Source organism: Grus americana, chromosome Z (genome assembly GCF_028858705.1).
Source record: "Grus americana isolate bGruAme1 chromosome Z, bGruAme1.mat, whole genome shotgun sequence".
Taxonomy (NCBI): domain Eukaryota; kingdom Metazoa; phylum Chordata; class Aves; order Gruiformes; family Gruidae; genus Grus; species Grus americana.
The window spans coordinates 20,511,986-20,581,619 of NC_072891.1; the positions used below are offsets into that span (position 1 = coordinate 20,511,986).

A 69,634-nucleotide genomic window follows, 5' to 3' on the forward strand; every position below is an offset into this window, starting at 1 on the left:
ATTTGTCTTAGTACTGAAACAGCACCCTCGCCTCCATGACCAAGTCCTGCAGTGGTGGTGGGGAGAGACAGCATGCACGGTGGAGAGGCCCCCATGGCTCTTTGGCGCACATGCAGCCAGGCGTGTTCTTTCTCCTGTGCTAAATCTCCTTGAAACAGGGGAAAAAGCTGCATCCGTTCAAGCAGGAAGAGTTTTGCTGCCACAGGTCTGGTCCAGAAATGGTCTTCAAGAACCCTGTGCTTGTTCCCAAAGTGCATGGGAATGTATACTGGTAACAAATGAGGGTCAGTGGTGATTACTTATCTGGATGGTGCAGTGCAGTGATTCAGACTGTAGCAATGCATGAGAACAGGCTTCCTATTAGTAAATCCTGGCATGTCAGCCCGCAGGGACAAGGAGCCAGTAATCTGGGCTGATTTCGTGCGGACTGGCTATCGTGCGGCCCCGACTGACTGGAACGAGTGCCAGAGGGCACTGGGATGCTGACCTGCCTGGCAGCCCGCGGGCGCTGAGCCTGCCCATGGGTCTGGATTTAATGTCCCACTCACGATTGCGGATGGTGGAAGCACGAAACAAGGGTCAGAGTGTTTGCTGATAAAGGGAGTGGCAGGACAAAAGCCAAGGGGACTTGCTAAACCATCGGAAAAGAAATATTAAAAAAATACACGAGTAATTTGGCCACGGGTAGGAGCTGGGGTTGGAGGAGTCAGCCTGTCGGGCTGCTAAAGGCGACACGCTGCTGCCATCTCCTGGCATGGTCCCGGTGAGTTGAACGGGCCCTGGGGTGCTGGGGCCAGGAAGGGCTGCCCAGGACCTCCCAGAAACGCACCGGGAGGGCCAGGAGTGGGGCCACGCTGTGCTGCTGAGAGCAGCGGAGCCGTCGCGCTCTGGGTCCCTGGATGATGGCCAGGCTGCTGCCCGCAGCCCCAGCACCAGCATGCTCCCTCACTGGTCCCAGTTAGTTTTGCCAGCACGTTTCTTGCTGCTCCGCTGCTTCCTGGAGCTAACAAGTGCCCCGGGCACTCGCAGCCCTGAAGGGCATTTTCTGAGGAACTTTATTTGGGATTTTGGTGCACAGAACCTGCTGCATGACATCATTGTGTGCTCAGGATAATGGGCTGTGCCCACAGTTGCAGTGGATCTGCTGAGAGCTGGTGGATGGCTCCTGCAGAGCTGTCCCATCACTGAAACCTGTTGCTTCCCCTTGACCCAGTTCAGTGCCTCAGCCTGCAGCATGACTTGCACGTTATCATAAAATGAAATCCAGCAAGATGCCCAGCACACCAGTGCACAATATGTTTCCATTTTGCGGGCAAGCCTGGAGTCAGGTTACTCACTCTGAATTTTGTCCTGTACTTCCCCATGCGGTCATTCATGCTCAGATACTCCCTGGCTGAGCCAGGAATTTCCTAGCTATTTGTGGGGGGGGGTGGGGGGGTGGGGTGGGAGGGATATTTTGGCTGTGCTAGTTATTTCATAGTAGTTGGGGACTGCTGGGAAGACAGGAAGGTTCTGGGTCATTCTACCATGAACAGCACAAATGTCTGGAAAATACATGTAAGATGTTTTTGCAGAGACGTTCTGTCATTGTGATTATCAGTGGTCAAAACAAAGCTGTAATCGCCCAGCAGCCCTCCAAACACATCGCCCTGAGGTGTGCAGGGCTGGCAGGGCTCCCGTGCATCTCTGCTGCCCCATGGCTGCTGTGCTGTGTTGCTGCCCAGTGCCCATCCCGGCTGGACAAATCCGGGCTTGCCCCCGGGCTAGCAGGCTAACGTTAGCCATGGCCCAAGCACCTCTGCGGGCTCTGCTGGCCCCCAGCCATGGGGAGGGCTGTTCCCAGGAGTCCAGTGGCATTCTGCGTGCAGTGTGCAAGTATGTGTTTCCTGTGGAAAGCAGGGCATTCCCGTCATTCACTGTCCAGCCTTATTTCCTTTGTTTATTTTAACAGTTACAGGAAGCGATCTTGCTCTGCCAGCAGTGAGGCAGTCTATAAAGGCGAAGCTGCTGCCTCCTCTTCTGCATGTGCTTCACCCTGCAGTTGTGAAGCACAGCCGCGCTGATGCTCAGCAGCTACTAGCTCAGGTGAGGAGGACACACAAAAAGCATGTTCCTGTAGAAACTTCAAGGGCCTTATGTGAAAACAGTGAGAAGTGAACTACTCCGCAGGGAGCTGATGTTTTTGGAAGAGGAGTCCAGTGCTATATTTGCACCTAATTTAACACCGGTTTTGACTGGCATGATGTGTCAGGGATGGCTCTTTTGTGCCAGTGACAGAAACGATTTTTGGTGCTGGAGGTGATACATAAAGTAACCCCCCCCCCCCCCCCCCCCCCCCCCCCCCCCCCCCCCCCGTTTTACATAGATCAAAACAAATCAGGACTTTGGCCAGGAAGGGGATGCTGTCTTTCCTCAGATGCCACCCTTGAAGCCTTTTGCGAATGTGACCATCCTTTGAAGACCCAACTGTGCCTTTTCAGTACTAAGATGTAAGTTCCCTGAAGGCCTATGAGGGTCCTCCACCCATGAGAAACAAAAGAACAGGTAAGATTGGGGCAATATGTCAGATGTAGCCAAGTCTGGGACTCCTTTCTTGGAAATGAGTCTGTGTGAGCGGACAGCATTACACCCTACTCCTCACTCCCAGAGTGTTCCTTAGAACTGCATTTTTGGACACTCTTCCCATTTCTAATGGACCTGAACAAGCCTGCCTGGAGCACCAGTCCTACATCTTCAGAGCAGGAGCCGCAGGCAGGCACAGGCAGCCCTTCCCTGGTGAGAACCCAGAGCCCAGAACCTGCACACCCAGGACCAGCAGTAGGAACGGAGCTGAGCCCCTGGGACAGGGACCTGTCTCATCAGCAAGGCCAGTCAGTCACAGCTGACACCTATTTACAGGAACAATTAGAAAGGGAGGACTAACGAGCATTCACTGGTTGTTGAACCTGCCCGTATACCCAACTAGGCAGCCTTCTGTCCTGGTATACCATGGTCATGTCTCCTCTGGGAATGTCTCTCGGTTTCTTGCCTACGAGGTAGTGCCCAGACTTTTCTCCTTCTGTGGTTACTAGTTAAGTCAGTCTTACAAAACACCGACTCCAGCACACAAGGTAAGTATGGAACTTCGTTTTGTTTTCTTTTCATATATTACATCCTAGACAAATGCAACATTCAGGCTCAGTTGGGTAACAAAGAGGAAGACATTCAAAACTGACTATAAAGTAAGCTGTAGAAAGCAGAGTTTATATGACAATAAACATGCAGCTTGCAAAAGAATGAAGATAGTGTACTAGTATTAAAACACATTTCCATACAGAGACAGCTTATGCAGCAGTTTACAAGTTTACCCTCTGGCCGGAGTATGCAAGCCCTTTAAAGCTGGCATTCAAACAACCAGTAGCTTAATCAGCCACACTTAAAGTACATAGTAAAATTTGACTTTATGTTTACATTCACTAGCCATCCAATCCAGCGTCAAGGCACTTTCCTTGTTAGTACGTCTGTCCCCACATCCGACACCTCCGTTTATCTAGGTGTCTGTATTGGCACAGCAACATTCGGTGACCAGTAACCTTGACCACAGACTCCTTAACCTCCAATAAAAGCACTTGGTTACTAGACAATCCGTCGCTGCTGTATCAGACTCAGGCTGTATGTGACACTGTAAACAAGACTGGTGTTAAAAAAACGCGGCAAGTTGACTGGATCTGTTAACGAATGTGCTTTGGTATGAAGAAAAGTGATAGGTGTTACCAGTGTCAACAATGCAGAGAACGCTCATCTACCGTGCCTGCAGTCGTCGGAGCAGAACAGCCGGTGCGGGGTGCAGAAGACGCTTCAGTCTGAGCAACAGGACATGGAACTTTCTAGGCGTTTGTCGGCAGTTGTGCCATACGTGTTTTTCATCTGTTGTGACAGAAGTGTGCTTCTGCAGAGTATCAATGACTTTATTGCATATATCTATCCCCTTCAAGGTTGTCTTTGCGAGTAAACACAAGTAACTGGCTAAGGCTGCGGTCTGGGAGGTACCTACTGCCCACCCTCTCTCTGCGCTAAAATTAAGAGCGGGAGGAAGTTGAGATCTGGCCCGTAGTCATTAATTTGAAATTTGCTTGTTGCAAATCTTGTGGCCTTAAAAGTCCATCCTTGTGCATTAAGTCAGCGCTGCATTTTTAGGAATGGCTCAGATTGCACAAGTACACAAGTACAGTACAGTGAAAGCAAACACATGTATGCGTTTTAACTTTTTAATTAAACTTATCCTTTTGCTTCTAAGGGAGAGAAATAGGAATTTGAGTTCAATGCAAGATATGTAATTTTACCCTCTTCCAGACTTTTGGACTTGTACCTCCACTTCACTGCAGTACTGGATCAAGAGCTAAGCTGAAGACTGTGGGGTTGGCCGTAATTCCCAAATGGCTGTTTCATGACAAGACTCAACATTTTTGTTATAAGCTGCTTCCAAATAGCATTAAAAGCAACTCTTGGAATTTATAATGGCTATATGTATCCATCCCAGCAAACAGAGAAAAGCTTAGAGGGGATTAATGAAGTTTTAAAATCCATTGATCAGGAGAACTTTTAAACTTAGTTAAAAGAATGTAAGGAGTTAATCTCAATTACAACAACTGTCTCAGGGAAAATAAACTAGTCTATTTAGTCCCATTTAATGCATATAAATTACAATTTAAACTACGTATGTCCTGGAGTGGGACTGACTATTAACAGTTTGAGATCCTTTGGAGTTTCAGATCCCACTGTGAAGTCAATACCATAGCCTCATATATTGCTGTGGGTCTAGGATATTAGAGACCTGGCACTAATTAAACAAATTCAGTTACTGAAATTAACATTGCGATTCCCACATATTGGGCACACTAGTGTAAGTTTTAACCATCTGGTGGTGCTCATGATTTACAGTCAAAGCTGAAGCTGCAAACCCCACCCCAGGCCATGGGGCTTCTCCGGTGCCTGAGAACAGGGCTTGGCCCTCACATGCAAACTCCCTCCTCCTCCTCCCAGGGCCAAAGTTCTTTCCAGTCCTGATAATTAGCGTTTTGCCAGGCCGCTGTAACACAGATAGGTGCATGCTTCTCACAGACACTCCAGAATGTTTAGAAAAATTTTCGCTCTGCTGTGCTTTGTGCTGCCAGGCTAAGGCTTACCAGGCAGTTTAGTTTACTACAGTAGGATGTATGAAACTTCCAGTACAGTAGGAGCAGATGTTCCCAGACTAACTGCCCCAAAAGCAAGCTAACACACCCCAGAAACAATCCCAACAACCTCCTATTCTAAAAGAAACACCACAACAGAACTATGGAGAGAGTCACTTTCCTTGTAAACAGAGGAACAGCTGGCCAGCCTGCACTTAAGACATGTTTCAAACATGCTAATACAGGAAAAATACTTTATATTTCTTCTAGTCACCCTTCCCTGCCATCAAAATAAGGTCTTTACAACTATTCTCCCACCCCTACCTGAAAAATTCCAGTCCAGGAAATCAAGATGGACATGAAAGTGTCAATACTGAAGTGTGATTTTATTTTAATAATGCCTTTATTTTGTAAAGTGCACCATAGTTGGGGGGGGTGGCAGTGGGTGGGAGCTTTTTCTTTAATTACTTTGTGAGGGCCAAGTTCAGAGAATTTCAGTGGATTGCTATAATTATATTACAGACACTCAAAAAACCTGTATGCAACTGTTTGATACAATTAGATTGTTACAATCCAAAGTATAAAATCAAGTTAAACCCTGAACACTGCATAATATAATATTTGGCACATAGGTTTATAAACAAGCTGTAAATCTGTTATGTATATGTACTGTGGCTTCTACAAACTGTTTACCCACCAGTATCTCCTGCTTAGTCTCTAGTATTTTAGCCCTAGATAAATACAGAAGCCTGAAAAAGAGAATGTAACTCTGCCAGACAGACAGAATACTCTCTAGGACAGACTCCTGTACGATTCTGTGAGTTTATTACCACTGGCCTGTAAACAGCAAAGAAAGAAAGATGCCAGAAGCGACAGGCCAGAACTCTTAGGATAGACCTTTAAAAATGAAAATCTCTTGACACTGTTTGTTTAACATTGGAAATGGTCCACGATTAACAGCAACTGAGAACAAAATGCCTTCTCTTTACACAACAGAAAGGCACATAGCAGCTTCAGGAATAACTGAAGCTGTCCCTCAAATATGACATATGCTATCAAAAGTTAGTATCATTAGATGATAAAAAACAACAGCAGAAATCATTATTCTGTTTTTGAAAGCATCCAGGCCTGTGAAGCAATGTTCCGACTAAGTAGCCAGGTTGTGGCCCAGTATATTTCAGAGATGAGAAGGTGGATTAGATGCAGGTGGCTGCAGGGCAGTTCTAATAAGCATGCACACTCCTCAGCAGAGACTTTCCATTTTATTTGTGGTTTCTACAGCCACTATGAAGTTTGCATAGAGAAGACAACCCATCCTCCAGTAAAGTAACTATTATTTTCCAAGAGGAATGTGTTCTGACAAAGTAATGCTCCCTCAACCTCTGAAAAAACCAAAAGATGGTCTCTGCTGTCTCATGACAGCAGAGTTTTCATTATGCCTTTGCCCTCTGGGAAGGAGTTTGAAGGTGCTGAGGGGGAGTGGGGGGAAAGGAAAGGGACTGGTTTGATGAAAAGTGTAGGTACAGTAAGCTGCAATATAGCCTTTTAGTTTAAAAAAGTGCCCAGGTTAAAAAAAAAATACTGTTATGAGAAACTGTGGAATACTGAAATATTATTAAAGATTCTGCGTTATGTGTTTTAAATACTCTGACTTCAAGAGGTAATCTTATCAATGTACTCTAGCATTGAATTTCTTTGTAACAAAAGCAGGAGACACATGTGAACATGTACACATATACCTGTCCTTCCATGCAAGCTGGCAGACAAGGACAAGGGAAGTTGAAATGATATTGACACCTGCCTTCCCAGGACCTTTAGCAAGTGCTTTGCAGAACAGCAGCACCAGAGGTCACAGCACAAAAGGTTTCAGGTGGTCTTAAATACATAGTTCTTTTGCTGAAGGAGAAATAGAACAGGGGTTTTATTCTCACAAGACAGCATTTAGTGTTTTGAATTGAGGTTTTTTTAGTGTCAGATTAGAAAGCTGACTAGACTAAGTTAAGGTTTAAAAAAAAACCCCAAACCTACAGAGTGCCATAAAATTTCTAGTTATCATTGGAAAGGGGTTCATATCATTGGAAAGGGGTTCATTTTAATGTTATTTCATTTTTCTTTAAACCCTGGTAAAGACAGTCTCCAAGAAACATATCTTCTTCAGTAAAATGCAAACTGTATGAACAGAGGAAAAGTGAGACATAAGGAAAAAAAGGAATCCCAACAACCACACAAGTGTTATTTGTGGCTCATGACTACTAACAGATACATACTACCAGTAACATTCAAATTTAGGGTATAGGTTTTGTTTTTTCTTCCAAGAGCTTCAATGACTTCAATGCTTTGGTTTTTGCTACTTTCAGTTTCAAGGAGGTCCTGCAGCATTAGCAGTGAGGTTACAGCACAGTAATTGTTGTAGTCAATCAGGAAGAAGGGTCATATTCCTTTTCTCCTGAGCAGTTAGCAAAATGGTAAAAACTTACAGCTTGTTACTTGCCTCTCAAGCTGTATAGGTGCACTTATTAAACAAAGGCAATTCATATGACTAGAGAGGTACAGTATAATTGGATAGTGATTTGGGTACAAAACCTTTAAATAACTGTTAATCTGTGTTTTCATCTGGATTTTTAAACTTTTAAACATGAGACTGAATTGCTGCGCATCAAGTTGCAAGGCACATTTTTAGGCCAAATTCTTACATAGTTCATATGCATGCATATCTAAATGTAGGCAGAATATTAATTACTATAGTAGCATTCAGAGTCAAGCAATCACGGTGTTTTCTTATTTGCACACCACAGCAAGTTGTATTTAATATTTATGTTCATCCCCATTTAAAGATTATGACTTGCATGTCTGGTAGCTGAGACAGTGGGCCAAGTCAAAATTCAGAAAGTCAATCAAGCTACTGAAGAGTACACGACTCAAGTATTCTTCCATGTTAGAATACTAAGCTTCAGTCTTACTTTTGCACAAAGATGCTCCAAGCAACTAAAGCTGGCTTTTTAGGCTTGTACACTGCCACAAATTGAAGTATTTCTTCCAGGAAGTCTACAGGCTGATGTGATTAATTGAAACTTGCCGTTTTCAATGATGTGTAAATCTGATATGACAAGACAAAAAACCCAAGGTAGCACAAAGGCTTGTTCAGCTATTCAGACATAAGTTTTTATGTAGTGCATAAAAGTAAGTCCCCAGTAGGTCTGGACTGCAAATTTTCCACAAAACCACAGTCCTTATTGTACTTTGTCAAATTACTCTTCACTTAATTTCAATATTTCTATCTGGATTCAGATAAAAATACCTAGCTTAATTTATCAGAAACACAGGAGAAAGAGTGAACAGGCACTAATGAAGGCCTAAACAGAGCCAGTCTCTTCTCTTACTGAGGCATATAGCCCCCCTGTCTCACAGTCTGCGGGAGGTAACTTTTTGGCATTTCGTCAACTGACAGTGGACTTCCCTCCACTGTTTCAGGTCTCACAGTTTGTCCTTCAGTACTTGTGTGTAAAACATCTGATAGAGCAGCTTCCTGGGTACTTTTTTCCAGCCCAAGGCCCAACAGCTGTGAACTCTGACCTGAGATCTGCAGTTGCACAAATCCAACAAGATCCCCCTCATTAGCAGGAGTAATTTGCTTTGTTCTTTCAAAGCATGGCCTGTCTGTGTTGGGTTCATCCTGACCACCATTTTGTTTGAAATACTGCTGCCCCTGTGTTGTACTGTCACCTCCTCCAGCGTGATCCTCTGATCTCTCTTCGGAATCTAGCAGTGGCTGAGTTGACTCAGACCTTGAGAAGACTTGTACAGGTGTTTGGTCTCTGTAGCCATTAAGTACTACAGTTGAATACTGTACAGTGCTTGAAGTGTTTTGTGTAGTTTCACCTTCGTCACTGTCAGAGACACTTTGCCTAGGAGAAGACATGCACGAGGATCCTCCAATACCACTGCTGTGCCCTTCTGAAGTACTTTTTTCCTTTTTAAGCAAGTCAAAGGGTTTTAGATCTTGTTCTGAAAAAGACTTCTTGTCATCAGCTTCTATTTCTACGACACTTACATCTGTAAAGCTGCCTTCTGGGTACATCTGATCTTTGGAACTAAAGTTATGCTGAAAGAAAGAGATGGATGTTGCCTAAGAGGAAGGTTATATTACAAATAAAAAACTGCATTGAATATCTGGATTTTTACTCTGTAATTGTTTCGAGTTTCTTCATTTAACTTTTCTCCTTACTAAGTTTGGCAATATCTCCAAAGTATCTGTTACAAAATGAAGGACATAGCTTTATTTCCAATACAAAGTCTTAATTATGTAGCTATTCTAAAACCATAGTGGGTGTGCAAGCTTTGTTCTAATTTTAATAACTCTTAGGAGCCGTAAACATAGAACCATTTGCTGTTCAGCACAGGGAACATTCTATATTGAGGCTATTACTTCCAATAATGTATTCAACATCACAGCACTTCACAGAAGTTACTCACAGTTTATCAGCATTTGCTGCTGTGTCATTCACCCCCCATGGGGCTTAAATTTTGCTGCCATCTCCTCATCCATGAGGAACTCTTAGAGCTTTCTTTCATTCATGACATAACTGTCCAAACAAGTCACTTCAGGGTTTTAAGACTGGGAATCATTCTGTTTACTTAATCCTTATTTCCCATGAATGAGTAAAACAATTAGGACTTGACCCTTCCAACAAGTAAACTGAATTCACAGTGTTAAAGCCTGCCCTATGCTGCAAACTTGTGCTAAGGGCCATGTATTTCTAATGCTGAATCTATTGATGCAATGAAGTCTTCTAACCATATTGTATCACAATGTCATGAAACTTCACATCCAGTTGGGTTTTTTTTGCTCCTTGAAATCCCTGTGTGCTAGAAGACAGAAGGCTCCCACTGGTTAGTTTATTTGAAACCCTGTGGACCAGGAAGATACAGGATGCAGAAGGATGAGTATTACCTTAGCTGGAACTTGAGGAGACCACTGAGCAATGTTACTCTTGGATGGATCAGGGACAATAGGCCAGATATGCTTTTTAATTCTGTAAAGGATTAAAAACAGATTAAAATTACAAGATGCACTCCCCAAATTCCTATCCTGATAAGAAGTACTGCATAAACCAGGACACCACTCCCTTACACAGCAATTTCACAAGAGTATTTATTTCCAAATAGAAATTCGTGCCAGAAGCATTCCTATCTTTGTAGGAAGCTGTACTACTTAGCAAAACACAGCACTGCACTTACAACTTCTCCACACATTAGATGTGGCCATCCAACATAAGGCAAACCAACAAATGGAAATGGTTAGTGAGGGGTTTTCCAAGTTATAGCACTCTAGAATCTACGGTGAAATTATTTAGGTGAAGTCTATGATGCATGTCAGTATAAAAAGACACTGTTGCTTCTTTAAGATAATTATGAATATCACAACTGTCAAAAGATAAACCAACTTTACAGCTAAAAATAAAGTGAAAATATTTGATGAAAAACTTGCTTGGTCTTTTGTAAATCTGAACACTTAAGTTTAAGAATGTAGTAACTGTTATTTAACAATAGAAGCTTCTGTAGATAAATCACACCCATCCAAACTTTGAAACTGACGCGCCTCTTTATAAAGAGGCACCAACAACAGATCATCTGTAGGAGTACTCTGAAGAACACTGCAAGATGGGTTTTTCAACTGACATCCATTAAGAACTGATTTTAGGAGCAGCAGGGAGGTCAGAAGGAAAAGGGCATAAAATGCTGTCTTTAATTAGAAAGAAAAGATAGTTGACTGGGAACATGGAAGATGTGCTACTCCTTGCCAGGGAAAACGCTTCAGGAATAAGCTCTCAGCTAAAGCCACAGGCAAGAGCTCTGGCGTAGAAGGAGCAGGAGAAAGCAAGGTATTTCCCAGCAGACAGTAAATAGGTACAGAGTTTGACTGAGGTTATGCAGGGTAGATAAGATATCTGCCAATTTTTTTTTGCCTGTAAAGCTTAAAAGTTTGCTAACACTGTAATTAAATAGATCAAATACAGCCAGCAAACAGATCAGTGCTTCACAAACTAGGGACCATCATACCACTCTCATATGATGACTAAGAAAACAAACACAGACAGTACATCCTGATCAAAACCTAACAAAACTAATCCTGACCAACTCTAGCAAGAAAAGCAGGAATTTCCTTGCAGGACGGAGTCATGGATCATTTAGTTTGTATGCTAATCGTTAACAGTAAGAAATTAGTATCAAAAGAGGCCCCAATTTCTCAAGGAAAACAAAAAAGTTTATCACCAATCAATGTGTGTTTTACCTTCTTTTTCTGATGTAACTACAGAATATTTACTTGTTTGTATTGAATTACTGCTATCTGTCATGCCCAGAAATAGCAGAAGCATAAGAGAAAGACTTCATTTATACTTACAAGTCACGTTTATTGAAGCAAAACAAAACTCCAAGCAGCACAATCAACAGGAACGCTAGACACACAGGTACAACTATGGCTTCAATTTCTCCTTTTCCTGAAGAAAATGAAGAGAAGCAGTTATAGCCCACTTCGTCATTTAAGGAACTCAGCAGTAGGAGACATTTACCAAAGGGACAGGGAGAATCTGAATCCAAATGCACCTGCAGCACTCAGTCTTAAGCTTCACCTTCAGAAGAACCTTTTCACCATATGAAAAGTGCCTGTTGGTGAAAACATGAAAAGCTCTGTCCCAACAATCTAATGCCGTGCCTCAACAAAAAACCCAGGTTGCTCTAGAAACTGTAATACTGACAGAGCAAGTAATTTTACAGTTTGGGCAGGTATGACAGTAACATCTATGTTATTTCATCTGTGGTCTAGCTGTTTCAGTGGCCTACTGGCTGCCATAACATCATGGTCAAATAAGTAACAGATGACCAGTGACTTTGCTTACATCATTTTTTTTTGTACACAAAAATATCCTCTGCCTACAAACACTTAAGGTTGCATTAGTATTATGTATTCCTTCCAATGTTTGACACGTTCTTAAGTAAACCTTACAGAATGCTTAGGGAAGAGCAACACTATACAGAAAAAAACCACAGAACACCACCCTGCTAAATCTAAAGAAGTGCTTTCCACATTCAGTTAATGCTGTTGCTCTTACCATTAGAAATAGGAAGCACTCTCTAAAGCTGAACATAGAATAAATTTAGCTCTTTGAAGTGAGTCTCTGCAGAGAACTGTAGCAAACTTTAATAGTTATATAAATGAGAATGTGGAATCTGAGGAAGGGTTTTAAGAATGGCATGTGCTGACTGGCACCTAGACTAGCAGATCAAGATCCCAGCACACCTCTGCAGCTTCTCAGGACACCCGTGTCAGGATAAAGGCCAACCTATCCTCAAATTAAAACAAAGACTGGACTTTTTAAGACCAGGGTAGGAGCCATCAGACACCAGAACAGAAGACAAAGGCACTGCGTAAATCCTAATGACTCACACAAAGTTGGGGCAAAAGAATACTATAACCTGAAGCATACAGAAAACACATCCAAACCCAGCAAGTGTGCCAACATAAAAAAGCAATCCAGGAGACCTGCAGAGGATAGCTTGTCCTCTGTACAATCAGAGGAAATCGTGACTACACTACCTCTTTGTGACTGAGTACTAGATAGGCTACCTGGATATCACACACCTTATCAGTATGACTGCACCTGAAACTTTTTTCTTTTAAATAACATCACTTTCCCCTCCTATCAGATTTTGCACAGAGCTTTTCTATGCTGTTGCAATATTATTTCCTACTTCTACTAATTGTGCCACTCTTCCTTACCAAATTTTTGTGTAGTAAATGTAAAGTCAGGACCACTCCTGCCTCCTTCATCTGTGTATGCCATCATCCGCACAGTATACAGTGTGTCACTGGTCAGAGAAGAAAGGGTATACTCTGTCTTGGAAGGATCCACTGTCACAGCTAAAGAGAGGAAAAAATTTAAACTAGTTTTCTGTACAGCTTATTAGATCTCCACAAAACCAGTAGCATTAGGACATTACATCTTCAGATGTACAAGACAGTTTTAGTAGAATGCATGGCTGTATGGAAAATACAACAGACACAGAAAGACTACAAATATGTACAAGAAATGCTGAGATTTGCTTGTTTCTGTTCAAGTGTTTTGTCATGGTTTAACCCCAGCTGGTAACTAAGCACCACACAGCTGCTTGCTCACCTACCCCCACAGTGGGATGGGGAGAAGAATGGAAAAACACCTCATGAGTTGAGATAAAAGTTTAATAGGGTAATAGAGGAAGAGAATAACATTTTATATATATATATATGTATGCATGTATGTATGTATGTAAAACAAGCAATGCACAAATGCAATTGCTTACCACCTGTGGAGGAAAAAAAAAGACAACTGATGCCCAGCCTGCTTCAGAGCAGCAATTGTGCCCCCTGGCTAGCTTTCCCTATTATATGCTGAGCAAGACATCACATGGTATGGAATATTGCTTTGGCCAGTTGGATCAGCTGTCCCAGCTGTGTCCCCTCCCAACTTCTTGTGCACCCTCAGCCTCCTCGCTGGTGGGATGGTGTGAGAAGCAGAAAAGGCCTTGGCTCTGTGTAAGCACTGCTCAGCAGTAACAAACATCCCTGTGTTATCAACACTGTTTCCAGCACAAATCCAGAACACAGCCCCATACCAGCTACTACGAAGGAAATTGACTCTATCTCAACTAAAACCAGCATGTTTAAATTTAGTCTCTTTCTTGATATTTTATGTGTTAATTTCCTGTGGGGCTTTTTTTCCCCCAGAATGTAGCTACAAACTAAACTAGTATTAAAGCTGAAGGCTTAAAGGTTTCTAATAAGCAGAACACATGGCTAACTAGAAATAGCTAGTTCTAAATAGAAAAAGCATGGTTAACTAGAAATAACAAGTAGCAGCATAGGCATAAGTAACTGACCCTTCCAATTTAAGCAGATCTAAAAAAGAAACTTTGATAGCGCTCGCGCCCTGTCTTATGCCTGCAGGTCATACACACTACTGAGAACTAAAATGCACTTTAAACAAGATGCTTCACATCAGTAATATATTGATCGAGAGCTCCGGGAAGATTAAAAATCCTCTCTTTTTTTTAAGGCTTTATCATAGTTAAATGCAGCCAATTCCTTTACATCTTGAATGGCCTAGCTTCATCTTGCTATACCACCATCTCATACTGTATTTAGATAGAAAGATGGAAGCACAATACCCACAGATCACCCTTCAGAAAATAAAGTTGGCACCCGGTTATACACAGGCTCAATGTTCCAAATTCTTTATTAGGGACTTTTCTGTTTGGTATGGAGGAGAACTATGCCTCAGACATCAGCTTTATGTCATCAGAACAGACTGTTGTCCACACTTGATTCTGTATCTTGTTTTTCACAAACACATATTAGGAAGGACACAGATAGAATACTTCAACGCCACAAAGCACTTCTCTGCTTTGTTACCTGTTTCATTGCCATCAACAGTTTTGTAAAATATGGTGTAACTTCTGATAAATCCATTTTGTTCATCCACTGTGAGATGGTTCCATGTCAAAACAGCTTCAGCTTTTCCTACTTTTTTTGTCTGAACGGTTGGTCCTTTTGAAGGACCTGTAATGGGAGATGAAGATTAGTTTCTGTTGGGTTCCCTCGCATCCACAGAATCAGTGTATTAACAAGCACTGAATTGCTACTGCATAAAAACTTCAGTGGAATAACTGGACTAGCTCATGTGCAAAGCATTATTTTCAGACAACATAGCAACTCCAGAGATGTTTTAAAAGAGAAACATCGGGGGGGGAACCAGGAATTAACAAGTCACATGAAATCTTCAAATGAAGTTAATTAGCCTTGGCTTCATACTTGAAAATAGATGAGCACAGAAATATTACTATAACAATAAAATAATAAACTCATGCCAAATTATCTGACAAAGGTTGGAAAAAGTGTCAGCCACACACATCTGTTTATCTCCTAAATATTGAAAATAAGAGGAATGATGTTAATAGATGGGACAAGATCAATTATGTCAGATGCCTCAAGTGTAGGACCATTTTTCATTACGTAGTCCACATTAAAGCAAAGGTCTCATTTTTAGTCAAGAAGGTCAGTCTATGTACTTCTAAGATGACTATTTTGTACTTACGATCCTGCTGAAGATAAGCCTTCACAGACTGTCCACTCCCCTGACCATCAGCATACAGAGGGTACACAGTTATCAAGTAACACTTGAATGGCTTTATATCACCTAATAAAAGGAATTTAAAATGTGTTGTTTCACAGACAAATTCCTTACCGTCCTTCTCATTTCCTTCAGACACAGGGTTCTGGGTTTTGGCTGTTTTATTAGACACAAGTGCATCTAATGCAGCTATTTTTTTCTAGAGTTCATTGATATACTGCTCCAAAATATTAACTAAAGGAACAATATAATGGTTCACATTCAGATGTTAAATTTAATAAACAGACTTCACAGAACTGAGTTTAATTTATTTTAAATAAAAAGCCTTTATCTGTCTGCAGCACTGAACCCCAAAATTATTGATTTTAGCTACCGATCATAATCTGAAAAGAACCGTAAAGCTGATGAAGTTTCATTGTTTGAACTGAAAGAGGGATCACAGAATTTGATATTGAAGGAACTCAGCCATTTGACTATTTTAATGGTTTCCAAGAACGAGAAGACTAAAACCAAAATGCAAATAAAACCCCTTGCTGTTACATAATATAAATTTCAAAATGCAAGATTAGACACACTTTTATATTTGACAAAAATATACAGATACTCCTACACTCACGATAAAGAAAAGCTCTCAACATTATCCCAGATTCCTGTCCTACATTGAAATTCTAGTCAGCATGAGGATGTTCCTCACTTTGAGACTATTTAGTAGGTTTTTAAGATGTTCTACAAAGCATTTTTAGACTTAAGAGCTAAATACCTTTTAAGTATGTTCCTTGAACATTTCCTGGTTCATTCTGCCATTCTGTGATGCAGTCAGAGCTGTTGGACACCAGACACCATTCAATCACATATTTAAGAACATAACTGTTAGGAGCAGTCCACCCTACCCATAACTTGCCATCTTTAGGTAGCGTTCTAACATTCTTCACAGGAGCTGTGATGAAGGAAAATAGAAGAGTGATAAATATTGATGTTCTTTCACTAGGTATTAATAAATATACATAATAAAAAGGAACATGAACAGTAGGGAAACAGTGGAAGCAGACGACAGAGCAACCAGGCAAGATACTGAAAACATGGGAGAGTGAGACTGGGACAAGAAAAGAAAGAGGCAGGGAGATGAGAAAGCAGCAAGAACAATAATGGTGAGATGGTATATACATGAAGTAAAGGATGCTTGCTTCCCCAACCCTTTGATTTTTCAAAAAGAAAACAAAAATGCCTGTTATACTAAGAATAGAAACAGGGAATATAGCGCACAGTACCTCTAAGGATCAAAAAGAGCAGCAAAATAGCACACAGCTTCAAATGAACCTGTCAGTACATAAATCCAGACATTCCCTAGTATACAAATGGTAGCATAATTATAAGGCATAAGACTGTAGATACATTCAGTAATACTTTAATTATGTGTCCATGTAAAAGCTATCATTTTACAATACTGAAGAGCTGTTATTAACAAAAGGCATGCAGATGCATTTGAAAAAGACATTACTAGGACACTAACCTTTTAAATTACTTGCTGGGATAAGTAAAACTGATGGAGGGGATGCCCCGACTCTGTTATGGGCAATCACAGTCACTTCATAAGTTCCATTTGGCAGCTTTAATGTAAGGTTGGTGGTATTAACACTATATTTCTCTGGTGGACTGGAGAAAGATGATTTAGCTCTGACAGTCACTTCATACCACAAGATTACTCCATTGGCTTCAAATGGCTCCAATGCCTGTTAGAAACACATCTTTAATTAGACTGACACCGAACAAATGTGACTCAACCTTTATTGTCTTTGATGCATAATTTAAATATCTGAGCAAGCCAAGTTATGTAGATCAAATAGCTGCACATTTATGGAAAGTGCAAGTAACCTGCATTCATTTCTGTAAAGCAGTAACTTCCAGAACTATTTCTGGTTTAAATCCTCTTTTTCTTGGCTCACAATCCTACATAGCAGTTTAATAAAAGCTATTCTGTTAAGACTGCAGAACATGTGTTGATAAAACCTGCATTTTGTGTGACTTTCAACAATCTTAAGTTTCTTATGTCATTGTGCTGTAAACTGTAAAGCAGCACTAGTTTTCCAATTCTAAGCTAAAAAATGTCAAAAGTGGAATGTGGCATACAAGTCACAAGAAAATGATGCCACATCAATATACGTGTAGCTTCACACAAGCCACCTAGTAATAGGGAAAAAGTAATACTAAAAAGACAGCTAGATCAAATGTGACAAATTTCACAGACCAAAAGAAAGCAACAGATGGGGACTGACCAAAATTGCGTTCACTTTCCCAGCTTTGGGCTAATCAGTCAACTAAATACAGCAGTCTACTGCACACAAACGTGCAGCACTGTATTTAGTAAGTTTGGCCTCAGGAACATCTCTAGGCTTAATGGATTTTGCAGCTAGAGTATCCCTATCCAGACAGTATTACAAAAGGCAGAAGGCATAACATGAATGTTCACTTTGTTCAAGTGGAAGTTTCCAATTCCACACACTGCTTAAGGACAGCAAGTCAGGAATCTGAAAGTGGATTCTGTATACTCTGGATCACAGATGTGTGTCAACGGCCTTTACAGCTGTACTTCTAATTTTTTCATAACTGATTATTATAATAAGAATATTAAAGTCACTTCTTGTATCAAACCTGTACTATCCTATCCCAGCTATCCAAGTTTGTTAAGGTAAATTTTGCCACTTAAAACCTCATGTTTTTAAAAGAATGCTCATTTCCTGCAGTTTATCACATTGCTTTACCTTCCACATCAGATGCACAGTCCAGGAAGCTGGTGAGTGAGATGCATCAATGATCCTCCATATGGGTGGTCCTTTAGATGGTTCTGATGAAAGAAACAATGCATAGAAATATTTTTATTTAATCTGTTTGAATTAATCTTTTGACTACCATTAGATGCTTACCTCCTGTTTTTTAATATACAAAAAAAGTTTCTTTAGATCCTTAAAGAAGATAATGCTTGGTATATTACGTGATACACATTTGTGATACCTGTTCAGCTGCTTCTTAATATCACATCTGCATGGAAAGATTTCCTGAAGGGATGAGCAAAACACCAGTTCTGCTCTAAGTGTACAGTACCGAAATAACTGACAGTCACCATGCTGAGCATCAGCAGCACTGGGCTGAAGATGACAGTGCTGAGTGGGGCATGACCAAACCTACCCCATGCAGCCTGTGTCCAGAGGCACAGCCCTGCATGCCTGTGTACTGCAAACCTTGCTACGGTCTGTAGCTGCAACTCTTTCCCTACCCCTCAACGTCAACTCACCTAAAAAAGAAAGCGTAGACAAGTTAACACGAATTCCCCAAGTTTCCTACATCCTTTATGCTAAAAAGGGTAACAGAACTGCAGTACTTTTGTACAACACAACAATATTATCTGGTGTCAGCACTGTAAGAAAGTCCAAATGGTATTTCCACTACATATTTCATTTCAAAGCAGAACTACAGTGCATAAAACAATGTGCAAATAGTGGCCAATCCCTATCCTAATAGAAAGATGATCTTAAAATGCGTTTACATTTATATTCTTTCTAGACTGTATTTTCTCTGGAAGTTCTTTTATTGCATTTTTATGTTAATCATTATGATTTCTTTGCTGTTTTACCTCCAAAAAAAGTATCAAGTCTACAGCGTACATCTTGGTTCTCATGCTTTACACCAAGAGGGAAGAACTGGGAAATGAGGAAAAGGAAGCTCGCTCATAACAGTCTTATTTGAGTATCCTGATTTGATTCACGTGAAACAGAATCAATTGTACATCTTGCCTAATACAGATCACAAACATGACATGCCTTATGTTCATTTCCTACTATAACACCTTTGTTCTGAGACTAAAGACATGGGTACATAGTCATTAATAGCAATATTTTTGCAAAGCCAGTCACCACAGCAGAACAGCAATGCAGACTAAATAGGCAGGCAGTCCTGAAATCCTTATTGCTCAGGTTGAGATAGTAACCATAGAATAAAAAAAATCATACTGTCATTAGGAGTTGAAAAGAAGTGACTAGAATATCGAAAGAATCTTTTACAATATATCACCCAGAGAAAGTAAGCTTTACATAGAGCTGAAGCAATGCCATTACATACACATAAATTCCATTTTGTTTAAACAAGCAGGGTATGTACTACAATCTTTTTCTTACTTCTCCAATATAAGATGACATGTGAATTCAGTCAAAACATTACTGGGAACTCAGGATAAATAAGGATGTATTTCTGGTCCTTACAGCAGCCTTCCAGTACCTGAAGGGGGCCTACAAGAAAGCTGGAGAGGGACTGTTTACAAGGGCATGGAGTGACAGGACAAGGGGTAATGGGTTTAAGTTGGAAGAGGGTCGATTAAGATTAGATATAAGGAAGAAATTCTTTACTGTGAGGGTGGTGAGGCACTAGACCAGGCTGCCCAGAGAGGTTGTGGATGCCCCCTCCCTGGAAGTGTTTAAGGCCAGGTTGGATGGGGCTTTGGGCAACATGGACTAGTGGAGGGTGTCCCTGCCCATGGCAGGGGGCTTGGAACTAGATGGTCTTTGAGGTCCCTTCCAACCCAAACCATTTTATGATTCTATGATCCAGTGCAGTTAGGCTCCAAGCACGAAGTGATGTTTTGACAATGAAACCTGTATTGGTTTAACTCTGTTTAAAGACATACACTGAAATGCTGCACTAAATAGACCGTTTAAGAAGGGAGCACCTTGGAAGGCACTAAGGACGAGGTAGGATATTACAGAAAAGAGACCAGGAAGAATACAAGCAGGAAAGGCTAAAGTACATTAAAAAAACCTCAGGCTGACTTAGAAGCTACACGGATATCACCAATTATTTGTAGTAGTCAGAGAGAAAAAACAGACTTCCTACTAAGTATCAAGCACACAACCGGAAGGTCTGTTCACTGGCTCCATATAGGATCAGTATAGGCCAGAAACAAAGCCAATCTTGCAAGGCTATCAAAGTAGGAATGAAATGGAAATGGGACCAAGCTGAAGTAGCTTAATCCTCACAACCCTAGAACTGGAAGAGTTTCTAACTGATACTAACCAAGTTCCTGGAAAAAACAGACATAAAATCTCCACATCACTTAGTTGTCTTTAAAGTCATAAATCAGCAAGTGATTCCCAATGCTGCTGCTACTGATGATTCAGGAGGAAACTAAACAAGCTTTTAAAATCAACTTCCTTTGAGGGTGATTTACCAATTCTAGAATCCCCAGAAATCACAGGGCATAGTACTGTAATATACACAGCAATACAGCAAACCTGCTCTGCTGGATATGCTTGGCTACAGTCGCTATTTGGAAGTGCAAAGTAGATGTTTCTTCATAAGGATTACGTAATAAAACAATTGCCAAAAGACTTCAAAACTGCTGGAATGCCTGCATTACTCTTCAGCATCATGACTGTACATTTGTGCCTTTGCATTTAAGAATTCCATTGAAACATCACTTCATAGTTACAGTACTTAACACTTGGAAACATAGCACTTTGATAAAACCATATGGAAATATAGAAGTATACCTTCTTGAACAAAATAGTGGTAAGTACACCTGTGTCTTGGTAGCTTGCTACTGAGACAAACACCAAATCTTATGAATGCAGAAGGCAAGCAGATGTGGAATCTTCTGGTATATGGTCTAAGTCTTAGACAAAGCACAACATCTAAAAGTCAGTTTTATAATTTGACTGGGGGCAATAAAAATGGTATAATAATGGACACTTAAGTGCCCAGCATCTGCTTGTTTCATTTAATCTTTGCAATAGGCAACTGTACAGTAAAAAAATTAAAAAAAAAATCAATGAATAAAATTTTGGTACAGGTTTTGCCAAAATTCCAACCTGAAGTCCCTTATCCGAGCCCAACACTTGGTAGAAAAAGATCAGGGAACTACAGATCTCACGAGCTCCTTTCCAACCTAAGTTATCCCACTGTCCTATAAATTTACAGGTGTACCTAAGCATTTGCAAGAGGAGACCACAGCTCTGAAGTTATCTGTAAGCAAACTCAGAATAGGACATTATTTTAATATTAACATCGCTACAACAGCAAAAAAGTGCTAACAGATTAGCAAGTAATGCAGAAGAAGTGTAACTACCGTGTTGTCATGTCATTAGGAAGGGTAGCTACAATGTTAAAATGCTGTTCTACCAGCAAAACCCCGACTCTTCACATTTGCAGGGTATCACAACTAATGACACAGGTTTTCCTCAACAGGTTACTGCATGCTGAAATGAGTTCATTTTACCTTTAGCAAGAAGCAAGACACTAATGTAGTGTCTTCTGACACCAAGAGAGGTTCAGATTCAAGAAGATACCACTTAGCACCTCTCAAGCATCTATTAAAGACATTAAATTAGTTCCAGTTCATTCTAAGTGGGCTATTCAGATCAATAACAACAGGAAAACAGAGCACAGAAAGCTAAGTTACACATCAAAGCCTGGGGCTTTTATCTGGAGAGGAAATTAAAGGGCTAAAGGCATAGGTCTAGGTTGTGTTCCTATATAGGCTGCATGTGGTTTTGTTCTGTTAATGGACAATGTAAGAATCTGCTATTCAAGAACAGGATTTTTTTTATACTGTAATAAATGCATGGGTGTGATTTTAATGTCAGTGTTCCAATAATTACTGCTCAGTTACTGTTGTGCAACTTTGAGAGCAGCCCTGAAGAGAACTTGGGGGTGTTGGTGGATGAAAAGCTCAACATGACCCCCAGCAATGCATGCTTGCAGCCCAGAAAACCAACCATATCCTGGGATGCATTAAAACCAGCATGACCAGCAGGTTGAGGGAGGTGATTCTGCCCCTCTACTCCACTCTTGTGAGACCCCACCTGGAGTATACTGCGTCCAGCTCTGGGGCTCCCAGTACAAGAAAGACATGGAGCTGTTGGAGTGAGTCCAGAGGAGGGCCACGAAGCTGATGGGAGAGATGGAGCACCTCTCCTGTGAGGACAGGCTGAGAGAGTTGGGGTTGTTCAGCCTGGAGAAGAGAAGGCTCCAGGGAGACCTTATAGCAGCCCTCCAGTACCTAAATGGGCCCACAGGGAAGCTGGAGAGGGACTGTTTACAAGGGAGTGTAGTGATAGGACAAGGGGTAATGGGTTTAAGCTGAAAGAGGGTCGATTAAGATTAGATATAAGGAAGAAATTCTTTACTGTGAGGGTGGTGAGGCACTGGAACAGGTTGCCCAGAGCAGCTGTGGATGCCCCCTCCCTGGAAGTGTTGAAGGCCAGGTTGGATGGGGCTTTGGGCAACGTGGTCTAGTGGAGGGTGTCCCTGCCCATGGCAGGGGGGTTGGAACTACATGATCTTTGAGGTCCCTTCCAACCCAAACCATTCTATGATTCTATGAACTTTATTTTGTATGAGTTTACAGTTGCTGCAACAATTGCTAAGTCATTAAATGCTGCAAAACAAAACAGCCAAACAAAATAAAAAAATCAGTTAACAGAAAACACTAAACATACTCAACTAATGGTTTTGGCACAACTCAGTGGCAGAAGGCAGAGTCTCTGTACTTAAGAACAAACTTGCAGCAGAGCCTCTCTAGTGAGGAACTACTACAATGACTTCCATGAGCTGTGAAGTATATGAAATTTGTAACACAGTGAGTTGTAGCTACTTTAATGCCACAGTACAGATCAAGAAATGCATGTGCTCAGGAGCAACTGGAAGCAGTCACTGAAGTGAAATGAAAACATGCTGTGGAATGCAGTGGATACAGATCTTAGACAACACTGAGTGCACCAACAGTCTTGGTGCCACTGTCCTGAAGGAATAAGAGTCCAGGGCAACAAAGCACACCTGCACAACACACAGTTCAATGGAACCAGACATAACAGCTGACTGGAGTGTCACAAGGATTTGAAAGGCCAGCCAAGTTGATGAGCTGGTTGTAGTGTGAACAACTTCGGTGCATGGCAGTAACTTTGCAATGGTGAAAAATTTGTTCCACAAGGTTCTTAAGCATTTTTTTTCCCCAGGGCTGTGAACTAAAAGCTTAATCTAGTAGTTTGCTATCTGTTGTGTATCTTTAGTAATTGATTTACACTTTGAAGTTGTACATATCCTGCTTGCAAAGTCCTTCTGTGCAAGACTAAACATGATCCAACTACTGCCACAAAAGAGCTGATGCTGATAAGTTTTCCTCATTAAATGTGGACAGCAGCAATTCAGTGTTCAGTCCTACTGGAAAGGGACAGGATATTACAAGTCCAGACCTACAAGATAACTCCAATAATTATGTAATCAAGAAGGGAAATCAGAAAGAAAGTTATTTTTGTGATTAAACATAGCCAAAATAAAACCATTTTCCACATAGACTCAATCTTGCTTAAAGTCAGCAGTTTATACATGGCATTTTCTTTCTTACACCTCCCACAGTGACAACCATATCAGTGATGAGCAGCAAGGCTCTTGTTTACAATATTCTACACACAGCAATCAAGTGGGTAAAAAACACTGCAGAGGCAGCTGTAAGTGACTGACAAGCAAGAAAGTGTTGTAGATGCAGGATACACTGGGAAACATTAAGACTAAACCAGAGGGGTTTATTTAGATGATTTGGTGCATAAGAGGCTACACTTCCCATATGCATGTTATTTCCTATCATTGCTTTACTAAGTTTGTGAAGAAGTCTACGTACCCTATATGACTAAAATCTTCTATTTCGTACTTTCTGATGCTTGTTCACGTATGACTTTACCTAATGATCTCCTAAACAACATGTTGTTCATAAACTAAGGCAGTCCATCTACCAAAAAAACCCCCAACTTTCACACAGGCAGAATAGCTTCTGTTAAAGAGGATAACCTTAAGAACAGAAAAAAACCATGAAGGCTACATATCTTCTAAAAGACTATGAGAATATACCTTTCTGTTAAGAAAGCTTTTCTTCTCTACCTCCTGTTGCAGCTGTTTTCAGGGAGCACCTCTAGACTAGCTTTATGGGAAGCTATTCTCATGCTCCCTGGAACGCATGGGTCAAGTCAGTCAATACTGAAAGTAACTCAGGAGAGCCTTGTTGTATATATAATCAAACAGCTCAAGCTAGGATACACAACTTCAGTTGGCTATCGTCAAAGTACTGAGCACTCACACATTTGGAAAGTCAGTAACCTACATTCATATAGTACTTACTATCTTCAGTGGTGACCCCAGTTTTCTCTTCACTCCAGTCACTCCAGTAGCCTACTCCATCTTCCTTCATGCAACGAATTGAAAAGACATACTCTGTGTAGGGTCTGAGCCCTTGAACACTGAATGAAGTTCTTGGTGAAGCTGTATCTTCTGGAGGAACCTATAAATGGAAGAAAGATTTTAGATGCACTGATCAAAAATTGTAAAGACTAGTTCTGTGCTACTACAGCTCCCATCCAAGAGGGCTCCCCAACCACATACACACCCAACACAAACAACAGTTTTCCTCCCCTCTTATTTCCAAAAGCTTCAATTATCAAGGATCATAGTGGTACGTATTTACCAGGTATAATACAATACATACACTAGAATAGTTATGCTGCTATCTCAGGACAATCTCCGATTTTATGTTTTCTTTTTTAATTAGTTTGCATGTCTCTCTCCTTTTCCCATATAATTCTTCTACATACTGATCTGCAATATTCTGCCTCACATTTCAGAGCTTTGCTATGTTATCTGTTTGATTATTGATTGCAAAATACACGTGCTAGAAGCCTCCAATAAAGCCAGAGAATCCAAGATTATTGCTTTCGCTAACAGAACAGTGTTTCTTAACTGACATTGGAAATAGTTTCTTTTAGAATAGTTTATACTTTTGCTAGTAAGTGAGTTTATTTTCATACACTTTTTTTTAATCTTAGATTAGCAACACGCACCTGGGTACAACCTCCTTTCAGGTAGTTGTAGATAGCAATAAGGTCTCCCCTCAGCCTCCTTTTCTCTAGGCTAAACAACTCCAGTTCCCTCAGCCGCTCCTCATAAGACTTGTGCTCTAGACCCTTCACCAGCTTCATTGCTGTTCTCTGTACACGCTCCAGCATCTCAATGTCTGTGTTGTAGTGAGGGGCCCAACACTGAACACAGGACTCAAGGTGCAGCCTCACCAGTACCGAGTACAGGGGGACCATTGCCTCCCTGGTCCTGCTGACCACAGTAGTTCTGATACAAGCCAGGATGCCGTTGGCCTTCTTGGCCACCTGGGCACACTGCTGGCCCATCTTCAGCCAGCTGTCGACCAACACCCCCAGGTCCTTTTCTGCTGGGCAGCTTTCTAGCCACTCTTCCCCAAGCCTGTAGCGTTACATTGGGTTGTTGTGACCCAGTGCAGATATTGCAAGTTCAAAAAGGCATCCCAGCACTGTACAGTGTTTGCCCAAGCTTTCAATGACATTTAGATCAGTAGTTTTCCATGTGCATAGGAATGTAGAAGTTAATGAATGTTCTAGAAGTTCCATGGACAGAATAAAAATTCAAAATAAACATACTGCAACATGATGGGGAGGACAGCAGAGACAAAGAAAAGACAAGGTCACTGTACTCTAGATTGTGCCAAAAAGCCTGGATTATAGTCTTTGTGAACAGGCCAGTAAACACCTTGGGAGGCCACATAAGGCCTAAGGATAATTAAGTGAATCCTCTGAATTGCAGCAGTGAGGGAACTTCTCCAGTTTGACAAATGGCTGGGTTACAGCAGAAGAGTGACAAGGGACATTAATGGCATTACCTGCATCCAGTTTGTGTTGCCCATGATCCTATAGCGAATATTGAATTTCAGTTTCATCAGAGCTGCTGAAATCCGATTCTCCCAGGAAAGCTTCAGAACAGTAGGTAGTATTCCCGAGTTGACTGTTAAGTTGTGTGGAGACAGAGGTTTAACTAGAAAAGAAGAAGTCAGAGTCAACTCTACAGTTGTATTTTATTATGCCTCTAGCAGTTGGTACACTATGGTGTAACACTACCATTAAAGCCTTCCACAAGCTCAAATGGCTGCTACTTCACATTAGTTTCTAAGGCAGACTACTCAACAAGAACTTGCTGTCTGAATTGTGATCAAATTTCTCACCTTCCTTACCTCTGTCCAGCACAATTCAAGTTCTAGTCAACATTATTTTGGCAGTATTAATTTTTTATAGTGAAGAAACATTAACATACCAATTCAGCAAAATGTACAGAAGCAGCAGTTATGGACTACTAATGTTTTAAGAGGCAATAGTTACCAATTTCAATGGGATCAAGAACAAGAGGATCAGATTCAGCCTTCCCAAGAGCATTTACTGCTTCCACCCAGACCTCCAGGTTAACAAAGAACTGAACATCACTAATCGTACAAGAATTGTTTACATCTTTTGGTATACAGTCAGGAAAGTTCTCTTGTGGCCTAAATAAAAGAGAAGGAAAAACAAGGTATAAAGCAGTAAGTTTTGTTTCCTTTAGAGAATCTTTTTAAGTTGACTAGACTGATCAGTTTAGCTCTTCTGTTTCCCCTCTGCCATTATCTTTGTACGCAGATGCGCAGGAAGAAAAAGCGAAGAGACTAGAATGGCTTGTTCAGCCACAAATGCACGACTGCATTACAACAGAAACTAGAATAAAATCTCTTGATGTCAAGTCACATATCTTCAAAAGCACAAGACACAGTATTGTAATTATAAAGTTGTATAAAAACGTGACTTAGCTTAAGATCAATTCTTGATACATTTAATCAAAAGCAATATGGCTAGTAACTAGAATGTTCATGAATGAAAAGATTCAGTATTACCTGCATACCCTTCAAGATGTGTTACAGCTGCAACACATCATCATTTCTGTTCACTATCTTCTGTTACACTAACAGCAAATAGTTCTACAAGCATCAGGAGATTTACAAAGCATTAAGGTTTTCTATCTATCTATACTTTTACTATGCTTTTTACCAAAAGACTGTAGTGGAATGGGGTAGATGGAAAGCTTTAGGCAGTCACTCCTGTTTCCAGAGGACAGCAACAATTCTGTCAACTCCATTTGAAACTACAAGAAACTATCTGAAGAGTGAAAAATACTTAAGATCATTTGCTTTCACAGGAGAAATACTTCTGCTGAAGCTTTCATGTTAGAATTGTGGACAAACACCATTCTGAGTTCTTAGGAAGTACCAAGTAGATAATACCTCTATAAAACCCAGTCCCTATATAGTCATTTCTCTACTTAGAATGGTTGGGGTTGGAAGGGACTTTTAAATGTCATCTAGCCCAACCCTCCTGCAATGAGCAGCGATGTCTTTGATTAGAATAGCATAGAACAGTCACCACAGACAAGCGTAAAATACATAATTTGGTCCAGCCACTTAACGATTAGGCATATTGTACTCAAGCCATACTAATCATGTATTGGAAGAATGGAAAAAATAGGAGATAGCTGTTACTTCAGAACAAGTGCAACAACAAAATTTCAAAATTGACTTAGAATTACTTTAAATGTGAACTTCTTCCAAAGTATCAAGAACTTTCAAGGAAGTTTGGTTTAGCCTACAGATATTCTTCAAAGTTATTTAGATATTCTACAGAGGGCTACTTACCATCTGTATTTCAACCTAAAGTGAGTGTCCAGGAATGTATGCCTTCCAGGGTTCCAAGTACAAGTCATAGGATATGTGAGTTTTGACACCTGATACACAATGCAACTTAAGTTCTTGGGCTTCTCTGGGGGCACTGTGCAGAAAAAGTTAGCAATAATTAATCTATATACACATTTCAATCCAATAAGAATCATGCTAAGTGTCCCATTAGAGCAATTTCAGTGAACATCAGAAGTATTTATAGTTAGATTTATTTCTACAGGAGGGGGCAAAAGTGCTAAATACCATCCAGCAATGCAAGTCAAGCAGCTTAACCAGTTGCTCTGAGAAACAGTAGGCTGTATAAGGAGCAAGCACCTGACAGTAAGGAACAGCACAGAAGATTTTTTTATTCTTTGAGGCAGAAAACCTGATATCAAACATCTTATCTAAATCTATTCACACAGAAAAAAAATGCTAACGAGCACTACAACTAGATTGGCATATGTTGACTTTGCCAATAACCTGAGCTCTAATGCAACTGAGACAGGTCTATTCTCCCCCACCCAAGCTATAGAAGGATGCTTTAGCTGCGAACATCTACAAGATAAGATATCTTCAATGCACTTTATAGTGTGTAAGAAACTTTCCGAGTGCAGCTGAACTATTTTTTTACTTCTTAAATTCAAATCATAGCATACAAAGTTTGTTTCTAGCTATTAGAATATCACTATTTACAATAGTACAATATACTTGAAGAACCTTACTTCCTTTCAAGAAGAATGCTATTTTCAACACAACTACCTTATGAACTTTATAGTTTTGCTCCTGAATAGTTGTATTCTTCTCAAACCTGTTGTTATTCTCATTGTTTACAGAATTTCTCTTTAATTGACAGTATGAAAATACAGTAGCTTTAAATACAAATGCACTTCAAGATTCATATGTGAATTACAACTGCAGAATGTTATCTGTACTGTCATTCAGTTTATCATCTTAAGATATTGTATCTGTCCTCACCTTTCCACATATTTTTCCTGTCACATCTTTTCTGGTAAGAAATTTACTCCTCAGAAGTTGAAACAGAAAACGTTGTTCTGTGAAAGCATTTTGTAACTCATTCTAGATCCACCTTAATTTAAATTGTGAACTCAAGCCAGCCTTTTGTATACAGACCATGCAATAACTGCAATACCTTTTGCCAACACTAGGAGGCAACAGAATTCATCAGCCATTCATATCCTGCTATTACAGACAGTCGAACACTTCATAAATGGTCCACCAACTAATTAAGAAGTAGTATATTCAGTTATTCATGTTACTTTCTCAAGACCTCCCTCTTGTCTCAAAGAGCACTTGCTCAGAACTATGCAAGTGCTATCATGCTTGAACAAGGAAAGTTTATAAAAAATACTTTTAACTGTGTGTAGAGGTAGAGTAATCCAAGTAGTATGTTCCATCCTTAAGGCAGTTCAGGTTAGCTTTAGTAACACAGAGGGACTAAATATTTCAGTCCATTAATGAAGAAAACATCAATTTCACAGTGTTGGTATGAAAGCAGGACATGCAACCTTATTATATTTCCTTGAACACTAAAACAGAAGCCAGAAGTAAGGAAAGTTAGTTTATCTCCTAGGATCTATTTCAGTTAAATTCACATCTTCTTTCTGTAATTTAAATATTCCTGTTTCAACATTTGTTTTCTGTTGTTCTGTTTTCTTCCTATTTCAACACTGAAATACTGAAGTATTTTCTATTTTTAGAAACTTTATTCTGTGCATATTTACCAGCTTTGATGGTGTCGCAGTTTAACCCGGCGGGCAGCTAAAACACCCACACAACCATTTGCTCACTTCACCCCCCGCCCCCCCAGTGGGATGAGGGAGAGAATTGGAAAAAAGGTAAAACTTGTGGGTTGAGATAAAGACAGAAAAGGAAGATAATTAATAAGTAACACAAAACAAGTGATGCACAGCACAATTGCTCACCACTTGCAGACCACCAATGCCCAGCTAGTTCCCAAGCCATGGTCCAGCCCCCAGCCAGCTTCACCCAAGCTATAGACTGAGTATGATATCATATAGTATGGCCCATATCATATGGCCCTTTGGCCAGTTTGGGTCAGCTGTCCTGGCTGGGTCTGCTCCCAGCTTCCTGTGCACCCTCAGCCTCCTTGCTGGCAGGGCAGTATGAGAAGCTGAAAAGTTCTTGACTTAGTGTAAACACTGCCCAGCAACAACCAAAACATCAGTGTTTTATCAACATTATTCTCATCCTAAAACCAAAACACAGTGCTATACCCACTACTAGGAAGAAAATTAACTCTATCGTAGTCAAAACCAGGACAGATAGCATGTAATTTGACAATGCTTTTATACAGTTATCCAGGAACTGGGAGAATGGAAATATGTGTCTCAAAATGCGCACACTTTCTATTGTTTGCATTCTCCTCAGAAGCAATTTTCTTAGGACCAGGGTAAAAGGCAAGAAAAATAGTACTTACAGCCTATTGTAACTGTAATTCCATAAATGTTCTGCTCGATCTGTCCATCTGCTAAAATGTTGCATGTCAGAGGAGTTGCTAGTGAAGAAGTGTCATTAAATGTGACACTGGAAACTGTTCTGTTTATTTCACGATACTGTTCTTTAGGTATCACTCTATTTTTAATTTTCCAAATAATTTGATTAGCATAGATATTGCCAAAGTCAAGACAACTCTCGTTCAAAATGCATAATGCTGTGAAATTGGAACCAAGGGCCAATACAGGAGACTCTGGAATGATGTGACCACATGACTGTACAAGTCCACCTGAAACTAAAAAGAAGGAGAATTGCATCTTTATTAAAAACTACAGAGCATTCCATAATCAATATTGCTCATACAACACAAGTGTAATGTTAAAATACTACCTGTGTCTAAGTAGGAAATGAATTAGTTACTTGACAGTTATAAAACAAATGAATTAGTGGACCACCAAGGAGATTTAAGGGGTAAAACCAGCACAGTGTTCCCTAGGCTTTGCAAAAGCATTTTACCAAGCAAGAAAAGCTCTATTAATAAACTTTAGAGAAAAAGGAGAGTCAAGAATTGAATGTTCAGTATGTTTTGAGGGAGGCATGTAATATACTTGAAGTTACTCTTGCAGTTAAGAAGGTATTTTCTGTTGAGAAAGTTAACAATAAAAAATTGGGATAAGCATGCACCTTTGTTGTGGTGGACTAGTTTTAGAAGAAATGTAAACAGTTAAATATTTGATTTGTCCATTTCAAAAGCTTCCGTGTATATACCATAAGCATATTTGGGAATTATAGTGAGCGCTGCACATTTCATAGTACTCTTTTACAAAGGAACTTCAACACAATAAAACTGTGACTATTGCTGTGGAGGCACATAAAGACGAAAGTGTCAAGTTTTAAAGATGAAATAGATGACTGAAATACTGCCTTGAATCAACAGCCATACTAAACATCTTGAGGATGATCACTTGCTACACGGTAGCAGTGGCTGACAGCTCTAACTTCTAGAGCCTACTACACTAGTTCACTGGCAGCTTATTGCTTTAACAGCATTTAGTCTGATGAAGACATGCTTTCATTTAGATACCATTTCACCACTTGAGTTTGATACAGTGACCAGCTCCAGTTATGTCAGTGGAACCAAAGGAACCTTCCACTGACCAAAGTTGCTCTTCACTATCTCTGTACACAGATGAGCAATGAATAGTAGTAGTGAGTACTTGTTTAACATGCATTATTTTACCATAGTATTAAGAGTACAGACTAGGTCTCTCTATCCTAATACACCTTGCTTTCTGCCCCCACCCCACAAGTATCTAGACAAAAAGCAAGTATGTGCTTGAAGCATCCGATTAAAGAAGTTCTACAAGTCTCTTGTATTTGAGACACAGAAGTCTTACCTTCAAGGGAACAAATACTCAAGAGCAGATATAAGCCATGGGCCACCCAGTTCCACATAGAAAACATGCTGCACAGAATTCCTGTAATGGAGAAACATTTTTTTTAATTTAAACTATTACTCTTCACTTTAGATCATTGTCAAATTCAGACTTTTATTTCATCTATGACAATTTCTCAGGTATGCACGTTTATTTTCCTGAAAGAGTTAGTATCTTCTCACTCCAGAGAAAGAATGGACATACTGTTTCGATTTTACTCACTGCTATAACAAAATTCAATGTCTACTTACAACAACTAATACAGTTTAAAGCCTCTTTAGTTACAAATTTAAGAAATCCATCAGCTTAAGGTTTTAGTGGCATATATGGAAACAAACCTCACTGGTACTTCTGTGGGAGGTTCAGTTAGAATATAGAACATAACGCTGTGGCTCAGGTTTTAAAACAGAACCCTATGAATACTTACCTAGCTATCAAAGCACTGATATAAATGCTTTGTGCAAGGTTCAGAACAACTCTCCACAAACCATGTGTCTCATTCACAAGAGTGACTTAAAATACATTTAAGAATGGAAGTGGTGTGCTTCACAATATCAAGAATTGTTGACTACTACACAAAAAGTATTAACTAATTATTCAAAACCTTACAGGGGAGTTTGTAATTCCTCAAAAGTTGGAAAGTGTTTTTTAAACTCTTATGCTCTTTATTTCTGTATTGCAGCAGGGTTCACTTTTTCTCTGTTTCGACAATTCTACAAAACAAGTTTAGTTTCTCTAAACTGAAGCATTCACAGACTAGCTTCCACTCCAGTTGTTTTGAAGCCATAAGGTCTCTTCTGGATTTCTCAACTTGCAGTTACAAATCAGACCTAAACTGCTAAAAGCAAGTGACCATTGTCTACTAAGAATATGAGCTATATTATTTTTAGTTACATTTATGCATCTTTACAGGAATAGGTAGACTGGCTTAGTCAAATAGGGCACTTAATCCATAACCCGATTTCTAGAAGCAGACATCATACTGTTCTTATAGCTAGAATTTCTAGGTTTATTGAGATTTGAGATGAGACTGCCTGTAGCAACCCTGCTTCTGAAGTTTTATTTTCACTAACCTGACAAAGCTTCTTTGGAAACTGACCTTCTGAGCTTTACCCCTATAAAAGGCAACTCACTAAGAAGTTCAAGGAATTCCACAGTATTCCCCAGAAAGGAAAAAGTTTAAAAGCTACATTTACTATTATCAGAAGGAAAAGAAACTGCAATTTATGGCAGGAAATACTCCTTTGCTTTGGTTGCATGTAGTTTGTTATAAAGACAGAAAGACACAAAGCATTTCATATAGATCAATAAAACTAGACAAGACAATTTAAGCACTGATGTATCAATACCAAGCTAGAACCTCATTCCTTAGGCATCAGCATATCTAAGCCCTCCTTACGTCCTTTTTTTTTTTTTTCAAATAAAGGTAAAAAGTATAACGTAAAGAAAATCTCTATTCACAAGAATTGGAAACCAACAACTAAACAAAAGCCAATCTAAAAATCTTTACAGCAGTCTTTGTAGGGCTCACCAACGTACATGTGTTTCAGTTGGGACTGAAATAGCTACTATCAGAACCACTCAGCAGTATCTTTATTTGCATCTATACTTGTGCGTTCATCACCCAAAGCCCTCCAAAATTTTCTATGTAGAAATTTTATACTGGAAATATTGCCAATCATGTTAAGAAGCATTTGTATTTGTAACTAGAGGGTTTTTTTTTTTTTAAACTAACAAGACACTTATAATCCAAATGTAGTTGTATGTAGTTGAGAATCAAAATACTATTCATTTTTTTTACGTTACACTCAAGTACTCTCACTGGGCTGGACATGAAAACCATTATACAGCTTTAAGTTCAATACATCTTTAGATATTTATTACAAGCATACAGCAAGAGAACTAAACCTATTGATTTTTTGCTTATGGATGTAAACCCTTCCAATATCTGGAATTAAAAAAAAGGCTTCTACCTACCCACGCCTTTCTGCATTTTAAAATCCCAGCTGGTTTTACAAATTTTAATAAATTCATATGGTGAATAAAACCAAACTCAGAAGAATATTCTCTTTGATTTAGGTCAGACACTGACTAAAACCAGCACATATGAATCTATTTTAGTGTCCTGACTTACTCTGACATTTATCAGAAATACTGCCTGCTACTTAAAGCTTGTTGTGCTCTATCAAGGATAGACCTTAAGAGTTGTTATTTTAAGTGAGATTCATTTAAAGCTATTTAAGTTGAACAATTTGAGCTGCAGAAGATCTGAAACTCGTGAGAACCCTGAGGGCAACTACAAGCTAGGTGGAAAGAAGCTGCAGCTCTGCTTCCCTGCTAATTGCCAAAAGCTGCAGATTTAACAGCAGAAGCAGCTTCCACAATGAAGAGGAAAGAATGAAGCAGATAAAAAAACCTTTGCTCTTTGCCTTTCTCAAAGAATATTCAATATAGCATTTCTGTCCCATTTGCTATCAAGATTAGAATAATGACAGTGCCAGCTAAGCTAAGTATTACATCATTACAAAGTTATTTGTTTTCTTTTTTCTAATGATTTATTTCAGGTTAAGTGATATTTCCACAAAACTACTCAAGAACTGCTGGTGCTAAAATCATATTAAGTCATATTAAGTATGGTTCAGGTTAATAAAAAATACTGTGAAGCACGTGAAGGAACATAAAAGCCAATACTTAAAAAGCAATAACCAACTTAACAGAAGTAAACAATAATACAGAATGGTAATGTTTTGCTCTAAAGTATAATTTATTTTTTTAAGAAATAAAAATAAGATTACTTAATATTTTTAAATAAATGCCATTTCTACATTCAACTGTCTTCCAGACTTGGAATACAACATTTTAGTTGTCCTGAGCAGATTCATTTACATATGATAAGCTCAAGTCCAAACCTCTACTACTTTACACTTTGGAAAGTTTAGTATCTGTTTTGAGGGAGCAAAGAAACCCTCCACAGTTTATAGTACTTATTCCACCACACTCAGCTCCAGAAAGGCAAGAGAACTGAGACTCATGCTCCATCACCTGCAATGGAAAGCCCACTCACGGGAAACAAGCAGTTGTGACTACACAGCGTCAAAATCATGCTACAGTTCAGCATATATCTGCTTTTAGGCTGCTCAGATGTATTTTACTTTTTTCCCCTGCTAATCAATGTAGTTTGAAGAGCAAAGCTACACACCTCTAAACCCACAAAGAAGCTACTGCAATCCCTTCTAATGTGAGCTATTTTAAAAAATATCAGTCCCTCTAGCTTTTACAAGACTGATTCTTGACGGAAATTTAGTTCTAGGGAAAGAACAGTACACTTATTTACACTAAGCACTTCCATCCTAGATGAAAAACACAAAAAAAGAAAAATTAGGACTTACAACTGACAAAACAAGGATACATACTTCAGAATGTGAGAAAGAGACTTCTTATGGAAATGAGTGTTTCTTAATCTGAGAGTATAAAAATGCTCAGGTGCACATGGTGCAGAAACCCTGCCTATAAGCTATACCAAAACTTAAAAAATAGTGTCATAATTCAAAAGAAACGCTGCTAAACATCAATTGTCCACCATTAACAACTTTAAGTCAGACTAAGTTGCAAGTCTGGGCAACAGAATCTCAATAGTTTCAGCAATTACGCAGCACAGCCCGAAGTCTTCTGTTTTACAGACTGGGGCAGTGTATTAGGAATCTAAGGTGAAAGTTCAGCCTGATGCTTAACTAACACTGAAGCAGCTAGTCAGTTCAGAAGCTTTTTTTTAAAAAAAAAGGCCAAATGAACATTTTATCTGCAGTATGCAGTTGTTGTGGACCACTAAGTGAAGAGTAAAGGGAAACAGAAAGAAACTGATATTAGAAGTTTGTCAGCTAGCTTTCATAGTGAAGTCTGCCAAAGAATCAAAGTCCATCAAAATATTACACAGTAAAAACAACATGGTCAATTCAGAACTGCTGCTGGTGATGCTCCTTAACTTGCAGAACATAATTACCTTAAAGAGGAAAAAACCTGTGAAAAAGCTGCAGTTACTTCAGTGAAGACAGACATATGAAACTCATATGCCATGAGATCACCCCATTTAATGTCTAAATCATATGGAACTTCTACTATTCTTCACATCCTGCTATCATTTTGAAAGGAAAGCACTAAGCCTTTATGCCTGAACCTTAAACTGATGCTTCAGACAGTGTCCTATGGACAGCTAAAGCTTGACTTTAGGGTCTTTATTAAATCCAAAGTAGCAACAGCATTGAGCTTTATGACTAACCTGTGAGTAACATTTCTGAAGAAGTATCAGGCATTCATGCAAAACAGATATCATTATTTATTCTCATCAGAGAGAAGTCTTACAAATTAACCTTATTTTATAAATAATGAAAATTACCCCAAAATGAATACAGTTATATGACATATGATGAGTTATCACCTCTCCATTTCAGACTGGTAACAATTACTGTCCAAGGGATCTACAAATGACAATTTCAGTTTAAGAATAACCTGTTCTTGCCAGCAAAACCAGCTTGCAAGGATGAGTAACACCACAACCACCACAGGAAGGTGTTAGGTCTATTAAGGTTCATCATCACATCAATCACAAAAGCCCAAAGGGTACTGGCAAATGGATTTCCAGAAATTCCTCAAGCCCCCCCCCCCCAAAAAAAAGATAAGAGCTAAGCTTACAACTTCAAGTGGTAATCTCTCACTAAGAATCCATGTAGCTCAGACAGACAGACCAGGGAACCAGTACGCAAGTGATACTGCACACAGCAGCTACTGCTTGAGGTTTTGTAACAAGCCAGATAGTACTTAAAGCCCATCTAAAAGCTGTAACTATCCTCAAGGAATTTTGACTACTCAAGCTGTAACTGCTTTCTAATTAGGAGTATTTAATCTGCAAGCTTCCTTCCTTCCTCCAAGCTTACTTCCTTCTTGGAAATATTTATGAGACTCAAAAAACCCCAAACACCTCTAAGAAAATCACTTAAAAAAATCGTACATTATATGCACAGAATTTTCTGAAATTCATTTTCATATTTAAAATACCTACACACAAATCGTATCTCTACTCTTCCACAAAATAGGCAAGCCATTTCTCCACATTCCTTTGCCTCTAGAAGGAGGCTTCTCCCTACTTCTGGGGTCTTAGTATAGCACTCAATAAAACCCCCAAAGAGGCACAGCCCAAAATGACTGAAATACCTCATTAGAGGCACCAAATATTTGCTTGCAAGAATTAAGTTCTTCTTTCTGGTACCTACTTAAACTACAGATCACTTTCTCCGAAATACTTCAGCAAGTAAGCTTTAGTCTAAAAAGCAAATGAATTTATACAAAATAATGTCTCAGCATTCCATGTTCTCATCTTGAAGTCAGACCTTCAAGACTGACAATCACCAATGCTGGTTCTCTAATTTAGACAGTTCTTGCTAATATAAGAATAATTCTAAAAAATATTGACCAAGAGGTTTAGTTATTTTCATACAACTGTGCTAGTGCTAATCCTCCAAAGCAGCAGCACAGGAGACAGCATATCTCCATGTTGTGTACAGACTTATAAATGTGCATGTATCCTTTTTCCCCTCTAAAAAATGCATACATAGGCTTTACTTGAAGAGATCGCATTTCTAGACGTGTAAACAAGATCCACATATTTATTTTTAATGCTTAACTCCTAGGAAGTAATTAAGTTTTCATCATCCTCTCCTACTTTCCTATTGCGATACACCAACATACAGATTAAAAGTTTGTTAAGTTCAGAAGTTACATGGTTTTAATAGACACCTTTTACAGATCATTATTCCTCTGAAAGTAGCACTATTTAGGAAGAGAAGTATAAATTTTATGTTCTATAAAGGAAGAGAAGGTGAAAGAAAAAAGCTCGTAACTCCCAGAAGTATTTCACTTGTGGACTCCCTCTTTTTCCCCCCCCTTCTCATTGGCAAGAGAGATCACTAATGACAAAACTAAACCCCCACAACATTCTACTACCAGATTTCTCCTTCAGAAAGGCCTCAGAAGTAACAAGCAGCCACCAGCTAGCAATCACCTTGTCGGCCTAAAACAAGGATGGAAACAGAGACTGGGATTTATTCTCCTCTGCACTGCCAGCACACTTGGCAGACCGCTTTCCTTTGTGACTCGGTTTCATCATCTGAAAGATTAAAATAATGACACCGTTTTTCTTTAGGAAGGGCGTCAGAGACCCAGTGCAAGAATGACTGGAGCTCAGGAGCACACTGAAGTTAGCAGACGACCCAGGCTGCTCACTGTACCCGTTCCTCCCTAATTCATCAGGGAGTCCCTGCGGGAGTTGGACCGGGTGTAAAACAAAGTGTGCCTTTCTTTCAAGGCTAGTAGTTTTCTACAGGCAACAAGAACAGACCGCTCGCGGTGAGGGCAACAAAACGCAACGCTCTGCAACAAGAAAAAGTCTGCCGATGATATGGCCATGCTCGTAAGAGTTGAAAAAGCCTGAAAGACACGAGTTCAGTGAGGGTCGCAGCACCTTTATTAATTAAGACTGACGGCATTAAGAACCACCGCACTAGAGAAAAACCCGGATAATCTTTGGTCTCACCCTCCGCGCCACGCCAGCAGGTCAGTAAAACCGCATCAAGACAGGGGAAAGGTTGCGGATGGGGCACCCCAGCAGCTGGTACTACGCACAACGGCAAGAAAAACGACTCGGCAGCCCCTCAGGCCCCCGAACAGAAAAGGCCTTCGGCGGCCCAGCGGCGGGCGAGGCCATATTGCATTTTAAGCGCCACCGCCGGGCCAGCTCCGTCAGCGCCCGCCGAGGGGAGGCGAGACGCCGCTGCGGGGAGCGGGCGGCAGCACCGCACCTCCTCACAGCCCACCGGGCCGCGCCCAGCTCGAGAAGAACCGCTCACGGCCGCGGGCAGGGAAGACTGCGGCCGGACGCCCCCACCACTGGGGTGGAGGCGAGGGATCGGCTCGGGAATTGAGTGGCGCAGGGCTACCGTCCTGCCCCCGGCCGCCAGCCAGCCCTGGCCGAACGCCCACCCACTCGCCAAGGCGTCCCCGCCCGCGGCGCAAAGCCGCCTGCCGAGCCCGACTACTGCCCAGAGGGTAAGAACGGGCCAACACAGCCGCCAACGGCGGACGCCCCTCAGGGAGAAGGACGCACAGAGGCGGCGAGAAAGCCAAAGAGAAGGGGGAAACCGCCTACGGCCGCGACCCTCCCGGCCCTTACCTGGCGCTGGCGCCGCCGCCCCACGGCGCCCCATGCCCTGCCGACAGCCCCTAAATAACGGCTCCGCCGCGCCGCGCCATCGCGCCGCCGTCCTCCACGCGCGGCCCCACACCCGGTCACGCTCCCTCTCCGCGTTCCCCCCCCCCCCCCCCCCGCGCCCTTCTCTCCTCGACGCGCGCCGCCATTGGCACGCGAGGGCCGTGACGTTGCCGAAAGGGGGCGGGGGGCGGAGCTTCCCGTAACGCGCCGGCCCGTGCCAGGATCCCGGGCGCGAGGGGCGAGCGCGGCCGGCGGGGGACGGGAAGGGCGGCGGCGGTCTGTGAGGGGAGGCGGGTGCCCACCTCCCCCCTCCCGGCCGCCGCCATCTGCCCGGCGCTCCTCGCTCCTCCCCCGGAGAAACACTCCCCGCAGGGTTTTCCCTTCAAGGTGTGTCTGTGAGAACAGAGGAGGGGCTTGAGAGCCCCCGCTTCCCGGGGAGAGGAGCGGGAGCGCGGTCACCTCCGTCGCCCCCTGCGGCTCTTACCTGCGCGGTGGGCGGCAGCGGCGGTACCCTTAGCTGAGGCGAGCCGGCCCCTGCCCGAGCCGCCGCCGGCGAGGCCTCTGGAAGCTTCTCCTGGCCCTCAGCCGGCCGGGCCTGCGCTGCCGGCGCGGCGGGGGTGTCCTCGCGGTCAGGACTGAGGAGCGAGCAACCTTCCCAGCATTTCGCAAGGCTCCCCTGGGAGCACGGGCTGCTGGAGAATGGTCTTATCGGCAACAGCGGTGTTAGCAAAACGTTGTTATCGAGAGCAGTCCGTAGAAAAGGTGTTTGTGGAAGGCTGGGTTGCTAGGAATGGTCCTTAATATAGATCATTTGATCAGGATCCAGGAAAGTCTCTGGGTTCCCTCGATGCTTATCCTTGTACATTTCTTCCCTCAGTAACCCTGAAAAATGACTTTTGTAAATGGGACACGGTCATGTGCTCTAAGATGTCCTCTTCGTTCCAGATAAATTTTTTCCAGTTCACGAGTGAGAAGGAACACACTTCAGTGCCACAGCCACAAACTTACACCACGCTAAGAGTGTCAGAGTAGGATCTTTTTAGTTAGGAAAGTACCAGACACCACTGATACATGCCCAAGTTGCTTCCTCCCATATCATTTAGGCTTTTGCCCATTTACTTAGGTAATATTTGGGCTTGAATGGCATATGAGATAGATTCTTAGTATCTCATTTTAGTACTTTAGAGGAATAGGCAGATTGGCTAGACAAATAGGGCATCTAGTCCAATATCCTGTTTCAAACGCTGCCTGGCATGAGCTGCTAATGAGAAGAGATTAAGAACTTTGGAAAAAGATAGTGGAAGATAACCTTTTTGTCACGTTTAGTACCAGTCTCTGATTATGTTTGGTTTACTTTTTTTAATTGGTTTGGGTTGGAAGGAACCTTAAAGATCATCAAATTCCAACCCCCCTGCCATGGTCAAGGACATCCTCCACCAGACTAAGTTGCCCAAATCGCCATCCAGCCTGGCCTTGAACACTTCCAGGGATGGGGCATCCACAACTTCTCTGGGCAATCTGTTCCAGTGCCTCACCACCCTCACAGTAAAGAATTTCTTCCTAATACCTAATCTAAATCTACCTTCCTTTAGCTTAAAGCCATTCCCCCTTGTCCTATCACTACATGCCCTTGTAAACCGTCCTCCAGCTTTTTCTGAGATTGCTTAATATCCCCAACAAAAATATTGTTATTAACTCTGAGAATTTTGTGTACTTTATACATAACAGAGTAAAGCTGGATGGGCACTTCAGAGGTCATTTAGTTCCTCCACTTCCCTCAAGACAAAATTAGCTATACTAAATAGTTCTTATAGGTATTTATCTAACCTGCAGATTAAATTTATTACTTCATGTCCCTACTGACAGCTGATTCTCTTTCAAGCAACCTTAGAATGCTTGTGGTATTGCTGTTTCTCCCATTGGTAGTCTCTATGCTTAATACACCCAGTCCTTTCCATCTTCTCTTACAGGGTTTTTGGTGTTCAAACCTGTCTTAATCAGGACAACTGACCTCTGGGGAAGAAGTTTCACATTTTTTTCATTATGAAAAAAAGTACTTCAGCATTACAATTTGTCAGTTTTGCTTTCTCTTCAGACTACAGTTCGTGTGCTTGTGCTTATGTTGATGTAGGATTACAGTTTTAGAATCATGTATAACTGGTAGATTTTCAGTCTGTAAGGATATCCCAGAAGTGGCCAGATATCGCCTGCTAATTGGAAGTAAAGAATAAATACTTTGTTCTTCCTTTGCTTCCATGCGTGGCCTTTGCTTTTACTTTATTAAGCTGCCTTTATCTTGACCCATGAGGGTTTTTTCCATCTTATTTTTCTCCACTCCCTGTCCTGCTGAGGAGGGGAGTGATAAAGTGGCTTGGTAGACACCTGGTGTTCAGCCACGGTCAACCCACCACAGTACCCTCACAAAAATCACTGTTTGGCAACAAAAGGTTAAGTGGAAGCAGACTCCAAGTAGAGGGACCACAAAAATAATGGGGTTTTTTTCCCTCTTGTTTTAGCATATCTTCTCTGTCCTGTAAGATTATTAGAATTCTGCTGCTAAATAGGCATTCCAGGAGCAGACGCTCAACTTTCCTCCCTTCCCCCAGCCAACAGAAAGCCTCTTGTGACATTCTCATTCCGAAATCTGATAGCCTGAAGCGATTCCTGGTTTATTGCCAGAATTTGTAGAACAACACCCCCTCTTCAAAACCAATCCTGTCTCAGGCCTCACTTACATATGACATGTATTGTAACTCCTCAAATAAGCAAGAGCTCTTGTGTTTCACAGACTCTTTACAGACTCAATGTAAAACTATTTCCACATAGCTAAAGTTGCACAGAAGAACAAAACAATTTGTTTGCAGTTATACTTAATTTTTCTGTATTGGCACAAAATATCATTAATATAGTAACAATTTAGTTGCTGTATTCAATATTGTGGGAGTTCTTTTGAGATTATTGGTTTTCCCAAAGATTTTTTTGTAGGTTTGGAAAGTGATGATAGCATGTTTGCTTATATACCTTATCCACGCCTCCCCCCCCCCCCCCAACCTTTTGCAAACTCTAGATGCATGGAAAGATACCTCAAATGTATGAAGAAATAGCTTGATGGACAGACTGAGTCCCGTTTCTCTATGGTTCAGTCAGTGGGCACAAGTCAGTCTTGTATTTTCCACCAGCAATGGTGATGTGGATGGTGGGGTGGTCATCCGCTGTCCTTGTGGGTGACCTGAAGACAGCTGTAATAGCCCGTTGATCAAGTTGATCTTGATCTTGTAAGTCCAATAATTCTCAGTCAGAGCTGCTGTTTGGCTTGCCTTACGCTACTCAGAGGAAATAATTTGACATCTGTGTTGCCAATGGAAGTAAGTGGAATTAAATGTGGTAAGATTTATTTTTCTGAAATGATCACCATCCCCCCCAAATGTGGTTTGTATTAATCTTTTCCTTCTTTCATGGGCAGGACTGAATGTTTTGGGCAATTACGCTACATCACTCAATGGGTTGAGTTTTGTTTTTATTCTTGTGAAACCTGGGGTTTTAATCTGACAGGAGGATTGTTCATGTTGCAGTGATTTCTAGTTCTGTGTCAGCATCTTCTCTAGTAATAAATGCTTCATTTTGAATCTTGTTGGTGAAGGTGAAACTCAGCTGTGGTCACAAACACTGGGCCAAAATCTCTGCTGGCATAAACACCACGGTCCACAGGAGCTGTAAATGCTTACATTCTGGCACAGGGTCTTCTAGCCTGGAACATAAAATAAATTGTCTGGACTGTGGTCTTTTAAAATATACAGACTGTACTTTCAATAACACACCAGAAATCTGGTTGTTCTTACAAGATCATTAGATATTTTCTGTTGCAAGCAGGTAAAAACAAATTAATAGTATTATGACTGCCCTTTGACAGAATCAGGACATTTGTGATCCCAGGTAAAGGAAACAATTAAGCCCTTCAAGCATGTTGTGAAGTGCCTTTTCTGCACGTGGATGATTTCCTAAAAGACTCTTTAGTGTACTGCATTGTATTGTTCCCTACTGATACACATTATACTGCTGTATACTGTACTGTATATGCAGTATAGTACTGATATATAGGTAATATAAACACAAATAAATTAGCATTTCAAATACCCAGAGAAATTAAAAATTCTGGACACATTTTAAAAATGTTCCTGCAGTCTAGCATTTTAATCTGCACATTAAGCATTATACGAAATAAGTTAGTCTGTTGAATTCACTAAATATATGAGACAAGAATGAAAGGAAGTTAATTGTCAGGAATTGGAAGGTCTTTGAGATGAATTATCTATCTGCTCATTTACACTGCAGTTTGTGTTCCAACACAGAGTTGGGCTAAATAGGATATTTCCAAGCTCTATGATCCACAGCTAGTATATAAGTAGGTAGAGCATGGCTTTTCAACCTCAGGAAGAAGGGGATTACCTGGGAATATGGGGGTGGGCAGTAACACTTGAAAAACATTCAGTGATTAGCGAAGGTTTGTGGGTAGCTGCTTCACTGTGGGAGCAGATATATTTTTAGAGATGCTGTTAGAGATTGGCTAGGAACAAACTGGTACCACTCTTTATGGATCATTTCAGCAGTTTTGTAACAAGTTGTGCCAAAGTCTGCAGTCAATGCAAAATCTGCTGAATCCTACAATAGATGTGCCACACAGAAGAAAAGATCTTTCTGGAATGTGTTATTATCTTGGTATAAAGACATGAAACATCCCATAGATACATCAGGGCTGTGAAAAGATTTCTTAGTCCTAGATACATTTGGTTTTGTTGGGATGGGTCGCTGTCAGAACAGGGATTTTGGGAAAGATTTTCAAAGTCATGGAGAAGCTGAACAAGAAGACTCTTTAATAGCAATGTTCTGACCCATGACACGTCAAAGACATTTTCTGTGAGATGGCTGAATCACTATTCGTCTGGAAGATTCAGTGACACATCTAAACCTCCTGCTGAAGTGATGATGTTATCTCAGCTTGTATCACTGTCCTGAACTTGAACTTACAAATATGGGTGTTCAGTGTCCTTACACTCAAGATGGATCTCCATCTTCTGACATTCTTTAACAGTAAGAAGAGTCACTTTTTTTTCCTCAAGACTGGAGAGCAGTAGTCCTTTGGCCTGGGTGGCCAGAACAGTAGCAGATTTTTGTGTTGAAGCCATAGTCTTCTAGGTCATGAATTAATGGTAAAGTCCCCGAAGAAGGGAGGAGGCAGGCTGGGAAGCAGCAGCAGAGAAAAAATGGATGATATAACCATGAGGGTTACAGCATTTCCCAGCTTTATAACTTACCAAACACGAGCTGCTCAGTGGCAGCAAAAACCAGCTTGGTAATACATTACTTTATTTTGGGAGAGTTTGGAGCATATTGCTTTGTTCCTAGAGTAAGTAGGTGTTTGTGATCCTTGTAACAAAGGGGTAAAAGTTCACTGAGCCAAGCAGCTGCTATTGGAACCAACCAAATATATACAACCTAGGCAAAAGCAAGTCCACTTGATACTTGATGGCACTTGTTGCACCAAGCAAGGAATAATGCATATGGCAATAGGGCTATCCTCATTCTTTAGCATCACTATGCCCAGTAGATTGCTAAAATCTGAGACTCAGGACAGGGTCTTGCAAAATTCAGTCAGGGTCTGTAGAGCTGTGACTGGGCTTCAGCAGTTCAGGACAACCTTGTGATCATTGGAATAACTTAGAAATGGGGATAGTTGGCTCCTCCACATGTGATAAGCTTGACAGGGAAGCTTTGAGTTGTTGAAGAGGGCTTGACCCAGTTCTTTTGTTGTGATTCTCAGGAAGAGGAATGGCAACACCATGAAGGCACAGCAGGGCATGTGGGATAGAAAGAAGATTGATCATAGCCCGCTGAAAAAAATGGCACATCTGACAGAGTGGTGTGGAACCAAGCAATCTACTTGTTTTTCGGGCTAGAAATTGTACAGCTAATGTTATTTTAGACCTAGGCTGGAAGCTTTGACTGATGGAACATGTTGCTAGATGGTGTTTTTTTCCCAAAAGACAGTGGGAAGGACAATCAGAAAAAAAGGGGTCTGACCTTCACTGAGGGAACAAGGCAAAAAGTGAGACCAGAAAAATGTAAAAGCTTCTAAATCAAAGAAAGCAAATAATAATACTGAAAAGGATTAAATTAATCAAACATAGAAAATGCTTAAATTAGAATGAGTAATACAGTGAAATTGCAGTTCACTGTAAGGAAGTGCTGATTCAGACTGGTAGCTGAGCCAAAGGTGTTATGACATACTACAGTCACTTATGCCACATGTGCAAGCTGCTCATTAATTTAGTATGCTTTTGGCAGCCGATAGAGCTGAAAAGCCTTCGGAGTGATTCTGCACACAAAGCCCAAAATATAGATGTGTGCTTGGACAAATACTTCAGGCAGAACTCTCAGACAGTGGACAAGAAGACCCAAATAGGAGTAGCAGAAGATGATTAAAAAGGAGAGGAAGATGTCCTCAGAATGATTAAAAAGGAGAAGAAGATGTCCTCAGAATGTGTGGGATTGTCTTTCCTACTTGACCACAAAGACTTTCATGAGCAATATGACCAATAAGAAATATGCCAGAAAATGTCAGTCAGTCTTTCATTGCCAATATAACCTAGTATTTGGACAAAATAAGGTCATGTGTGAAGAACAGCTAAGCTAAGCCTGAATATGGGCTGACAGAAGCGATACTAACAATAGAAAAAGGCCTTATGAAAACTCCAGGGCATAGTTCAGTCTCCTTTGTTATAGGATGTATATTTACAGCCAGTCTGTGTTATATAGAAGTAATTGTGGATTCCTTTCTGATGTTGACCTCTTAAAAAACACACGTAAGCAGCACTGCTGTCCTTTCCACTGAGCAAGGGAACAGTCCTAGTGAGACAAATTGTGCATGGCCATGGTTATTCAGGCCTTCCTTGTGTTTTGGACAGGCTGTAACAATGTTCCAGTTAATGCAGAACAAAATCACATGACATGCCTCTTCAGGTTTTATGATAATTGGCTTACACGGCACAGAATTTCCAATGGTGCTCATGTTCTTGGTTGTCAGCTGCAGAGAGTAGCAGGGACAGCACAGGGGTGCCTGCGTCCAGGTTCCACGCTGCACCTGCTCCATCGCACAGTGAATGTCTCCATGCTAAGCCTGAAACTTGTCTGTGTGAGGGCTGGTCTTAGGTAGTAGAATGACCCTAAACACGAAGAGCTATCACTGACCTCTTTGTCCTTGCTCTAAGTGCAAGGCATACTTCTTAATTTATATAGGGAAAGCAGGATCACAGAACAACACAACATTAAAAGAATTGCTGTAACCAGCTAGCATATTCCCAGAAAAACTGTAATAACAAATGACAACTTCATGCTTTAAGTTGCTGTGTTTCATAACAGCTAGTCATGCTAATACTGGAAAGTACTCAGCAGCGTGGTTGTGGTGTGCAGTACCTGTATGCAGTAGAAAATAGTTCAGCGTGACTTTCTTCAACAATCATAAATTTGCTTCCTGTGAATTCACACATCAGAGTGACACCCAGTGTCTGAAGACCTATTCTGTTGTAGCATGCTGTGTATGAATTAAGCTGTTGTTACGGTTCAAAACATTGGCTTTCTGGTACTACAGATTGTGACTTCTCAGAATGGGAATCACTGTTTTAGTGCGTTTTCTGAGACTTATTGAAGAAACAGTGTATTTGGAGCTTACAGAGAGCAAATGCTACAGGCAAACTACTGGCAAATCCTTGTATTTTTCCATGCTATACCTACTGTTAGACAGAAATCAATACAGTGAGATACCACTTGATTTCCAGGAAAAGAGCTATCAGCAATGATATATAGTTAATTGCCTTAAAGTGACACATTTTAAAAAAGGGATCTTGACAGCTTCGTGTTTGAAGTTTTCTGCTTGAGCTGTTGCAAAACACAAAAGGCTGGAGCCTGTTGCTACAAGTAAAAGCTGTGGGACTTAACAGGGAAGTACATTCTCATCAGTAAAACTGAAGCTAAGCTTTGTATTAGAGAACCCCTCCTTCACTGCTGACTTACAGTTAAATTGACTGATGCTATTCAGAGCAGTTAAGGTTATGCGTAGAAAAATATATTCAGTTCTGAGTATTTTACTGATAGACTAATGTCACCAAAAGTGAGTGTATTCACGAGAAAGAGTAACAACTTCATATGATGGAATGAAGACTTGAGAATAGGAACAATTCAAAAAGCAACAAAGTTCAGCATGCTAGGTGTATTTGTGTGTGAATGTGTAACTAAGAGATATAAGAAAGTGCGTAGGAATTTGTACGTGAAATTGTAGCACAAAAGGGTTGTATATAGAACGAAGTAGGCAACAGAATGAAAGAGAACAAAGGAGAATATAGTCTTTTTGCAATAATTTCCCATTGCTAAGACATACTAGATGGTGGTATAGCTTCCATCAGCTACAGGTCTTAAATAATTTATATCTGGAGTGAACAGTATCATTAGGTACCTAGGAAACATACATTCACTGGAAAAGAAAAGAAACAATAATGATTTGTATTAGCCAATTCATACTGCAACTTTTTATATGGTACAAAGATAAAGATCTTTGCCGCATATGCTTCACTACCTTTGAGGATTTACTTTGCATTTTACATTTCTGGTCTTGCTGATCTATATTCTTTTCTTGTTCCTCTACCATTATTTTTTACCATTTATTAAGAGTTCTTCCTTTCTTTTATCCCCTTGTGCTCTTTTTCTCATCTTCCATTGCCAACCTTACTTTCATGTCTTTTTCACTTTTCACTGCTCCCTTTAGCATGTTACATTCACAACTTGTCCAGAATCAGTTCATCAAAACAGTTCCTTCTAAGGGTCATCTTAGAGAGAAGGTTAACTGGATAGGAGTATTTGTGTGCCGTATTTATACTATCACTCAGCTATATAACACACTGAACTTTGCCAGAAATCTGAAATTGCACAGAGTTCCTTTTCCTCGTCTCACCACCTGCGCTAACAACTGTTTTGCAGTCAGAATTTAGCAAAAAAAATATGATGGTGGTCATGCATAAGGCATAGCAAAATCAAGCCAAATTTCTCAGTACTGAAACTCCTCTCTAGTGCCAATAGCAGTAAAAACTTGCTTTAAGAGATAAGCCAGAGAGATATGAGTCATAGCCTGAAAGCATCTCCTTCACTGAGCTGTGAAGCATTCTTTCTAGATCCAAGGCCTCAATTTAGAAATTGTCATTGTTACGTGAAATTCCGGTATGAATATTTGTAATCAAGCTTTAACTTCCAAGAACAGAATTTGATAGGGTTTTAAAATTTTTTTGGTTTTGTTGCAGCACTCAAATTTCCCAGACTGGACTAGGAGCTCATTGTCTTGCTGATACATGAATGTGTGGAAAAATGCAGACCTTCTCCCAAAATCAGGGATCCTAAAACATTAAAGAAAATGTCAGACAAACATTAGTGGTAAAAAATGTAACATACAATACAAACCAAATAGTTGTTGTAATTGTAGATTAATGCTCCCTCATTCTTTACATTATCATTTCCTACTGCTTTCTTTGTCACTTTCCTGCCTCTCTTCCTTTGCCCTTCCTTTCTTCTGTAATTGGGGCCACTTGTTATTCAGCCTGTAAAGGTTGACTTAAATATATTTTTTCTGTAGTTAATTAAGCAGTGGGATTATCTTCCTGGAGATATGGACATACTCAAGATCAAGTTCAAGTCACGTCAATATCAATATATCCTGAAACACATAGGCTGTTCCTGTTTTACTGCCTTTTCTGAATAGATCCTTTATGAAACTGCTTGCTAGTATTTGCTCCAAAGTTATAGTTCATAAAGTATTACTTAAATTTTATTATATGACTGTCTGTGATAATTAATATGAACTAAACGAATAATTTATTCACCAATGATAGTTTGTTGAACAAGAGACATTAACATTTTCACTATCCTAATATTTTATATGCAGTCCTTAGCAACGTGAATAAATGTATTTCAGAAATGCTTATAAATTCTTATGTCACTCATTAATTGCCTGATAAGCTTGAGTCAAAAGGAGCCATTAACAAGTTACTTTTAATACATTGGATTTGATGACTATTTCTCAGATTATGTTGACAGTCTCCTGGTAGGTTCCTGTTGGCAGCTTCACACTGTATATTACACGCATGTCAACAACTAACAACAATAGTATGTGCTGGTTCTTTAAAATTAAATGTTTGAAAAATGTTAGTGTGAAGTGGGGTGATCTCATCTTTGGATGTGTTGAGTGCATTGTCCTCCCATGAGCTGATGGTGGAGAATACGAGCTTTGAGAGGACAGTTGGACCACAGTGCCTTCAGAGCTTTCTTTCTAAATTTTTTCCTAAATTATTTTATAACTCTATGGCAATCATTAGCTTATCACTGAAGATTGGGCTATTAGGCCATGTACTGTCCAATGCTTGCTATTTATAAGGTTACTGGAATATATTCAACATGTCTTTTTAGATTTTATTTTTAATGTTACATTTATGCATACCTTATTACAAGCTTAATTGTGCGTCACTGAGAATATGCAGGAGGTGATTGGTGACAGCCAACATGGCTTCACTAAGGGCAAATCATGGCTGACAACTGTGGTGGCATTCTGTGATGGGGTTACAGCGTTGGTGGACAAGGGAAGAGTGACAGACATCATCTGCCTGGACTTGTGCAAGGCATTTGACACTATCCCACACAACATCCTTGTCTCTAAATTGGAGAGACATAGATTTGACAGATGGACCAGTCGATGGATAAGGACTTGGCTGGACGGTCACACTCAAAGAGTTGCGGTCAATGGATCAATGTCCAAAGTGGAGATCAGTGACGAGTGGTGTTCCTCAGGGTCGGTACTGGGACCGGCACTGTTTAACATCTTTGTCGGCAACATGGACAGTGGGATCAAGCGCACCCTCAGCAAATTTGCTAGTGACACCAAGCTGTGTGGTGTGGTTGACACGCTGGAGGGAAGGGATGCCTTCCAGAGGGACCTTGATGGGCTTGAGAGATGGGCCCATATGAACTGCATGAAGTTTAACAAGTCCAGGTACAAGGTCCTGCACCCTGGGCTGGGCAATCCCAAGCACAGCTGCAGGCTGGGCGGAAAATGGATTGAAAGCAGCCCCGAGGAGAAGGACTTGAGGGTGTTGGTGGATGAAAAGCTCAACATGAGTAGGCAATGTGTGCCTGCAGCCCAGAAAGCCAACTGTATCCTGGGCTGCATCAAAAGCAGCATGGCCAGCAGGTCGAGCAAGGTGATTCTGCCCCTCTACTCTGCCCTCGTGAGACCCCACCTGGAGTATACTGCGTCCAGCTCTGGGGTTCCCAGTACAAGAAAGACATGGAGCTGTTGGAGCGAGTCCAGAGGAGGGCCACGAGGATGATGGGAGGGCTGGAGCACCTCTCCTGTGAGGACAGGCTGAGAGAGTTGGGGTTGTTCAGCCTGGAGAAGAGAAGGCTCCAGGGACACCTTGTAACAGCCCTCCAGTACCTAAACGGGCCCACAGGGAAGCTGGAGAGGGACTGTTTACAAGGGCATGGAGTGACAGGACAAGGGGGAATGGCTTTAAGTTGAAAGAGGGTCGATTAAGATTAGATATTAGGAAGAAATTTTTTACTGTGAGGGTGGTGAGGCACTGGAACAGGTTGCCCAGAGAGGTTGTGGATGCCCCCTCCCTGGAAGTGTTGAAGGCCAGGTTGGATGGGGCTTTGGGCAACGTGGTCTAGTGGAGGGTGTCCCTGCCCACAGCAGGGGGGTTGGAACTAGATAATCCTTGAGGTCCCCTCCAACCCAAACCACTCTATGAGTCTATGATTCTATGCATACTTTTTAGAGACTCAGATGACCATTAACACCTGAAAATACAGCAATACATTCACAATAAGCACCTATCTACTTTGGAGCAGTTACATGTTTAGTGTAAAGATGTGTTCCATATCTCATTTTGAAAAAAGCTGGCCTATAGTGCCTTTGTGTACCACTTCTACCCCTGGGAAAGCTCCTCAAACGTTATGTAAGTTACGGTCTAAAGTTGTTTTGCAAGTTATTTGTAGCTCAAGGTTCTCAGCAATGACCTGGTAGTTCCTGCCTCTGTGCCGTCCTGCAGTGTTTTAGGTGTGAGGCTCTCCTTTTCCTGCCCTGTCTTCCTTTAGAGCTTTTTGGTTTTTTAATTTTGATTTTTTTTCTTGCTTGCTCCACTACATTTCCTTCTCCTGACTTTTGCATCTGACTTTATTTAATGTCATCCAGGGCATGTCTCAGTGTCAGGATGCAAATTTGTAATGTGGGCTGGTATCACAGGCTGTGATCTATGGGAACCCTTGCCACAGGTGGACCTACTAGGAGCAGATACAGACAGGGAAGAAAAGGAAGCTGTGATTAACAAGCTACTGCCCTCACTGCCTGAGTTGGGACTTTCTGGTAGCCAGAAACTAGTACCTCACATACAGATGAGCTATTGACTGTATGGTGATGGGTTCTTGCCCCTTGGGAAGCAGCAGTTCCTGGCTCCTGCTGAGTTCCTTCCAGCAAGTTCAACCACTGACTTAGAAAAGAAAAATACAATCTGACATATAATCCTTGACAAGTTGCTGACCCTTGTATCTGAGGGATGAGAGGAGACGATTCTCAATGTTCACATAGTTCTTTTCTCTATAAGCAGTAATTCTTTGTCCACAGCCTTTAAAAAAAAAAAAAAGAAAAAAGTCTGGGTTGAAGACAGAAAGTTCTGTCTCATTTCTGTGTGTAAGAAGTCCCTTTTACGGATGATTGAATTCAGCTGTGTCTAGAGTGAATGTTACAATTGTTTAATAATGTGAAGCCTTAAATTATATCCAACTGATTCTGTAGGGGGATTTTGCAGGCAGGAAGAAGTTAATTATCCAAAGCTGGATCCAGATCAAGATTAGGCTTATTGGCTCACACACTGTAAGCTTGATAGCTCTAAAGTGGTAACTAACATAGGTTTTTTTATATCATTTGTGAGTATGTGCTATGCTGTCAGAAGGTACTTTTCCAGACAGCTTAAGAAACAACTTTTTGCCTGCTCATTAATCAATTACGCTTTTCTTGAGAAAAGGAATGTAACCTAACATAATACTCCAATAGTTACTGCATTACTGATTTTTGAATGCCTTTTCATATTGTGGATGCTGGCTCTTAGATGAAAAAGTTCTGCTGGTAATAACCTTACAATTGTCTTTTTTTTTTCCCCTCAAAACTAGTCAAAGTCAACATGACCATTATGTTTTCAGTGTTCTCATTTGTACCAATGTGAAGTCATCTTGATGGCATGAATATATTGAGGAACCATAGCTGGATTTTCATCATATTATTTGAACTGTGAAGTGAAACTTACTGATAAAATTCTAGACCAGCAAAGCTAACAAGTGTTTTATTTTTCACACTGTAGGGTAAGGTTGTTCTCTGAGGAATTAAATCTTCAGCCAGTATCAGGAAGTTAAGCATAAGTATGAATGTATATTAATACTAATTCTGATTTAATTTAAATCAATAGGAATTTGCTGTTGAGTTCAATAACAGTTGAACTGAAATCCCACTGTCAAATTCTGCATGGTTCTGCTGACCTCTACTAACCCCTCTTCTTTATAAGGAACCTAAGTGATCAGTACCATGAATTTGTAATGATTTACAGTAAAATACTCAAGCATACGAATTATTGTAAGAATGATCTTATTTCATCTTTAACTTACAACTTAACACACCAGTTAAAAGATTTTAGAGTTTATAGCCCATACTTAAAGTGAAGTTGGTATCCCCTTCTGAAGTTACTTTAGGGAGGCAGAAACTCAGACTCCTGAAGGAGTAGAAATAAACCTGTCACTGTGCTCTTAAGACAGGTTGGTGCTCAGATATTAATAAGAACAAAATACTTATTTTGGATTATAACTCATTATTACTCAGCGACTTCTTTGCCTCAGTCTTCACTGGCAAATCCTTGAGCCACACTGCCCAGGTCGCAGAAGGCAGGGACTGGGAGAATGCAGAACCGCCCACTGTAGGAGAAGATCAGGATCGAGAATATCTAAGGAACCTGAAGGTGCACAAGTCCACGGGACCTGATGAGATGCATCCACAGGTCTTAAGGGAACTGGCAGATGAAGTGGCCAGGCCACTTGCCATCAGATTTGAGAAGTCCTGGCAGTCTGGCAAAGTTCCTGCTGACTGGAAGAGGGGGAACATAACCCCCATTTTTAAGAGGGGTAAAAAGGAGCACCCAGGGAACTACAGGCCGGTCAGTCTCACCTCTGTGCCTGGCAAGATCATGGAGCAGACCCTCCTGGAGACTATGCTGAGAGAGGTTGTGGAGGCCCCATCCCTGGAAGTGTTTAAGACCAGGTTGGATGAGTCTTTGGGCAACCTGGTCTAGAGGAGGGTGTCCCTGCCCATGGCAGGGGGGTTGGAACTAGATGATCTTTGAGGTCCCTTCCAACCCTAACCATTCTATGATTCTATAACAGGCAAGATGTTTTGGGTTACCTACAGACATATGGGATCATTGTGAAAGTATCTTAAGCTATTCAGAAACTTTTTAAATACTGCTATACAAAAGTGAAGTTATTCCAAGATTCAGTAGTATCCTCCCCCCCCATATTGTAAAAGTTAACTGGGGAGAAAAAGTGTTCTAGGATATATAAAGACTATATCTGGTAAGAGAAAACCTTACTTCAGCAGCAATCTTCTTATCCTATGTTAGACTTTATACTGTTAATGCAGTGTGTTAAATGAGGCTGATCTGTACGTGCTAGTTTTTTAGAACTAATTTATTGCAAATGAGTCTAAAATGCAGATAAAAAATGACATCCCTTTGGCAGACAGAATTAATTTTCTGCAAGGGAATTTCATCTCTTGTGTGCACAAAAAATGTAATGCCCAAATAATGTTTTGTGAAAGTTGGCCATGTACAAATGAAGACTGAAAAACAAAGTTTCCTTGGAAAAGCTTAATGTATAAAAGAAGAAGTAGAAGGAAATTCCGATCTCACTGAAGTTAAATTTTTCCATTGTCTTTTACAAGATCAGTTTTAATCTTCAGTTTTCCAAAAACAGGCTACCCAGGTGAGTGTGATCTAACAAAAAATATAAAGAAAAGTCATGGTAACAGAGGTCTTCTACATTTTGAGCCTTTAACAGTACATTTTTTACAGTGTGTATCTTTTCAGTTACTGTTGATTTTTGAAACATATCTTGATTTTTGAAACATTGATGACAACACTAGTGTCATTTCCTTTACGAAATGAAGCTCAGATATAATGGTGAAGTGAAATGGAAAAACAAGAAAACAAGGACAGGATGCTTGCTGCTTGACTGACTGACATACACACAGCTTGAAGGGAAAGGAAGCACAGCAAATCCACTTCCTATTCAAGTCAAACCCTAGTGCTAAAAAAAGAACTAGAGATAATAACAGCAAAGTAAGTTGTCTGAAAAGGGCCACAAATTGTCAAGGTGAAAAGGAGGAAAAGGCAAGTAACAAGATTATTGAAGAGATAACACACTGTGACTCTGTCAACCATATTTTGGGTAATGTCTAATTTTTACCTTCTGCAAGAAAAAGAAAAAATATCTTTTATTATTTACCTTACACAAAGTATGTTATAAATTGCTTAAAATAAGTTGTTTTAAGCAATAAATTGCTTTAAAACCCCACCAAATTTCAACATTTCAGTCGTTTTTATTTCTTGCACTAAAACCTCTGCAGTTTCTGTCAGTTTTTGATTACATTTGTAAAATGGGTATACAACTCACTCTCCTGTGAAAACCAAACATATTTATCCAATTATTATTAGTGTGCTGTATTTCCTAGGTCACATCTTGGAATTCTTGCCAATGATAGTACTTGCTTACTTTTGTAAAGTATCTAAAGACCTAAGGTAACTACAGTAGGTATACCAAATATTGTGTTGTCTGATGTAGGTATGGGGAATGTTTCCTAGCCCAGCAACTAATAATGCAAGAATGAGATTTGACAGTTTTATCATCTTGGTTGTGGTAAACTAGTAGTAGAGTCAAATGCTGCGCTGTTCCCCTCAGATACAAGTTTGTTAAGGCTTTTCCTCACAGCCTGTATTTCACAGGTAACAGTCAACATTTAAGTGGGATCTGATACGTATTTAAATGAAGGATTTGAATTTGTGAGCCAGACTGTATAAATTCACTGACTCTAGACTTTTCAGAATCTGTAAAATGTTCAGTTTTTTGGGGCATCTGTTATTTTGCTAAGCCCGATCATCAAGCAAAGCCCTTTGTGTTCTCCACTAACCATGATTAACCATCTGGCAGCTATCTGTAGATTTAGTTTCCCAAACCATAATTTCTTTCCAGTGCTAAGCCTAGGAGGACGACTAGGGGCCTCCATTGGCGTCTGCGTTTTTGTTATTTTAAAAAATTACTTCCAGTATTTCTGCCCAGTACTTAGCATCCTTATTTACTTTAGAGTATTTCCAGCAGATGGGGAGGAATGTTTCATTTTCCTCACATTCAGCACATTTCCAAAGAATGCTGATTTCTTTTTTTGGGGCTATAATGGAACAAGATACCACTAGAATAATATGTTTCATAAGGGGTTTCTTTGATGGTTGCACTTCTTGATGATCCCAGAGATCTCTTAGATGCCACTGTTTATCATCTTACCTCGTCCTGCTTCAACTGTGCCATAAAAGCGGAAGTGTTGTCTGGAGAGCCAGTCTGCTCTGAAAAAGTACTCCAAGTCTTCTCTACTGCCTTTTACAGCTCTGCATTCATGAAAACCATGCTAACCATGTCTGACAGTTACAATTTAGAAAACAAACAACTGCTCCAGTTTACAGGAAGAGCAAAATAGTTCTCAATTCCAAGATAATAAGAATTGTTAAAAAAGCAAAACAATGTTATCCGTAGTTTTTCTCCTGGTTTGAAGGAGTGCCAAGTTTGCATGCTATGTGAGCTTGTAGAAGCTTTACATTATAAAGACTAATTCCACATTTTTGGTAGTGCTTTGTGTCAGTGACTTGGCTTCCATGCCCTCTGCTACAACATACAGGATTTAAAGTCTAAATATATGAATCAATACTATCACAAGGCTGGAAAGCACAAACTTCCCATGCACTTAACAGTGTTGTGAAACGAGTGAAGCTGTGTTGAAGTTATGTTGACGTTGAAATGGTTTACTGTTAAGGGTGATGAGGATGGTGCTGTACTTCACCTTTGTATTGTAATGTCAGAAAGAAGAAAAACTGCTGCTTTCCACTATACGTTTTGTGGCCCACTCTCAAGTTATACCTAGGTGAGATTATTTTAAGGAGTGTTCTCAGCAGCCAGATTACTACATGTCCAGTGAAACAATTCTGTTCCAAGCCTAGGAAGTACAGATAAATAAAATAGAAACATTAATCTAAGGTTTGTGGTTAAATAATTACTGGTTGCAGGAAGTCTGCCTTCCCAGTTTTTTCATCAGCTAATTCATCTAGATCATGTCTTATATCAGCTCTGAATAGATTGAAGTCAGTGTAGTGTAGAAAGCTGCCAGAGGGGTTTCTGGACCTTTTCAGTCTGTGCTAAGAGAGGCTCTGGGTAGCGTAGCTACACAGTAGGCCTCTCTGTATGTGCATAGAGAATTATTATGCAGGACACAGACTAGGCTCAAGTACCATTAATGGGGAAAGTCCAGGGAAGGACCATGGGAATCGGTCATGGTTTCTAATCTTTCCAGGCTGCAACACAGGCAGAAGCTGTTTCAGAGTGTATTCTGGAAGAGACGGTGTGGAAGGTCGTGCAGTCCTCAGGGACCTCATGATTTGGCAGGTGAATTCCCCCTTCAGAAACACGCTCGTAGCCTGTCATTCCTGGCATCGTGCCTGTTTTTCTGGTTTGAAAAGGGAGGGGTGAATTTCCATGTATAAAAGTACCTCTGTCTAGAGTTCACCTCAAATGGTTGTTGAGTAGCTGCCACACTTTCTAGCTGGCCTTAAGCCTCAAACTCTGTGACAGAGAAACTTCTTTTCTAAAAGCACCAGGGAACATAAAATACTTTTTTTTTGTGATTTTCTTTTATAAAAACACTTGAACTACATTGGAAATATTGTTCAGATACAAACTGGAGTTTGTCCTAAAGAGGACGAGAAATATTTGAGGAAAAAGATGTTTATCTTTCTATTTTCACTTTCAACATTAAATCATTCAAAGCTTGTGGGTGCTGATTATAGTATTTCCTCTTTACTTCTTGTAATGCTCTTCTCTAGTACAAGCAGTTATGTAAGCATTGCTGCAAATGGGTCTGTCATGTATTTCTTCTTTTTTTCTCACTTCAGGAGTGTAAATGAGTCTAAAAAAAGTTTTAAAATTCTAAAAATCTCAAATATTTAGAAAAATGCTTAAAATGCTTTGTAATATTAACAAAACATCAAGAATTTATACTAAATATATCTTGAGACTCTTGTGACATGAGACAAAAAGGGTTCTAAAAGCCCTACTGCCCTTATCAGCTGGTATGTTTTGTGGTCCAACAGCATCCCAGAGTTCTACAAATGTTATTTTAAAATTGACTGGAACACTTGAAGCTAAATCACTTACTTGATTCTGAGTGGCCCAATGTGCCTCTGACAGTGATTTCCCACTAGCATATTCAAGAACCCAAGCAACTGTACTTCTGTTGTATCTGTCCTACAACAAACGCTATCTTCCATTTTAGAGAATATGTTTAAAGCTTTGGCTTCTAAAAATAATGAGTAAGAGATGCTCTGCAGGAGGATTAAAGAGCACTCAGCGTAAAAGATCCTTTGAAAGAGTGAAGCTGTGTAACTCTTAGAAGAACATGGATTTCTTAGTTTATACACATCGCTGATGTGTTTGGAGGAGCACAGGCTGTTATCATTAATTCAAAAATAGCTAATACTTCAGAAAGCCTAAGGAATTATGCATGTGTGATGACTGTATGTTTCCACTGCTAAAATGCAGCCCCCTCCTAGGGTGGAACACAGTGACTGTTAAAAAGGGCTTGTCAGCACTACAAGGGTTGTATGCATCCGTGTTAATAGATCCATCCTGTCATTTCACAGTGAGAAAGGTGAAGTTGTATGCACAGTACATAACTAGGAAGGACAGGCAATGCATATGCAATGTCTGTATAATGCTGATAAAATCTCACGTTCAGATAAAATGAGAATATGACAATACAACCGTATGAAAATCAAACAGCAAGGACATTAGTCTTATTTGGAAGACCCTGTTGCATTGCAATGACAATATGAAGGGTTTCAGTCTATTTGAGAATTAAAAGGCCCCAAGAGAGTAGTGCTACAGGGAAAACAACCACCAGAGGTGTAAGAAAGAGAAAGCAGACCTTTCACACTTGAATGATTTCATCAAAGTATCATTTAAAACACCATTTATTTTATTTCTGAATGTTGTTTCACAGAGCTCACATAGAGAAAAACACAATGGAGAATGAAGTTCATGAGTTTTATGATTTTTATACCATAATCCTACGGAGAAACAGGCGCATTTTACAACATGCTATCAGCAAATGTTCCGATTCATGGATATCAGAAATTGGTAGCTTAGCCTTCCTTTCTTCAAATAACATATCTTTCTTTTACAGCCAGAGGATCTGAAGCAAGGAGATAAAAGGAAAAAAACATTCCCTGCTACTCTGTAAGATTAATTTCCTGCTGAGCCATTTTGATAACCAGAGTGAATCACATTAATGGATAATGACATGAGAATTCCACCATTTTCAGTCATTAACTGCAAACAGGCATCATATTTTCAGTTTCAGAAAGCTACTAACAATACGTATGGCTGAACCAAGAAACCAACTAAGACACCTTTGCTGTATTGACTTGACCAACTCGTTTCATTTCCCCGCCGCTATTACTCTTGCTACTCTATGTGTAGCCTGCTTATTTCAGTTCTAAATTTTGGGATTACAGAGTCTATTTCTTTTAATGTATTTGCACAGTAAAAAGCACAATGAGATTTAAATCTTCACTGGCATGTCCAGGTGCTACTTTGATATAAGTAAATCAATTACAGTTAAATAAGTAGTCACATCTTATGTATAACAGATGGGCTTTAGTGCAATTAGAGTCTAATGGAACAAAAATGAATAGCAAAAGATTTGCTTGAAGCTTGGGAGGGGATGGATGCAGTCTGAGGCAATGCTGGCTTCTGCCACAAGCTGTATTTCCAGTTATGCTGACTGCAAAGTGAAAGAATATTTTGCATAATGGAATTTGCATTTTTTTTTTTTTTTTGCTGTTTAAGCCAACCACACAAATCACACCCTAAATGGTTTCTCTTTTATAAATCCCAGTACAGCTTGCTGTCACGTGCCCTGCTGCTTAGTGACATTCCACTCTCTCATAAACGTATTTATTGGTTACTTTCTTAAACTCTTGCTAGAGGCTATTAAGAGTACTTGCCAGTAAGATCTTAATTTAAATTGGATAAGTATTCCCAGAAAGTCAAAGCTGTTAGCACAGTCTTGGCACTATATGGCACAGCTGTACGATGCTAAACAGTTCACATATATATAGAACACATTCCTGAGGTGGTGTCTGAGCCAGCTAGGTTGGTGCTGGCCAGTATGAATGGGTGGTGTGAAAATCAGTGTATGGTCACAGCAGAAGGTGGCCAGGAATCCACAAGAAAAGGGAGAGTTGCTGTTAGCATGACAATGGGAAGAGAATAAGCTCTTCTTGCTCTGCCTGGAAAGCAGGTTTCCATTTTTGAAACTGGAACTGTATTCTGGTGTTTGTTTCTCTGTATGTACGAAGCATAACCCTGCATATATCCTTGAAAAGTAATCAGATCAAGTCAGAGACCATGCTGGTACCTCTCACGAATATCTTGTTTTGATTTATTTGCTAGTCACTTAGGATCCAGTGGCATTAGTCGCTTTCACAACTACTGTGAATATCTCCTTGAAGCTCTTGGTTTAGCTCAAATCACATTGTGAGCTTCACCTTGGGAATGTGGCATCTTGTGGTTGTTCCTCCCTCCCTCCCTCCCTCCCTCCCTCCCTCCCTCCCTTCCTTCCTTCCTTCCTTCCTTCCTTCCTTCCTTCCTTCCTTCCTTCCTTCCTTCCTTCCCTCCCTCCCTCCCTCCCTCCCTCCCTCCCTCCCACATTGTCAACTTTCCTTCCATTTTGTTGCTATGCTGCTCTGTTGTGCTGAACTAGGCGCTGTTTCCTCTTTGCAGAGGGTTGGGGTGGCAACTCTAAGCCTCAGGAAGCAAGTTCTGATTTTAAAATAATGTATCTTACTAATCCATTGAGAACGCCACTGCAATAACTGAAGATAACGTAGCATTTTTATAAAGAAAGTGACATTTTTTCCCAAGTGTACAGCAAAACCAAACTGGTGATCTGAGATAGCTGGTTTTGTTTTCCTAGAATTTCAACATTCCTCTGACACTCCTTTACCATTAAAAACAAAACAAAAAACACTCAACCACAGCACATCAAGTATTCTTATTCAATGTTTCCTTACTGTACAGACAAGACTACATGCTCTGGGAGACCTGCCCAGGAAGATTGGGTAATCAGTTTAAAAATGACAGACTGACAGTCCAAAAAAATAATGCCTGAACAAATACATATCATTACACTGAGGTTATACACTATACCCTGATGTACTGGAACTAATTATAGCCATTTGATGTTGTGACATGGCTGGCTGAGAGTTCACATAATGCGGTGTGTTATCATTTCCAATAATGCATCACATTGCTGTGTGCTGATGGCACTGAAGAGTTAACACTATGCATCCTACCACGTGGGTAACATTTCAACAGCCGAAGGGTCAGTGCTGACTACTTTCAGGTATCTCCCATAAACAGAAGAAAGGAGTACTGCTCAGCAGAATTCAGACTCTTGAAGAAATCTAGATGGCTGCCAAATCAAAAATGTCATTAGGGTGTTTTTCTCTCTAAAAATTCCCTCTTGAGCTGAGATATGATTTCTGTTATGAAAATATATTTAAAAATAGATTCAGAGTTGGTTTCTCAGACTAACTCTAGGATTGAGATTGTTGGTAGATGTGCTTGAAAGGAAGTAGTTCACACCTGTGGCAGCATTTCTTTGAAGGTCTCTTTATTTAGAAAAACATTTTGACACAGATCTCTGACATCTCTCAGCTTCAGGCAGCTGAGGAATTAAATTTTTTCTTGAAGAATATTTGGAATAGAAAAATCAACTTGAAAGTCAATGTAGTACTGTTATATAGTTAAATAATACAATGTGGTTATGCATAGCAACCAACAGGAAAAAAACCTCAAACTCTGTTGTGTGGAATGCAGAATTTATCACTCTCTTGCAGAATGTGAACTTGCAGAAATGCACATGAATGTGAGAATTAGCTTGATGTTCTGACAGATTTGAGAAGATGGGCCAGGAGATAAGAAAAGCTTCTACTCGTGAAATGGCATATTCAAAGAAAATCATAAACAAGTGAAGGTTAGTGCAGAAGTAAAGTCTACAGACTTTATTCACATTTTAAATCAGGATAATTTAAGTCATCATTTGAGACAATTCATACCTGTTGGTTTGAACTGGCCCAACTGTTGAACTTAGCCGAACGTTTTTGTTAGTAAACTAAGATTATGGCCTTTAGAATGTTAAACAAGGGAGTTATACTAATGTGGATTTTATTTCCGTGGCTGCATGTATCTGGCTGGCACAGTAATACAAGAAACTTTTCAGAACAGACTGCTGGCTGAAAGAGCGTGTCAGTAAGAACTGAACTCATCCTATAGCTTTCCAGTGGCCTCTGTAGTTTGAGCTGATGATGTTGGTTCAGCTTACAGAAGACAGTTGTAAGCACTGCTAGCACTGGCCTTTTAAATCTTAAAGGCAAGTCAAAGAAAAGAACAAAGAAGCTTGTGATTTAGATTTTAATGTAAGAGTTTTCCATTTGTTAAAATGGAGAACATGACAACCCCCCGCCTCCTCAGCACTTTCCTATAGTTGACCTGTAAATACAGCTCTGCATTCCCAAATGCTGGTGACTCACCATCTTGTCTGGGTGGAAATGCTGTGCTGAGGTGCTTACCAAGTGATGCTGCCCAAGAAAGGTTGTGCTGACCTCATGTACCGTTATTTGGTGTCCCTCCATGGGCAGTACTAGAGGGCAGCAGCATTTCGATTTGGATCAGCTAGAGGATGTGAAACAAAACCGTTCACTGTGAGAACGGCTGCAGCTCTCCTATGTGGTAACAGTCATTGTTCAGTGACTATTGCAGAAAACCTGTTGTAGGTATTATGTGATGAGTTCAGTTAGAATTCACAAAGCCTGTCACAAAAGCGGCTGGAACATGCTCTTTTTGTATTAGCTTGTTTAATCTCTTTGCTGTTGTGCGGGGTGGCAGGGAAGTACTGTGACTCTAAAATCTCTGCCCTTTCTCTTCCATCCTCTTAGGAGATTGAGGAGACAAGAGGACAAGGAGGATCAAGGAGACAAACGAAGAGGCAATCTCAGCTGGCAGATAATTTATCCAATGCAGCTCTATGTCTTTCCTAGCCCAGACAGTAATCACACACAGTAACTGCCATAAAGAAGTTTGTCACTTAATTTTCCTGAAGATAAAGGCTCTTTCTGAGTCCTTTACTACTGCTCTGGGGCTGCGGTTTCTGGCCAAGATCCCTGGCGTCCTGTGTGAACTGTCCATAGCCGTGGGTGATGTTGCTCCTCCGGATGTCAGGGATAGAACTGTGAGTACTACACACTCCCCAGTAGGAGCTTCACAGCTGAGCTGGCCAAGGTGGCTTTTGGCCAGGAGTAAGCGTAGGCCAGTGGCCAGGATCTGCTTTCAGACTCTGACTCTCTGCACCGTACCCTGAGGAGGGCCGTTTATAATATTTACTTTTCAGCCCTTAATTTGCTTCCTGCATTTCTCCACCTGATTGCCATAAATACTGAACGCTCACAAGCAAGTTCCCATAAGGAGGGAAAACAGAAGCCACATTTTGGAGGGTTAACACCTGAGCACTGAAGATAGCTCTCCAACCCCTGTTCTTAGAAGCCACTATTGGAAGTTTAGTGTCTAATCTTTCTGCCTTAGTTTCTTTATATGTAACATTTGGATAATATTATTTACTAGTCTCCTGGGAAGGTTTCAGTGATGGAGTGATTACTTTTTGTTAAGTGCTAAATTTAATTGGAACATATAAAAAATATCCTCCAGTTTGCTACAAGATCTCCATGGGTTTTACTAACCAGGTGCTACCCTCACATAAAAGCTGAGAGGAGAATAAAACCTCTGAGAAAGCAAACTATCTTCCTGTTTACCACCTTACCAGAGAGCACCAGAAGTGTGCAAAAACTGGTGCTTGCTTTTTTCCATTTAGATAAAGAGCTTACCCTGGTTCCTGCCACAACTTTACAGTCTGTTTCTGACACTTGTCTGACATGTTCTGATCTTATGTTTACAAAAATAACATTGAAAACTGATGTTGATAGATCTGATGGTATTGATGTCAAATGAAATTTTCTTTGTGAAAAAGAATTTGGAAAAGTATTTATTGCTGTTGTGAACCAAGAGACTTAGGACCTCACAATTACCATGGTTAAGAAGGTGGTGTCTGAATTCTCAGTCAATAACTACTCCAAGGAAGGGAGTAATATAGCTGAGAGTCCATTGATTTTTGCATTTCTGAAACTAAGTAGTACAAGCTCTGCATCAGGAACAGTGTGGTAGAGGCTCAAGCTGTGCTTCTAAAGTGCCTATAAATGCAGCATTTGATTAAGTGTATAGTAGGCATGTATGTAAGAATGAAAACAATAAAATCCTGATGTAAATTCATTGGGCATAAAAACTGCCAACAGAACAGAAGGAAGTAGGATAGCTAGGGCACAAATTGCTCCTCGTGGCCTTTGCCACTGACAAGTCACTACATCTCTGAGTGGAAATTGCCATGCATATTAATTATCATGAACCCTTTTAGTGGGCATGATTTTGTGTCTCATGAAGAACTGTAAGCAATGGCAAATCAGAAGCAGCTTTTCCAAGATATGTCTTGGAACCCACAATGAAAATAAGATGGCAAATTTATTTATAGGAAAATAAATCTTTTAAAAATACTTAACTGAGAGAGAAAGACCACAAGGACAATGACAAACTTAAAGTGGCTTCAGTCTGTAGTTTCTAGGACATACTGAAAAAAATATCCAAATCAACAATGGAAGGATAAATCTCTGTCAGATCACAACATAGTGAACTGTGGAAAAAAACATTAGACACGGTAACAGGAGAAGCCAAAGCACAAAAATATTTTTAGAGTTCAAGTATTAGAATATTCAAAAGCATCCATCCCCTTTCTGATAAATTCCCTACGCAGGATGTCTCTTTGGATCAACAGCTGGAGCATGAATGAACCTTTAAGAAGATCCAGACCTCCAGATCAGAAAAAAGTACATCTGTCTGGTCGTAGGAGTAGGACAGAACAGGAGGCAGACCCTCCCTCTGGGTTAAGTCATCATTTAACAGTTTGGTTTAGCTGTTCTTAGTAATAATTTTCTGCCTTGTTTCCAAGAGTCTAGAACAAATAGTCACTTCAGAAACAGAACAGGATTGGCAACCTTTAGGAACTGAAAATGCAGTCTTTACACCTGTATATTTAGTATAGCCTTTCTGGTTAGATTGTATTTTTTTTCCTTCTTTGGATGGTATTTACCCTCACCTTCTGTGTATGAGAGATATAGTCCCATTTCCTTTCAATCATTTAAGTGCAGCCAAATATTCATGCACTGTGGGAAGATGTCCCTTCATACTTTTCAGGATATGCGCAAAGCTACTTCCAGCTTAGTTGACAAGCTGAAATAATAGCTGCAGTCTGTGGCACTGCCTGTAAGCAAGGGATCTGCCGCTCTTGCTCCTTCCCCTCACTTGTCCTCTTACCAAACTAATCTTCCCAATGTAATCTTGATAGGGAAAGCTGTGACTGTGGGGTCTTTTGTAGGTGCGATGATGGCTACAGAGACACATTGGAGGGCTGGCAGAGCCTTTTCTTAGCACATTGATGTGTTCAGACAGTTTCAGTCTGCTCCTGTGCAATACAAGGAACTCCACCACAACCTTCTTTCAAAGGATGGGACCCCACACGCTGAGCACAGAAACATGCACAAAGGTGCAGGAATGCACATGTGCATAGAGTCAAGTACTCCTCTTGGACAAGTATGAACACCTCCTTCCTGGTGTTTGCAGAGCAGCAGAAGGTCGCGCCATGGTGCCAAGTACCCTCGGGCACCACAAACGATGAGATGGGGAATAGAAAGTTACTTCAGGAGGCTGTACCATGTAGGTGTCTGCAGACCTCACTAGGCTCGGTAGGAGCTGCAGAAGGCAGGCCCTTGACAGTGTTGGCTGGCAGGGAGGGAACACTTGGACTTTAGGATCCCGATGGGCCTGGAGTTTATTTCTTGGCTCTGCGTCAACTGCTTCACATCGAGTACTACTCACTGCCCTTGGCTAGAGGTGTCGTTGATGCTGGACACCTGACAACCTCTGGTCTAAACTGCCTCTGTCGTCATGCTGAGCTTTTCCACCAATAGGGACAGCACAGGAAAATCTTTGTTTTCTCTGAAACCAAGGAACATAGGAAAACACTATGAAAATAATGAGAGAAAAATTCCACTTTTAAAATACAAAGGCAAATAATGTATACTTTCAATACTTCTGTCTTCTTCTAAATCATTATTATAATGCAGATGTGGAGTAACAGGTCTGATGACTCATGATGACAGTATGATCAGATGAGCTTTTATAGCCCTGTTAGAATTGTTTGAAAAGTTGCTGTGGTGTCTATGATGCTTCTGGTGGTTTGCAGTGGAAAAATATATGGATTGTGCAGACTCCTCTTTGGTGATGGTAGAAGAATTCAGTGTATGTGGGGTAAAGGGACAGAGATCTCCACCTTTGGCAGTGGTAGGGGTGGTTAAAATGCTTTATTAGGACTGGATTTTAGAAGATATAGCTTCCTCTTTAGGTATTTGTACAAGAAAATTAACCTGCTCATCAGATACTCTGCTCATCAATAGAACAGGCTTTGAAAGATCCCCGTAACAATGGACAATACTTTGTTTTATATATTAATATTTTTCTCTATTTTAAATAATGGACTAATGCTAACCTCCTGCACAGTTTTCTGGAAGAGTGGACCACTCCATTCAGTATCAATGTATAATAAGTAAATGATCCACTGGAATAAAGACTGCACCATTTTTAAAATTGTTTTTAAATTGTTTAAAATGTTTTTTAAATTCTTTTCATAAGAATGTTATATGGAATGTAGAGTGTGTTCCAGTAAGAAAGTATATTGTGTTTTGGTCAGAAAATGTATCCTGTATATATATATTCTTAGCTCTCTGTGCCAAGCCAAACTCCCCAGACACCTGAGTACTGCAACACTCTATGAGTTAAGACTCAACTAGTGCCACAGAAGAATGTGCCAGAGGTATTTAATCACCAGACAGAGGAAAAAAACCCCCTCTGCCATGACCTACTGACCAGACATTTCTTGGCAATTGCTAATCAACTGTGTTAGTCTTTTATTGTGTCTCCTGCCATTATCTTCCAGGAAAGGTCTGAGCAAGAGGTCAGTGTAGCTTAAGTAGGTGCTGGTTCATTTGTTATGCAGTATGCTGCAGTCTACAGTCTGCTCTCCTCTGGAGGTGAAAGACTTCAACTTGTTTATTTACTGTAGAATTCGGCTATCAAACCCAAAAGATAAGAATAGTTCCTGGTGGGAACATATCTGAGAATAATTTTTAATGCTTTCTATGAGAATTATTTTTTAAAAGATCTGTATTTGGTAAATTGTGAACTACTTCTTTACTGACAGTCTACAGAAGAAACACGTAAGAAAAGTGACCTGATCTTAGTTCAGATTACCGTGCATTTAAGACTGTCTCTATTCAGCTAAGTACAGTATTCTATGCTTACCTTCAAACAGGCAATTAGATTTGCATTCCTTTCCTGAAAAAGTCTATTTCCTGGGTTGGAGACCCAGAAAAAAACCCATTCCTTTCTAGAAAAAGATGAGGAAAAAAAGAGGAAATGATAGAAAAATTCAACTAGCAGATGTCTCTGGTCACGCAAACTGATTATATAGAGAGGAGGCAGTGGCAATGTGTGTTTTCAGCTTCAAGTGACTGCATCTAAAATTCTGCATTTTTGAAGGAATGTTATTTGAAAGTGTTATCTTTGATCAAAAATTGTTCATTATTCAGCTTTGTCTGCCCATGCTCCATTAACAAAGCACTGCTGAATAGGAAAACCAGAAAGCTGATTACTTCCTTTCTGGGAATGGAAGTGTCTAGCCTAAGGCGTGAGGGAATGTCTCTCCCTTTCTCTCTTGCTGCAATACTGGAAACATTTGAAATTTGTTCAAGCCTCTATGGGAAGCCAACACAGACTGCTCCAGTATCTTTGTCTCCAGCATGGAACCGCAGCAGGCAAACAAATGGGTGCCACCACAGCTCTTATATGATTGCCATTAGGTAGCCCAGGACTCTCCTGGTCCCTGAGCAGACAGGGTAACACAAGAGATGAGAGAGATTCACCCCCCTCTCTCAAAGCCAATAATAGCAATGAGGATCCCCTTCTGCTAAGGAAAAAAAGGAGTTGCAGCACGTAACCTGCCTCTTTTGAGGCATCCCAGTGGATAGCAAAAAGCTCGGTTTTCACACCCACTCAAAAGGGCTAGGGTGGTGATGGAGTTACAAACATTTGACCTCACTGGGATTTCCTTGCTGTCTTCTCTTCTTCTCTTCCTTCTACACACTGTACCCATTCCCAAGTAGCATGTTAAACTGAAGATAATTAATCTCTGCCAGAGTGGTTACTTTGGACTCTCACTCTGGGAAGACACACCTCATTCTCATAATGTCTATACTGACACTTGGGGTTAACACAGAGGTTATTCGCTGCCAGCCAGTGATGTATGAATTAGTTTCTCCTTCTCTGTGCAGTCTGCACCAAAACCATCTGCTCTGTACCATTTGATAGTGGGTTAAGGTCTGCACTGAAGCTTGAATGTTTCTAGGAGCTGACTTATGAACCACTTGCCTTGCGTGTGAGGCCACAGGGAGAGGTACAAAAGGGCTGAATTTTGGGGTTGCCACTGGTGGAGTTCCAAGGCAGAGAAGCTTAGAGGCTCTGGAGAGCAGAGCAGCTCAGGCAGCGACCCTGTGGAGCAAATACTGGTCTGCTACACTGTGGGAGGGACTCTGGACTTTTCAGTGAGGCTGGACTGAGCAGGACTGGTCAGGTGCAAAGACAGAGCATGCCAGAATTGTTTCTTTCCTTTAACAGAGCATGCTTCTGTCAGGCAGTACTTTTTATGTCTAGCCTCAGGACTAGGTTGCCTGTCAGACGCAAGCACATGAGCTTTTTATTCTCACGGATTTCAGCAAGAAGTTTTACATCACTTGTTGAATTTGAGCTTTATACCCTGACATTTGGATTAGATGTTTGAAAATAAAATATCCTTTTATTTGTGTGCAAAAGTTCCTTCTTCCCTGTGTTACATTAAAGCAGCTGTTGTTGTGCTCTGCTTTTTTCTTTCTGGGACTGTCTGTGACAGCCACCAGCCATCCTTCTATTTACAGTCATTACTGCAAGGAAATTGGAAACTGAAGCTACTGGGATATGATTATGTTCTCTTTCACGTCAGGCTTGTCTTTTACTGTGACACAGCAAAAGAAATGTTTGTACAGCTAATAAAATATTTATCTAGAGATAAACAGAAATGCCATGGTTGAGTGAGCTGCTGAGGTAGAGGTAATGTAGGACAGGTTTACTATCAATGGTGATACAGAAGGGCTGACAAAGGGGGGCTACTCCCTCCCTCCCCCCACCCCCCACGGTAATGCCCACAGCCCCTCCGTAATCAGAAGTGAGGAAGCCTCCAGGACAATAGCAGCAAGGTTTAGATAAGAATCCTGAAGCAAGCAGAGGCTGGCATCTTTGTTGGCGTCTAGGAAAGGACAGTCTTGTGAAATGTTTAGTCAAAGGCTTATAGCACTTGCCAAGGCTCTTGACTGAACAGCAGTCTAGGTAGATTTCCTTCTTCAGTTCAGTGATCAAGGCGATGAACTAATTCCTAGTAAGTCAGGACTGTGCAATCCTTGTTTTAGGAAAATAACAATACAAAATTGCATTTTTGTCAATGAGGAATATGAAGAACTAAATGAAAGAGACATAATTATGTCAGTGCAATGAACAGTCTCGAAGTGTGTGCTATAGCCCTGTCTGACCCACAGGGATTATTGTTGCATTGTACTTTTTCAGCTTGTTGAATTCACAAAACCCACAAACATGCAACGCAGAAAATATGTGAAAAACAAAGAGCCAAACCCTCTTATTTGCTAGAACTGCCTTTATTTTGAGCTCATCGTTTTAATCTTAAAAAGATATTTTTGATGGCATGCAGCCCCAGAATCAGCACCTTTGCATTTACAAACTACAGAGAATCCCTGTCGATTTATGTTTCCCTAATTCCAACTTCTAAATCACGCAGAAAATTTTACTCTTTGTTC

General features: G+C 40.6%; 1 protein-coding gene across 2 annotated transcripts; it reads right to left on the bottom strand.

Annotated features, from left to right (window-relative positions):
- Nucleotides 1–3,117: 3,117 nt before the first annotated feature.
- IL6ST (interleukin 6 cytokine family signal transducer) lies at nucleotides 3,118–39,159 on the bottom strand. Of its 2 annotated transcripts, XM_054809568.1 has the most exons (16): nucleotides 39,027–39,159; nucleotides 31,766–31,846; nucleotides 30,352–30,663; nucleotides 27,870–28,002; nucleotides 26,533–26,693; nucleotides 26,040–26,191; nucleotides 24,476–24,635; nucleotides 18,079–18,161; nucleotides 16,830–17,049; nucleotides 16,080–16,256; nucleotides 15,284–15,385; nucleotides 14,602–14,748; nucleotides 12,934–13,074; nucleotides 11,557–11,653; nucleotides 10,105–10,186; nucleotides 3,118–9,255 (listed from the first exon to the last, which is right to left on the bottom strand). In XM_054809568.1, the coding sequence occupies exons 1-16, from the start codon at nucleotides 39,058–39,060 to the stop codon at nucleotides 8,530–8,532; spliced, it is 2,808 nt and encodes a 935-aa protein (XP_054665543.1). In that variant the 5' UTR covers nucleotides 39,061–39,159; the 3' UTR covers nucleotides 3,118–8,529. The 2 variants fall into 2 exon arrangements, with proteins under 2 accessions (XP_054665543.1, XP_054665544.1); XM_054809569.1 differs by lacking the exons at nucleotides 16,830–17,049; nucleotides 18,079–18,161 and having other exon boundaries at nucleotides 39,027–39,155.
- Nucleotides 39,160–69,634: the final 30,475 nt, after the last annotated feature.

Coding starts and splice junctions, on each gene's coding strand:
- IL6ST (XM_054809568.1), bottom strand. CDS start 39,060: ATGGGGCGCCGTGGGGCGGCGGCGCCAGCGCCAG. Junction 30,664..31,765: donor GAGTATTTGTTCCCTTGAAG/GTAAGACTTCTG, acceptor CCTTCTTTTTAG/TTTCAGGTGGACTTGTACAG. Junction 11,654..12,933: donor ATTTACTACACAAAAATTTG/GTAAGGAAGAGT, acceptor CATTTTCTTCAG/GAAAAGGAGAAATTGAAGCC.